This window comes from Micromys minutus (genome assembly GCF_963924665.1).
Source record: "Micromys minutus genome assembly, chromosome: 21".
In the NCBI taxonomy this organism is placed as follows: domain Eukaryota; kingdom Metazoa; phylum Chordata; class Mammalia; order Rodentia; family Muridae; genus Micromys; species Micromys minutus.
In genome coordinates, this window is record NC_137956.1 from 26,386,613 (window position 1) to 26,447,560 (window position 60,948).

The 60,948-nt window shown below is 41.8% G+C and overlaps 1 protein-coding gene and 1 pseudogene across 3 annotated transcripts; both read right to left on the bottom strand.

Annotated features, from left to right (window-relative positions):
- Positions 1–11,232: 11,232 nt before the first annotated feature.
- LOC308434372 (nicotinate-nucleotide pyrophosphorylase [carboxylating]-like) lies at positions 11,233–13,282 on the bottom strand (annotated as a pseudogene). Its single transcript has 2 exons — positions 13,148–13,282; positions 11,233–12,254 (listed from the first exon to the last, which is right to left on the bottom strand). The product of its transcript is annotated as a nicotinate-nucleotide pyrophosphorylase [carboxylating]-like (transcript).
- A 27,177-nt stretch (positions 13,283–40,459) lies between these two features.
- On the bottom strand, positions 40,460–58,802 carry DIPK2A (divergent protein kinase domain 2A). Of its 2 annotated transcripts, none has more exons than XM_080933976.1 (3): positions 57,968–58,802; positions 46,372–46,675; positions 40,460–43,188 (listed from the first exon to the last, which is right to left on the bottom strand). In XM_080933976.1, exons 1-3 carry the CDS (start codon positions 58,622–58,624, stop codon positions 42,857–42,859), a joined length of 1,293 nt encoding a protein of 430 aa, XP_080790102.1. In that variant the 5' UTR covers positions 58,625–58,802; the 3' UTR covers positions 40,460–42,856. The 2 variants fall into 2 exon arrangements, with proteins under 2 accessions (XP_080790102.1, XP_080790103.1); XM_080933977.1 differs by lacking the exon at positions 57,968–58,802 and adding an exon at positions 52,463–52,591.
- Positions 58,803–60,948: the final 2,146 nt, after the last annotated feature.

Below are 60,948 nucleotides of genomic sequence, written 5' to 3' on the forward strand. Positions count from 1 at the left end.
CCAATTAAATGGATTAAAATCTAGAAGAGTAGCTAGAAAATATCAAGTAACCACAAGGTAAGCCAGAAAAGCCAAGGGTTTTGGTAGCCATAGGATCTGTCCCATCTTGACCTCTTAGATAGTTCGCTCAAACCAAAAGTCCTTAGCCACTTCTCTGGTGTGTCTCAGTGTTCAGCAGTAATATTTAGAAAGGCAAAGCCAAGAATAAAATTATATACGTGCATCTGTGTGTAACTATGTGAATTTCAATCTCTAAAGAATAATAAAATAAGTTTCTCTGTAACCCACAAAATTTAAGAGTATGCTCATCACAAACTTAAATCTAAGTTGCTTTTTTTTTAAGCCATAAGTAAGTTTCAGTCTCTCGAATGAATGAATGTACCATCAATGTCACATTGTCCTCTTTTCCTCGAAAATACAATGACATCATTACTCCCCCGTTTTTCTCAACGTCTACCTGAATTTTTCAGATGCATATTTATGCCGCTTATGATGCTCGTTAAGTTATTGTTCTGCTGCCGTGACAGGACACCATGACCAAAGAGACATAAGAAAGAAAAGTAATTGGGAGCTTGCTTAGAGCTTCAGAGGGCTAGTCCGTGGTCATCATGATGCTTGATTCAGATCTCTGTGTCTGCCTTTCCCACTCTTTCCCCTTGTTAGGACAGTTCCTGAGTCCAGCCACCCCAGGAACAAGTCCCATCTTAATGGCACGGCCAAAACTGAGTTTCAGGTCCTGGAACCCAGCTCCTACCCTGATTCTTGGATGTTTCATGTTTGTCTGTAAACCAGTGAAGAAGGTACAGAGGGAAGATGCTGTGATCCCGTTATCTACAAATAAGACACACAAGTCTCAAATGTGCTGTCTGTGTTGACTTAATTGACTACCTGCAGGTTGCCCAATCCTTTGTTCCCTTATCACTTTAAAATTCCAGGCCAGAGTCCAGAGGAAACCTGGCTGCAAAAGCTGACTCAGGGACCCTGAGACCAGGTGACCCAGATAAGCCCAGTCACCAAGGTTAACTTCCTTGCTTAACCCCTGTGTCAGAATGTGATTGGTCAATGCAACAGCCCATGCTGATTCCCCCTTGCGTTGTGTTCCCATCCTATAAAAATGTATAATCTCCCATTGGGAACATGGTTCAAATCCCAAACTGGCCAGCTTTCTGGGGCTTAGGAAATAAAGTTTTCATTTCTAAGCTTCCATCTCTAAAGTGAGTTTTCTCAGGTTCCACCCGGAACCCAACACCATCAGAGTACTAAGTATCAAACAAGTAATTATATAACAACGCTTCACAAAAATATTTTTAAAATGACAAGGCTATAATTCTAAACCCATTTTTTTCTACTTATGTTCAACCATGTGACTCAGATACTCGGCTCCTTGAGCAATATCGCATTTTTTGTAAGCACTCGGTGTTAGCCTATCTTCTAGGCAGTGCTCTTAGCAATTTAGAAATAACTTTAATTCATAACTTCCTACAAAGTAAATATCATTGCATTTCCTGTTTTACAGGTGGAGAGACCAAGGCAAAGACCACATTTTTTCCACAGCCACAGAGGCAGTGGAGTGGCAGGAGCCAAATGAAGTCTGTCAGCACAGCCCCTACCGCGGGATGTTGTCACTCTTGAAAAGAAAGTAAACCCTGGTGCTGGAATCCTCTGCTTATAGCTTATGTTTCTATTTTCAGCAGCAGAACCCCTTGAGTTACAGCATCAGCTGTCTGAAGATCTCTACTGTTTCTCATGAAAAGATAAAGTCAGTATTTACAATCCCAAAGCCATGTGCGAAAACTCAAGGTTCTAGCCCCAGCACCGGAGGCTTAAGAACAAACATTTAGAAGGGACGGCGATGAAGACTGAAGGCTCTGGGGTTAGACCTCACAGTCTTTCAGTTCTTGAAAGAATCTTGTCATTGGGAGTCTCGAGCATTAAGGTCAAAGGATGGTTTTTGCGACTCCCTCATCCCAGCTGCTGAGTCATTTCCTCGAAATACGGGTCCCCTAAGCTTCATTTCTTTGTTCCGCATGAGAGAGAAGACGAGCAGGAAGTGAAGCAATGCCACACAGATGATGAGTACTAGCTAGCCCATCGTCTTCTTTTTTTCTTAATCAGAAAGTGGTACCTTCCCCTCCCACAGAATGAAAAGATGCCTCTTCCCACACAGCAGCCCTAAGGGAACCTGCTCCTAGGGTGTTGATGGCTGCTGTTCGCTAACAATGAATCTGCTCCCCAGCTGGTTGCTCCTGACAGCAATCTCATGTTCCATATATTTTAGCAAGGTAATCTTCAGAAGGGATGCCTTAGCCCTGCTTTGAACACTGTAGTAGCAAGGCATCATTCAGCTACATCACAGTAAGCACGTGCTCACTGCATGACCAGCCCCTGTGCTCAGCAGAGGAAACCAAAGGACCCTGATGTAAAAGAGGACGGATAGTGTAGAAGCGGCCAGAGGACTAACAGTACTTCCTGAGCTGACAAGGGCACACGGAACTCTGCGGAAACAGCTCCATCATCCTGGGGACCCGTTAATGAGATGACCTTTAGTTGTGCCTCGAAGGGCACTAGAATCGTAAAGGGTGGGAGAAGGGAGACAGAAGGTGTCAATATTTCAAGGAGGAGGGACAGCAGGAGAAAGGGCACAGATGAATGAGAGGCAATAATTTGTTTGTGGGACCTAGTGTCTGAAGCCCTCACGGGAGAAGCCTGGTGAGAAATGAGCCTGTGGAAGAACAAGACAGCCCCTGCCAAAGCTGGCCCGGCATTTTAACCAATTCAGATTTTTATCCCACAGGTGAAAAGGAACGTGGATTTTTCTTTTTTGTTTCATTTTATCTTTTGTTTGTTGTTTGCTTGTTTGCTTGTTTTGTGTTTGTTTTAACTAAAAGCGAGGCAAAGTAGATTGTTTTAGTGATCTTTAAAAATTCTCCGAGAGGCGCAGTCTATGTCTGGAATCTCAGCGGTTGGAAGGCCGGGGCAAGATTAAGAGATCAAGCACAGTCCACCCCTCATGCTGGGACTGAGTCTCAAGCAAACAAAGAAGTTAACCGATAACAGAAGCCACTGTGGTTGGAGTGTGGAAGTCAGGGTAAAGTATGAAATCAGAGGCAGGCGGAATTGCTGATAAAGTCACTCCTGATAAAGGAGAAGCTGAGGAGGGCGGGGAGGGGGTTGCGGTTGTGGGGAGGGACATTTGGAGCCCTTATCCACCGGAGCTGGGCCCAGTAGGTGCTGAGAAGAGAGGAAAGGATAACTCTTGCGTTTGGGGTCTTAGTAAGCTGATGGTACCACCTGGCAAAGAGTAGAAACGGTGGGCAATGAATACATAAATAATAAATACGCACTGAATACACCAGACAGGGGGCTGTTGTTCTGAGAGGAAGGGCATGGGTGTGGGGCAGAGGGGGGAAGGTGGGGGGGGGGGGCAAGGAGACAGCAGCAGGCAGCAGAACCTGAGCTGAATTGATGCCAAGAACGAGAAGAACTAACAAGTGTGAGTCTGTGAAGCCATGGGGCTTTACTATGGGGACTTTACCAGAGGCTTTACCACAGGGCATTCAATAGCAAGAGGCCAGAAGAAGAGGTCAGAGAAGTAAACGTGGAGAGCTGAGAGCCATGAGGGAAGACAAGGTGCTCCTCTCATGGGAGTGGCTTTGCAGAGGAAGGATGCCCCTCTAAGGGCACAGCTTTTTCAGCTTTCTGAGGCCAGTGGGGTCCTCACGTTCTTGCTCCAGGTCACGCAAGACTGCAAAGAGCTCTCTACTGCTCTCTTGTTCCCTATATGGAAACAGTGAATTATTTGTTTTATTTTTGGCATTTTAAATGTGTTATATTTTACTGCTTTATTTGCTTGTTATTGAAACTTAAAATTTATCACGAGTAAAGACATGTAATGTAATATTTTTACCTTCAGCCTATGGCTTTGAATTTACTCTCCAAGTGCCCCCAAAGACTTGACATTCCATATATTATGTCACCCAAGTGCTGGGACTTCTTAAAAATTAATTTCCGAAGCAGCTCATGCACTTGTCTTGGAAATTTCATAAGCATATAAATATATGTTTAATGCCAGAGAAATTTCCATATGCAAAAGCTATCCTTCAGACTGTACGGGGCTTACCCACTCTATCTTCCTATAAATCCTATTGCCTTTTCTTCCCATATTAAGTCACAAGTAGCTGTTGTCCCTGAGGCTTTTGCTGGATATCCCTAGTCATCAGGGAAATGCAAATCAAAACAACACTGAGATTCCACCTCACACCAGTCAAAATAGCTAGGATCAAAAACTCAGATGATAGCAGATGCTGGCAAGGATGAGGAGAAAGAGGAACACTCCTCCACTGTTGGTGGGGTTGTAAGCTGGTACAACCACTCTGGAAATCAGTCTGGTGGTTCCTCAGAAAATTGGACATAGTACTACCTGAAGACCCAGTTATTACACTTCTAGGCATATACCCCAGAGGTGCTTCAACATACAATAAGGACACATGCTCCACCATGCTTATAGCAGCCTTATTTATAATAGCCAGAAGCGGAAAAGAACCCAGATGTCCTTCAGTAGATTAATGGATACAGAAATTGTGGTATATTTACACAATGAAGTACTACTCAGCTATTAGAAATAATGACTTTATGAAATTCCTAGGCAAATGGATGCATCTAGAGAATATCATCCTGAGTGAGGTAACCCAGTCACAAAAGAACAAACACAATATGCAGTCACTGATAATTGGATACTTGCCCCAGAAAGCTCTGAACACCCAAGAAACAACTCACAGACCATATGAAGCTCAAAAGAAAGAAAGAAAGAAAGGCTAAAAAGTGGAAGCCTCAGTCCTTCTTAGGAAAATAAAAATAAGTGTATAGCAAGTGTATAGCACCCTCTCAGAGTGGGGTACACCTAGACCTTAAATCATTAATAATCCAAGAGCTAAGAAACACATGAATAGGGATGCTGGTGAAGTGGCTCAGCGGGTCAAAGTGCACACTGCATAAGCCTAGAACCCTGAGTTCAATACCTGAAACCCACAGCGAAAGAAAATAATCAACTACTGACAGTGTCCTCTGACCTCCACACATGCACTGCCCTGGTAAATAAGCTTATATTTGCACCACACACACACACACACACACACACAAAAATAATAATAATAATAATAATAATAATAATAATATTCTAATTAGTAAAAATTTAAGTTCTTGCACTTTCTAAGCCTTGATTATAATTAAGAAGTAGAGTATAAGGTCAAATTTTCTTCCTCCTCCTCCTTTCTCTCTCTCTCTCTCTCTCTCTCTCTCTCTCTCTCTGTGTGTGTGTGTGTGTGTGTGTGTGTGATTTGAAATTACTGTTGGAAACAAGGCACCAAGCATGAGTCACGATCATGGATGGCTGACCCCCAGAGAACAGGACACACATGCTGTATCACATTTCCTGTCCTCTTGCACAAATACTCCACCTATCATTTCTGAAATGATCCTGGAACTTAAGTTACACCAGATGAGTCAGTAGCTTTCTCTGAACTGAAACACACACATTGAGAATGACTGAGCATTCCAAACTGCTTCCTACCCATTTTCCCAACCCAAAGTCTTCCATTATTCCCTGTTGCATTGAACATGCTATCATTCCTTCAGCTACTTTTAAGTTTGAGAATTCTTCCTGATTTACTCTAAACTAACAACTTCTGAAAATTTCAATTTAGAATGTTAGCCCACTTTTGCTTTCCAATTCACATTTCAGGAACCAAGCTGATTCTCTGATCAGTCAAATGCAATTCCATAGGTGCAGAACTTTAACCAAGGTTACTAAGCATCTACTCTACTTTAAATATTTGCTGAGCAATATAGAAAATATAAAGCACAATATATGTCTTCTTCTTTCCTTCTACAAACATACAAAAATGTTTTGTTTTTGTACAGTGAGAATATATAATATACAATTTCTTGAGAATAACAATAGGACAAAAGCAACTAGAAATACAAGGCAATTTGAATGTACATGAGATATGCTAACATACATTGAGGCAGGAGAGGAACCAATGCTCCTGATGAAGTTCTTGCAGAGGTTTTATGAAGGTGCTGATATGTGAGATAAGGCCTTCAAAGATCGGAAGCATAACATCGCCCAAAGAACACTGAAGCCTGCTTTCTCCTTGATCAAAGAGAAGGAACCCAACCATACATGGTTTATGAGAGTCTTAAAAGAGGGCTAAGCCTGGAGCAGTGGATTGGGACCACCCATAGGTACTTAAGACGCCATGTTGACACCTCTGCCTATAGATGATAACGTTTAATCAAGGGCTTCTAAGCAGAAGGTTGCCTGAATTCTGGCAGCCACAGAATTGGACTGAAGGGAAATTCAGAATTTTAGGAAGACCAATTAAGCAATTATTCCAAACACCTAACAACTTACACCATGCCAGAAAAGATGAGCGAGAAGATAAGAGGAAGCCCTTTCCCACTTTTCTAGGAGACAAGTCATGGGTGGCCTAAGAGTGTGGTGCCGCCATTTCTTGGCATCGTAGTTCTACAAGGCAGGGGTGAGATGAGTGTGAGAATTAGAGGCTGCCCCCAGGGAACCAGAAGGTACACACCAGTAGTTGACATGTTGAATCAGAGCCAAGATGAAAATATAGATGTGGCCTCCCAAAGGAGATTGTGAAAGCTGAGGAAAACGTGGGACACCCAGAGAACTACAAAGAGAAGTGCATGTGCGCATGTGCTGTTCTTTTACGTCTCACACAGGACGACAGATATTTTTAAACATTGCCAAGTACAGAGATTTGATATTAAAACCAAATGGAGCAAACCTGAAGGAAGACAGCCAGAAACCGTTCTGTCAACCTCTCTGTCCACTTCAATCCCAAGAATTAATGACGAATGGGGTAGCATAGTGGTATGGATATGCTTGGCCTAGGAACTGGAACTAGTAGGAGGTGTGGCCTTGTTGAAGTAGGTGTGGCCTTGTTGGAGAGAGTGAGTCACTGTGGGGGTGGGCTTTGAAACCCTTCTCCTAGATGCCTGAGAGCCAGTCTTCTCCTGTTTGCCTTTAGAAAAAGTTGTAGAACTCTAAACTACTCCAGTGCCATAACAGCCTGGATGCTGCCATGGTTCCTGCCATGACAGTAATGGACTGAACCTCAAAACCAATAAACCACCCCCAATTAAATGTTGTCCTTTATAAGAGTTGTCTTGGTCATGGTGTTTCTTCCTAGCGGTAAAACCCTAATTAAAACAGAAAGTTAGGTTCCTGACACAAGTTATTCATCTAGGAAGAGGGAACCTCAATGAGAAAATGCCTCCAAAAAGTTGACGTGTAGGTAAGTCTATGGAAGTATTTTCCGGATTAGTGAATTATGAGGGAAAACCCATCCCACTGTAGATGAGGCTACCCCTGGGCTGGAAGTCCTGGGTTGTATAAGAATGCCAACTGAGCAAGCCATGAGAAACAAGCCAGTGAGCAGAATTCTTCCATGAACTCTGCTTCAGGCTCTGCCTTGAGTTCCTGCTTTGATAGTGTTTATAATAAACAAAGATTAAATAAACTTTTCCTCTCCAAGTTGCTCTTGGGCATGGAGATTATCACATCAACAAAGAAGACAGTAATACCGAGTCTGAAGGTTCAGATATCATCTGCACACATGTTTCCCCTTTTTCATTTGGTTTGGCTCAAAGTGTTTTCACTCTTAATGTACTTAAGAATTAGAATACAGTACCATACATATAAAGCCCCATATGTTCCTTTATATAGGCCATTAAAAGACTAAAAGGGCAATTTTGACTGAAATTTTGCCTCCTTGCTGATTTTAGAACATAATTTCCCTGTCAGATGCAATATTGAATGTGTACCAGGAACATAATACGATATGCACAGCTTAAGGAAAAGCAGCCAAAACCTAACCATCACTCCAATGCGCATTTACTAAGGCCATAATAGTTTCTAATGAAGTGTCTGCCGGATGGCTACAATTAATTATATTAAAATGCTACTGCAGTGAGCCTCTTGGACATCCTGGAAAGACCTAGTATCCTGAAAGGATGGTTTTGATCAAGATGGTAGCTGTCCTTAGAAAGTGTGGATGTGTCTACATATCTAGGAAGTAGCTAAAGTGAAAGGAAGGGTGCAGATCCAGTAAGAGAACAATCCCTCAAACTCGCCATGAGCTCTCCTCAGGACTCATTAGCTTCTTGTCTCTTCACACACCATATCCCTTTCCAAGCTATCTCTGCAAAGTGGCCTCTTGAGCCCAGACCTTTCTCTTCTCTTTCTTTATATTTCCAGTTGGGGGATGGAAGTCGGAGCCTTGCACACACGAGGCAAGAACTCTGTTGCTCAACCGCACGCTTCTCATTAAAAGGTTTCACTGGCTTGCCCAGGATGGCTGTGAAAATTTCCCTCTTGCTTCAGTGCCTTGAGCAACCATGAGTGCAGGCTTCCACTCCCCAGCTGGGCCTCCATTTGGTTGGTTTCTCTTTTGGCACTTGCTTCCCTGACCTCTCAGCCCACAGTGCTATGTCTATACTGTGGACCCTATGCTAGGAAAACTAGAAGACCTAGCTTCACTCTGGAAAAACTATATCCCAATACATATTAATAACAAACCTTTGTCTCAACGACCACAAAGAAAGACACTACTATCCTTTCTCTGTGGACCTACCTTTTAGATTCCAGTTCACCTGACAATCATTAGGAATCCCAAGGCCCAGGGGAGACAGAGAAATGCAGCTCACCGTGTCTGGAGTCGGGTGGCAGCGAGCCACGGGCTGCTGTCTGTCTGTACTCATCATCGCTAAGCCCACACACCCAACCTGGGGCTCAACATGAAAGCTCGCCATGAGAACTTGATGACCAACAGGTTTCCCACACAGGCATTTCTACAAAGCAGCCTTAGGCAGCCGTGCATGGATCTGTGAATAAAAGCAATGGACGGTTTTAGAGTGAAATCCAAATGTCAGGCATAAGAAATGCATTTTTCTTACTTTACTCTGAAAGAAGTCACCAGGGAGCGATTCAGCAAATAAAACCTGTTGAAAATATGAGCATTCCTGCAGGCCTGTTTCCAGTGGGACATTAACACGGGCTTGCAGTAATGCCTCTATTAATGAAGAGAATGTGTGCCTGTGACACACGTATTCATCAGATTCTCACAGGCAAGGACGAAAAATACAGAGGTGCTGGCTCCAGGATCCCATATAGGATGGTATGAGACATGACATAGGTTATAAAAGTGTCACAAAATACTAGGGAGGGTAGCACCAACTCTACCATGAAATAAAACACCAAGATTCTGAAAATTTAGCATGAATGCAAATGAGGAGACATCATACTACGTGATATTATAGAAAACCAACAAGGCTCGCCCCCTACCATCAAGAGCTGTGGGAGTTTAGGGATTGGTTGGGAAGGCTCCCTGCTGACCCATATCAGGGTAGCACAGGCTCTATTGAGAACCTGGATGGTTCCTGGGACTCCAGCTTTATGGACCCGGAGAGAGTATAGGAAGGCCTATGGGGAGTGTTCTTGAGAAAAAGACTGGATCATCAAGTCTCCTTGTCATCCCATCTTACCTCTGTGTCAGGGCAGATTGCAGAGCCTTCTACAGGCTGGGGCTGGGCTCTACTACCCAGACACACACCCATTTCTCTCTTCTTGTTCTGATAGGGGTAATTCAACTTAACTCTCATGGCCTTGTAGGTAATGGCTTGAGTTTCTTATACACCTTTCTAAGGTCTGGTAGAGGAAACCACATAGTTCCCTCCACTATTAGAACACAAGGCTGTGGAGAATGTGGAGTTGTGGACCGAAGTAGTATGTTGTCATGACAGCCATTCAACACACTTAAGAGGCTAAAGCTCAATCAAGAGCTAAGGATTCAAGGGACACAGGAGTCAGTAGGTATCACCAGTACAGCTTCAGAGAGGGGGAGTAAAAACCCCATTAACTACAGAAGACACCCAGGACTTGTTTGTAAGAATCAGGCCATCTCCAGCTTCGCCTGAGGAAAAACCTGAATGTTGGTGGTACTTCTTGTATTTCAAGGGACACACATAGGAAAACATGTTTTTAAATGTTGGTAATTATTAAAGCAAACAGAAAGAACCTGTGAGAAAAAACAAAGCAGCTTTGCCATTTAAACTCCACACAGACGCTCCACAAAAGGCGTTCAGTCGGTAGATGTTACCAGGGCCTCCTCTGTTCCTGCAAAGTTGAGAGGAAAAGAGAAAGAGGAGGCACTGGCTGAAGGCAAGTAAAGGACAAAAAAAAAAAAAAGGCCTCACATTTTGCTAAATAATGTCTACCATTATTTAGACAAAGCATGGAGAAGCCTTGTGGAGACTTAAGCCCAACCGCAGACGAAGCTTTACTTCCCGTGGTCCCAACACAGCCGACTTCGTCACAAAAACTTGTCATGGTGTCAGAGTCAAGGTATCAACCCAATGTGTGTTTTGGAGCAGAGCATGTTTATAAATCACATTAAGTTCTGACAACGCTGGCGATGCTTCCAAGACATGGCAGACTGAATGTGGTTTTCGAGTCTACAGCCCCAACATCAACAAGAACCCGGGAATACTGGTGTTTCTGTGAGGAAGTAAGCTGTCTCCTGTAACCCAGCCACAATTTACGGCGGTGCTCCTGCCAGAAGCCTGCTGAACGCTGTCAGTCTGAAATGTGATGAACACATCAGCTGTCAAGGTCACCAGAAGACACCCCAGAAGTTCCTTTCACTGTTCCTTGTTAGGGAAAACTGGAAATCACTCAATTTTAAGAAAGCCTAAAATTAACAGTTGCTATCAATTGATTTCAAGAGAACAGCATTTTGAAGATAGTGTAAGATTTCTGCAGCATTTGTTAGATGGCAAGAAACAGCCACCATACCATTTCAAAGTGTGTGTGTGTGTGTGTGTGTGTGTGTGTGTGTGTGTGTATGTGTGTGTGTGTGTGTGTGTGTGTGTGTGTGTGTGTGAATGTTCCTAGGCATGTGCATGAGGGGTTTTTGTGTATAAATAGAGAAGGTGTTTTCCTGGAGAAACAGGACACATTCCTATGGTTTCACTGTGAAATTTTTGTTTGTTTTTGTTTGTTCAGTTATCATCAACAGCCCAGTAAGGTTGAACATTTATTAGACCTATTTCACAGATGAGAAAACTGAGGCAAGCAAACCCAAAGGCAGCCCTGGTGAGTCACACAAGCTGGAGATGGCAGAGCTAGTGGGAAGCCTTGGTAAATGCTAGCTATGTCCTGTTGGCCTCTGAACCTAAAGACTCGTGACCCAAGGGACCCAACAAGCTGCAATAATACATTCTGGAGGCATCTTCTGCTTTAGGACTGGAAGCATGAGGCACTGGAGTATCATATTCAGAAAACAGTTTGAGGGAAAAGTCCAGGGCTGGAACAGCTTGGGTCAGCATCCCCAACGAGATGACACCAATGTGAGAACTGGGGAAGGTTGTCCAGTGGGACGCCCCCACTGGTTTCCACTGACATGCGGGGGAAATTGGCTTTGAGTGCAGGCTCTGTGGTACAGCTCCTCGGGCTTGAAGTTGCCCAGCATTACCAGGTCAGCCCCAGCCTCTGTGCCTGCAAGGCCTCCTTCAGGCTGCTACATTTCCACCTCTACCTTCAGGGGGAAACCCGCTGCCTGGGCCTTCAACGCTGCCTTTTCCGTGCTGCCCGCTGCCTCCACTCGGTTGTCTTTTACCATCACCAGGCCTCCCAGGTGGTAGTGGTGGCATGTGGCCCCACCTACTAGGAACCCATACTTCTCTACCAGTCGGAACCCTGGCGTGGTCTTCCTCGTGCCCGCCACGTGTCCAGCCCAGCCGGTGCTCCTGGCCACCTCCACAGCTGTAGTGCTGGCAATCCCACTGCAGCGGACCAGGGTGGTAAGAGCCACCGGTTCCCCCCAGCAGCAGGTGATGGGCAGGTCCCCTGACCTCTGCCACCTTGACCATAGGTGCCAGCTTCGATCCCTCCGGGAGGAACCAGGACACTTGGCAGTTAAGTGAAGATGGCACCAAAGAAAGGTCGCCCAGCCAGAACCCCGGGGGATTTGGCCCACAGCACAGCCTGCGAGGGCCCCCCACACCCGGTAACCAAGGATGCGAAATTGAGACCAGGGCAGTCCTCTTAGCAACCAGCCCTTGACCAGGGATTCCAGGCTTGCATGGGGCAACAGGAGCTGCAGGCCTTCAGGGTCTATGGTGACGTGGACAGTCAGTGTGTCCACACCTCTGTTTAGATCGAAAGTTCTTCGCTGTGGATTTTTAAAGCAGGTAATGCTTGCTTACATGCTTTTTGCACTCTGTTGTAAATTTATTTTCCATATAAATAAATATTATCTCATTACCAACCATCGCCGCTAGAATCTAGCAGACCATGAAATAGGCTTCTGAAGACCGCGAAGTGCACTTAGACGCAGGAAAAAACAAAAAAAAAAAAAAAAAAAAAAAAAACACTGTTTTTGGCTTCTTGCTTAAGAACTCGTGGAAAAAAATAAAAATTTTATATAACAGCTTGGAGAACACATACTATCTAATCCTTTCCACCCAGAGGCAGTTCTGAAAAGGAAAGCAGATTGCTAATAACACTGGGAAAGAAGTCACTTTCTATTTCTGCCTCTTTGTCTACCTTCCTAATATTTTGAGCTCTCAATTTCTTTTTTTACAATAATGCGAGAGTCCATTCACTTAACTGCAAAAGCTGTCCAAGGAGTCATCCTGAGCCTTATATCCACTCAGTTAAATACTGTCATGATCATTCCACACTCCCCACTTACTTTAAGTACATAACAATGTCCAAGTATAATGTCAGGGAGAGCATTACCTAATTCTAGATTCCATGTTGAAACATCAATAAAATGCCAAAGAGGTGGGTGCATACTCCATTAATTAGGGTAGAGATGTCCAATTACCCAATAATATCCACAGCAAATGCTCACAGTCAAATATAAAGACATTCATTTAAATCTTTCCTTAAATTACATAAATTATTGCTGTTGTTTTTATAAAAATATCAAAAAGTTGATGTATCCAGAGACCAAAGTTTGAATGGAACATTTAAGTGCCTTTCCAAAGAACCATTACAACATCATATTTTTGCCAGAATTTCAACTGAGTAGGATGTGTATCTGCACAGCACTAATCCTACTGCCTGGTTTAGCAACTGGCAGATGCCCAGAGACTGATGCAGGAGCCTGGCACAGCATGACTGGTCAGTTTTGATTGGCAGAAAGCACAGTGTGGGAGGCACGGCAAAGCACACAAAGGCACACTTGTCTTCCATGTCTCGAGAGCCCCAGAAAAGAGGCTGTGTGAGAGTCCCCGGATGCTGACACAGCAAAACCATCAAAGCTCCACGGCATGAATGAACTATGCTGATCTTTGAATTTATCAGAACGTGGAAGTTTTAAAAGAACTTTGAGCTCATACTTGAAGGGGTAAAAAAAAAAAAGATCATCAGTTAAAGCAGCTTGATTTGATATGGTGTTTCTGTTGCTCATTAGCGGTTGTTTATTTCAGGCAGTCTTATTCCAAAATCGAGGGTATCCTTAGCTATTCGAGGAATTTTGAAAACTCTGTGTGTGTGTGTGTGTGTGTCTGTGTGTGTCTGTGTGTGTCTGTGTGTATCTGTGTATGTGTTTCTGTGTGTGTTTGTGTGTCTGTGTGTGTCTGTGTGTGTTTAAATTTAAACTTATAGAGTAAAGTAGAATGGTTGTTGTGACACTTGAGCTTCTGGTTGGTGGAAACGCATTCCTACAGAGACAGCTGGTGGGGGTGGGGAGCTTTGAGAACCCAGCGGAACCACTTCTGCTTCAGAGCAGTGTTCTCATGATCACACAGGGAGCACTAGAAATCATGAACATCCTGGGAGGGGACCTGACAAACTATTCCCAAGCAGGTGGCTCCACTCTCCAGTCACTCCCAAAATAGTCAACTGGAACCTAACATCCCAAAGAGCAAATATTCCTTTTACAGTAAACAGGATGTAGGAGCATAGAAAAGCAGCCTCGCCAGGAAACAAAGATGTCACATCAACGTGTCAGTATCCATAAGAGGGAAGCAGAGTCTGGGAAGGCTGGTCAAGCACAGACCTCACCTAGCATGCACCAGAACCCCAGTTCCATCCCCACGCAGGGGAATCTGGGTGTGGAGTGGCTCTAGACTGAAGCATATAGGTAACATCACAATTGAGTGCAATCTGTATGCATCATCCCCTATTAGGAGCCACAAACACACACTCACACACACTCACACACACTCACACACACTCACACACACACATACACACACTCACACTCATATACACACTCACACACACACATACACACACTCACACACACACACAAACTCACACACACTCACACACACACACACTCACACACACTCAAACACACTCACACACACACTCACACACACACACACACTCACACACACACTCACACACACACACTCACACACACACACTCACATACATACACTCACACACACACAAACTCACACACACTCACACACTCACACACACTCACACACATTCACACACACTCAAACACACTCACATACACACTTACACACATACACATACACTCACACATTTAGGAAATAACATAAAATTTAAATGTGAATTTAGTAGGAGATAGAATAAAACAATTTTTATTTTATTTTTAGTTTTGATGATAGAACTGTACTTACCGTAAAAAAATAGCCCTTATTTCATAAGACATTCATCTTGAAGTACCCTGAAGTATCAGTTATAGTATGATAATAACAAATAAATGAGATGAACACATGAAAGATGTTAACCATTGTAAACTGTAAATACTAGTATGTGAGTGGCCATCACAGTCTTCCCTTCATATTTGATATACTTTGAGATTTTAATGAAACAGATTATAAACAAACAAGAGATATCTACTAAAAACTTTAAATTGATTCTATTATATCTTATTTATTGATAGAAAAAGAACATTTGTATTATATGTACTTCTTTTCCTGCCTGATGAGTCAACAAGACCTGTTGACTTCATACTTGCATTTCTTTTTTTTTTTTTTTAAACTTTTAGAGACAGTCTCTAGTCTCTTATAGCCCAAGATGGCCTTGTACTTGAGAGGTAAGTGAGGCTGACCTTGAACTTCTGACCCTCCTGCCTCTGCCTCCCACCTAATGATATTTCAGGGATGGACTCCAAACCACTTTAACCAAGATTTCACACAGGCTAGGCAAGTGGGCTATCATCTGTCCTCTCCCCTGCCCGGGATCATGCTTCATTTTCAATGTTTTCCTAAAGGTAACCTATATCTGCCTTGATTCTGCCTTCATGCTCTTCTGTAGAACATTCAGGAGTATGTTTTCTCCTTCACTGATATTCAAACTTACCACATGACCTAAATGTCCTTTATAGATGTTTGAATGTTTTAAATAATGGTTATTAAGCATGGCTTTGTTTGCAACACACATGCCTTCTTATAGTAAGCAATATATCCTGAAGTTGTTGTATACACATGTGTAGGCATTTTCCTCATTAAACATCTGAGAATCATTTCTACAGAGATAATATTCAACCAGTCCCAGTTGGCAACCATTTTGGTTTATGATTTTTTTTTCTGTACAGAAAAAAAAAAAATCTTTAAGGTGGATTATCAGAAATAGAATTGGTAAATTACCAAAGAACCCAATATAATAAAAAGCAGAAATGATTTGAAATGCACAGGTGGTATTCTTATGTAAGAAGGGGCTTCCAGCTGTGGCCAGACCAGCAGGGAGCTGGCTAACACAGTGTCACCATATCAGTGGGCCTCCTTATGTTCCTGGCCCTGGCCTGAAAGCAGGAAGAGAATTATAAAAATATATTTTGAAATGAAGTTTCCTTTTTATCCTTATTATAAAAGTAAACTGCTCACGGTAGCTGTTTTGAAGAGCCCTGTAATATATCATGAAGACAGCAGAACGCTTAGGTTATCAGCACCCCAAATGACCCCCAATATCCACTGCCCTTCCTTATTTCAGCCAGATGTTATAGTTATAGTTCCTTTGTAAATAGCAATATTGTTCTTTTTTTTTCCCAGCCACAGGATGGATTAAACAAATGTCATGAATTTGAGAATAAGGAAAAACTTCAAGTAATACCTAATTTTTTTTTCCATTAGGTAAAGTTCTGTTTGGGAAACCGCAAAGAAGAAAACCATATTTAGTAGAGTCAGCAAGCGGCGACATGTCTAGGAACATGACTCCAACACTCCCAGGGCCTGGGCCCAGACAGAAATGGCAACAAAACCTCCCAAGCTTCCAAGCTCCGCAGTGCTGATGTGCGTTTTATACCTTCCCCCACTGGGGAACTAGCAAGACTTTGCCTTGTGTGTGGCCAAGTAGAGAGGAAAGCCTGGGTACTTGCCTGAGTGGTTTAAGGTTCTGGGCCAAGTAACTATCTGGATTAAGGATTATCTTCCGGGAGGGGCTAAAGCACAGATCCTGAGTTGAGAATTGGAAGGAAGATACACATGAAACTGTAAGGGCTGAGGTGAGGAGGGTTTGGAAACGGGAACACGTGGTACACAGCAGCACACACTAAGGAAGAATAGTACAAAGTTATTCCGGGTAGATGTAAAAGACAATTTTGAAGGCTGAGGATATGGCTCATTTGGTAAAGAGCGCTTGCCACACAAACATAAGGACCTGAGTTCAGATCCCTGGCACCTACATACAAAGCTGGCACAACAGCACACCCCTCTGAATCCCAGTGTGGAGGATGTTAAGTCTGGTAACATATTGTAACCTTTCCAGGAAAAAAGAAAAATCTCAGTACGATGCCTCACTGGCAGCCGGTCTAGCTGAACCAGAAAGTTCTAGGCTGAACTAAGGCTTGAACTAAGGCTCAGTGCACTTCTAGTGACCTAAACAGATGCATAGATACCACAAGCACACAAGCACACACACACACACACACACACACACACCCCACACACACATACCCCACATACACGTTTTTATAAGAAGCATGTCACAAATGCTGAAAGACTATGAGAAGACAGCTAAATTCCAACAAATTGCAAACCTTGCAAATGACAGTGTGTTTCCAAGTGACACAAATTAACAGAATGAAGTCATTGTTTTTTAACACATATATGTCCTATAGTTTGAACTGGGGGAAAGTAAAATCTCAAAAAAATAAAATAAAATAAAATAAAAAGGAGGTTACTTATCTCTAAGCACAAAAGAGCTGTTATCATCAGACACAAAAGAAGAGTAAAGAAAGTCCACAGATAATGGCCGGAGAGACAAGACCAACAGGAAGTAAGCAAGCTTTCTTTTCACGGCAAGAAGAAAGCTATACTACCGAGTGCAAACAAAAATGACAAAATGTGGGGGGAAATAGTCCAATGAGAGGGGTTTACTGTGGGGTGTCCGCATTTGAGCAGGTGGGAAACTTCTACAGACATCTGGAAAGAGGCACTTGGTAAGAACGTACTCAGTGAAATCTCAGAGTCCACACAGACTTTGTGAGCAGCTGTAGAACCCCCGCCCTAAGTGAGGGATACACCTTATGTGTCCTCTGAGAGGAGGGCGGGCATCACCTCTGTCCCTTCCACAGGTAAGCATTCATGTTCACAGACTGGCAGCCTACACTTACTCTCTACCAACAGCATTCTGATGCCATTTTCATTAAGAAGAGTTACAAGTCAGATTCAAAGAGCATGAAAGTCAATTTGGGAGAACTGAAGGATTTGGGCTACGCATCTGAATGTTTGATGTGACTTCTCTGGAAGAGTCGAGACAGGTCGTTTAAACATCATTTAAAGTATTTATGTATTTCTGTCTCCACGGTCTGACAACACATTGCAGACTTAAAAAAAAAAAAAAAATTGTTCCCATGACCAGTGACATCATAGGTCCTTGGGGAGAATTTAGTGACATTGTTTTCCTAAATGGTCATGTCAAACACCTTGGAAATTGTTATGACTATATCCATGGGGCTGTGTTCCTTCCAGCTTTGGGCAGAGAAGTTTCTTCTGGAGATGTGTGACGGTTACTGCAGAGATAATGTTCAAGGCTCTGAGAATGAATTAGTTTTTTAAACAAAACAGACTTAATGTTCTTTATAGGCCACCGCATCTAGATTCAACTGTACCAAACCCAAATGTAAGCCCCCACTGCCGAGTATCCCTCCCACGAGCCACAGTAGGATTAAGTTCAACTGAGCCTGCTCCAGCTGTCTTCTATATGTAATGCAATGGTGTTTCTGCTACATCTCTAATTAGATTGACATGAAGTCAAGTAACAACTCACAAAACTGTCACAAGAGAAAAGCCTCAAAAGACATCAGCAGAAGGATGCACTTTGGAAGACAAGCCAATGGCCTTTGCACAGCTATTTTCCCAGGGTTTCAAATTCCTGCCTTCCTTTTATCCTGTGCCACGATCATAAACGTCTTACCATATCTTTGTTAACATTTTTGCACACAGTGTGAAGAGATGCCAACATGACAGGAATAACTATTTTTTGTTTCCTCAGTTGGCTGATAATACGCTAGAACACTTTTCTGCTGGGAAAAGAGAAAAACAAGAACACTCAGAAGAGGGTGTGCAGTGACTCATGTAGCTCAAAGTAACTCCTGCCACTTTACTGGGGCTCTGAATTAGGTGACCATACCAGCTCCATTTCTCTAGAGGTACTTACAAAGAGCCCTTGGAGTAGCTTCTGTCCAACAGGAAGAGAGCTGAGGTGGTTTTGAGTTTTGTGTCCACAACTCCAGAAGGACCAGATGGACATGGGTAGAAAGGGGACTTTTCTGGGCATTTCCCTTGGAGCAAAACCATTTCTGTCCCAGAGCCCTGCAGCAAAGCTCCTCATGTATGTCATCTTTGCTGTGCCCTGGAAGCATTCTCTATGGCAATGAAAGAGGATTAGCTTATTTCCATGAGCCCTGTCCCTTTTAAACCAGAAAGACACGTCTTCTTCATCAGAAGCCCATTGGCGTGAAGAGGAGAGAAGCCACAAGACCAGAAAGGGATGGGCAGGGTAACAGGCAGGAGGAATGGGCACTGAGAAGATCAGGAAACCCTATCATTTAACACCAGATTGCTTTTTAAGGGGAGTGTAGGTGGTCCTTAGTGCGCAGGAAAGGACAAAATGGAAGAGAAGCTGTTTGATGTTCTATGTCCATCCACTTCTTTTATGCATCGCCAGATACCTTTGTCACTGTGTTCCACCAAAACAAGTTTCATTTCTCATAAGGTTATTAACTATGGCAGCAGCTTACATCTTCCTAGTAGGTTGTTTTCATATATATATATGAAATTACATATATATATAATTATTTAGTAGGGAAGTCTGTCAAGAAATATGGGTCTCTGCAGGTCATGTCTACATTTTCTCAAGGGTGAACGTATGTGAGGTACTTTTAAATTGCATCAGCCATATTTTTAGTGCTAGTGAAATAAGCAACATTTTCAAAACACTGTGTACTTGATCAAGTTGGATTTCAGGCCTTTTACTGCTTATCTGTCAACACCAAAGTGACATTGCCCTTGAAATTCTAATGGGCCTGTTTTCTGTTCTCACCGCCCTGCCGTAAAGGACCAATTCATTCCCAAAACCTGAACTGTAATACAAGTAGTAACAATGGAGCAATTACTGAAAGTTACAGAGTGTTATTACAGGACTCTCCTCCCAAGCAAAACAACCGCCATCTTTGGGAGTTCAACTCTGCCACTTACCAATGATCATCCCAGTCAAGCTTGTTGACTGTTTACGTGTTTCTATAAAGGCAATCGCATACAGGTGAGATCAAGAGCCCTCACCTGAGTATCCAGACACTCAATACCACCGACTGTCTGCAACTCTGCCCTAATTGGACATGGCTGCTGGGAGGGTCTAGAATAAAGAGACCACTCACTATATATTAGTGAAGACTCGGGTAGGGCTATCAGAAAGCCAACGACAATGCTGGGCAAAGTCCTCACTTCGATAAGTAATCCCTCACCTATGTCCCGTAAAGCTCACTAAACTCACCGCTTCCCCAAGTGAACTTCAGTGAACCTCTCTTGTTTCTTGTAGGGCTCTGAGGAGGAAGAGGAATCGATGTTGCTTGCATTTCTGACGGGGTGGTGGAGCAACACTGAGTTATTTACTAAGCTATTTCAACAGTATCTTAATTATTCCTCTTAACAGCCTAGCAAAGTTACTATTTATTCATCGTATTATTTATCCAACCACCGATAGCAAATTGGTATAGTCAAGATTCAAATGTCTTCCCTATTCCAAAAGTCATACTACTTTCAACATGACAAACCATTTTCCAGTTTTAAATATCCATCAACAAACGTGTTCTCCTAATACGTTCTAATCTGAAAGCCATTGCACGGTGACAGTAAGCTGAGTGTGAGGAATGAAGCATCCCCTGTCCTTATCCACACAGTCTCTCTTACACTCAGTATCCCACCCCACAGTGATGCCTTCATTACAGGAGAACTGACACCAGCAGCAGCAGCATCACACAGATCCTCAGTTTATAGCAGGGCTCACTCATGCGTTCCCAGTCTGGATGACTGTAAAAGATATGGATCCACCACGGCGCTATCTTATACACTATCTTACTAGTCTTGAAAACCCTCTGCCTGTTTATCTCTTCCTCCTCTCTAACTTCTTACCAACTTTTTAAAAAACTGACCACAGTTTTGATTTTTTCTCAAAATGCCATACAGCTGCAGTCATTCAACGTGCAGTTGATTACTGTTGTGTTTTCACGGGAATCTTACTTGGTACAGACTGGCCTCTGGCTATCCTCCTACATCCCTCTGCGAGTATTGGAAGTATAGCTGGGTGTCACCACAGCCAGGATTGAGTGTCTTTTCTAAGGAAGCTTTTTGCTTGGTAATCACTATCTAACTCCTCTGTGTCTTAGGTGGTTTATCTATATGGCACTGGAGGACAACACTGTTGCTCCTGAATTTTGTTAATTGTGAATAAAATTTCTATAATTATTCATGTAAGTATTTCTGTGGATCTGTGTCTTTAAAGTCACCTCAATCTCCAATGGCTTTTAACTCCACGAGTTTTATAAAATTCTGAATGGAGTTTCTCAAGGGACATAAAGTCTTCCCCCAAATAGAAAGGGGATGCTTAAGAAATACAGATTCACAGTTAATATTTTATTACAGGGTTTATATATAAATTTTATACAACTGCTTAATATTGGATATCTTAGCACAGACAAAACTCCCGAAACATGATAAAAATGCAATGGTAGTAGTGCTAATCAAGATTAGTTTTCACTATTCTAAGGTTAATAAGAAGTAAAAAATTCAATGCAAATGAAAAGGAGATGGGGGATATATTTTTTGAGTCCCTCAGCAGCAGCAAGTGGAATCTTTCCATTTCAAGTGTGTATCTAAGTGTGAACAGTTAAGCAGAGGAGAGGACCATAAAGATAAGTGCAAGAACCTCATGGGCATGAAGTCCTGCACTCTCATACGAAGGCCAAGGTTTGATGGATATAGAACTAGAAAGGAGCACATTTAATCCCCAGCCATAAATTTCCTGAAGACGGAATGTCCAGTGTGGGCCAAGGCATCTATTTTAAAACATGGACACATAAAATAGGTTCCATTGTTCACAGCTTGGGAAGTTTATTTTGAATCACATGAATCATATTTAACATTAATATGAATTTTTATTTATGTGCTGAGTGTTACTTTAGATCATTCTTTTCCCTGTAACCAGCAGAGATGGTGATAAAAATAGTCTACAGGAAAAGAAGCATTTAATCAACCCCGATGACATCACATCAGCGGCACTGTGACTGAAGGGACAGTGTGAAAGCCAGGCTGAGAGACAGGCACCAAGGGAGGGAGGGAGACCTACAGTACTCCACACAACATGAAATAAAAGGCAACAGAAGAAGCCTCTGGGAAAGTTTGACTGTTTGTTCTGTGCACTTGGAGCAGAAATCAGTCATGTTACTGAATCCTTTACAAGGGTCAGGCAGGTAATGTGAGCAACTGAAGGTGGTACCTACTGCTCAGCCCTAGGCAACTGTGGCCACACATAATGGTGACCCAGCATAGTCATCCTGTTTTGTGGGCATTAGAACAATGAAATTTTTGTGCAAGTTTACACTACTTAAAATTCTAAAGGAGCAATCAACATGTTAGATCCAATTCCCATGGTATCATTTTACAGTGACTATGTACACCTTACTGATGTGAGGACTAACTTTGACAAAACAAAGAAGAAAAAGGCTTCCCTGAAATTTAGTGATTGATGAGATCTCTCTCCTTTTAGTTGAAATACATACTTGCATATAGCCACAGTCTATGATTTGTTAAGTTCTAGTATTTATGCAGCTATTAAACCATTTTCATAATGAAGATACGGTGAACACACCCTTGAAGAATGAGCCCCTACCTGCCTGCCCTCTGAGTCACTCACAGAGTTCTCATCCTAGGAAAAGATGCTCAGAGGGCAGCAGAAATTCCTGCTTGCTGTCACCTTGAGGAATCAATCACAGCCACTAAGTACCTGTGTCTGAATTCTCAGAGGAGGTTCCCAGGGACATAAAAAAATACCAGGCACAAGTGTGATGTGTCAGACTTAGGGATTCTGGCCTCCAGTTTTTCAGAAGTCCCAGAGCTGTGCCATCTTCTCATGAAATTTTGGAATGAATCCTTCTATCTTTCCTCAGACTGTTTTGACATATTTCTTCTTAATACAGAATAGTTGCCAAACAATAAATTAGTTGACAAAAAATAAATTATTAAACACTCAAATTGAGTTTTCGATGTTTTGAGGTATCACCTCAAAACACCTTTGAGAGTATCAAAAATCAGAGAACCCACTTTCAATCCCACAAGTCTCTTTGCATAAAAGCTGAAGTAGCTAAAGAAAAAAAAAAACTGTATTTGGAAATGAAATGTCAAGTTCTTTAAGTATCAGTCTTTTGCCTTGGTAAAGTGATTTCCCTCCCTCTAAATCTAGGGATGGGAACTCAAGGGGCAGGCATGGAAGTCAGACTCAATCCTAAAGAGTAGGGCTACAATGAACAAATGGATGACAGAAAGATCAAGAAGAAAGGGACTTTCTGCCAGAGTCTAAAGGAGCTGGTTACTGGGTGCTTGTTCTGCAGGATGTCCAGCTGTTAGATCAGCATCCAGATGAGCTTTGTCTCTGAGTCTACAGGGAAGAGGGAAGATGTGGTAACAAGTCATAGTTTCTAGGAAAAATACCCCTAGGTAGGAGCCTATGGACTCAGTATGGAGGGCAGCAGGAATATACAAGAGTCTATACAGCATGCTAGCCTTCTGCTAGGACCAATACCTCTCACACGTCATGGACTTTCTCTTACAAGTCTCTATATAAAGACCCTTCTCACCCCACACTGCTGGGAAAGTGCTCTGTGGGTAAAGCTGACATACAAAAACCAGTGCTTCTCAAACTCTTGCCTTTCCTGTCCTAAAATCTGCTGACCCTCCAGCTATGGGACCATGCAAGGGTTATAGTAGTAACTTTAAAATGCACTCCAGTTGACTTGCTGCCAAGTTGAAATTAAAGAAAATTAACCATAATGGCCATTCCATTTTCTATCTGCTATTCTATCTGCACTTCCAGACTGTATTTGACAAGCTCCTAAGACAAGAAGGTGCCATGCTTGTGTGGGTTTCACGTGCAGCTCTTCCTAAAGGTGGGGATGCCCAACCGACAACGATCTCCTTTCTTAGATATAAATGGCTTGTACTATGTTCCCCAAAACACACAGATAGCATCCAGCCACCAAATTGTCCAGATGACATTTTCATCACATCTCTTTCAGTAACTAACCTGATAAGATCCTCTGTTCATTCTCCTGGTCTTGTCATGCGTACATGTTTCTTAATATTCACTTGGACATCTGGTATTCTGACGAGCCTGCTTGCAATATTTGAGTTGATATAATTAAAAGCTCCACTGGGCTCCACCGAAGCAAAACAGCCATGTTCTGTTCTTTGATCAGTAATAGTATGTGGAAGATATGACACACTTTCCTTCCTACCTGTTAATTTGGTTCAGTACATTCGGCAGAATATTGAAGAAGACACTGACTTTAACATCCTGTACAAATAATCTCACGATGAAAGCAAGCCAGGGCAGTCGCTACAACTTTGTAAGAAAGACGTACTGGAAAGTGTTTCACAGAATTAATTTAGAGTGTGCTCTGAGAGAGAAGAGGCTTCTCAGAACGTGGTGAATTCTGTTTCAATGGGGACTGTCATTACTGCTCTTTATGTAGGGCGATTTCAGCAGAAGAAAGTTTTGAGTGAAATAACTAGTTGTTAAAAGGAAGATGCATATAAATATCTTTCCCAGTACGGACAAATAACCCTTTGTTCTTACCTCTGAGGTGATTTAATCATCCATCCACATTAATTTACTTTTGCCAATAAATATTTTAATTAAAAATAAATAAGCAACCTCGAGGCAAGCATCTTCTAATGGAAACTCTAACTTCATAAAAGTAAAATGCAATTAGATACCAGTTTCTTGGGTTGAAAATTTTGGTTATTTGCATACTGGATAAACTGGATTGTTTAGTTGTTAAATAAAAGGAGCAAATGATTTGAAATTCTAGAATTTGTTCACATTCAGTAGTATTTCCAGGCCATTGTCAGGAAATATTGTTACCACCAGGTTACAATCGTGTGGAAAACGTCCTGCTTCATAGGCATCACAATCTGAGGAGAAGTGAGAAGTGGCAATAAACCAACAGCTAAAACACAGAGTGTCCAAAACTCACCGGGGAGGAAATCAAGTCTGGGGAGGGGGCAGACTTGTGCTGAATTCCCACAGACGAACACTTATGTCCAATTTCAAATGAGAATACAATTTTTTGTTTAACAAATTGTAAAGGAAATATGAGAGGAACTTGATGGATTTAAGATTCAGTAGAATGTAGGAGTTATAAAGACTTAGAAGGGGGGAAATTTCTTAAAGCTTTACAAAACGCTTATTTTGCCACGAGATCATTCTCCACACCCATCCCTACAGAACTCAGAGACGGTGGCAAGTCAGCTCTAGGAGGGTAACAGAGAGATTGTGATAACCTAGCCCTGGAAAGGCAGCAGAGATGCTAGCAAATGGATGCAGATGGAACTTCAACATAGAACAAATACATTTCCTGGTATTTCTTTTCAAGCCGCGAGTCCACATGGAAATTATGGTGAAGATTTTTGTTAAGGATCATTTCCTTGCGTCGTAGAAAGCACACAATCAGAACGATTTTCTTAGTAGAGATGATATGAATATCCTAAACATTCCCTTTCATTCAGCTCACTTCCCTACTGACAAAGCGCACACTGATTTACAAGGCAGATGTGCAGAGGGAAAGAGAGTGGGGGAAGCCAGTGTTACCCCAAAGTTTTAATAATGGACTGAAACTGTATTGGAAACAGGAAAAGTATTTTCAATAGCAAATCAAAGGGGGTAAAAGGCAACATTTAATGAAAGAGTTCGCTACCCTTGAGTAATTTGCATGTTACAAAGACCAGAATGAGATTCAAATGTGTTTTCTTTAATGACACATATGGTGCCTTAGCCATATTGCGTCGAATTCATCATGTCAAAAAAGAGCAAACTACCACAATTCAGATACATGATTTACACCTGTGATAGCCAATGGAGAAGAAGCCGTGGACCACCGGACTGAAATGATGGCTAGTGTGAGGTACTGAGTTTAACAGTTAATGACTTAGCCTCCCGGGACGTACCACCAGTGATTCCTCCACCGTGTAGCACAATCTATCTGGCTGCCAGTGTGAGGGTGCTGAGCATCTCGGACCATGCTCCGGCCTCCCCAAGGGGCACCTCAACTCTCTGGGACGTCCACTGGGAATGTGCAGTCACCAGTGCACTGCTGGTAAGCCTGGCGAGAAACCCATGCTTAATATGCTCTCATAGCACTTACGCGGTAACACAAGCTTACTTTCCAAGCGACTTGATAAACGAAATAGAGGGAAAAATAACTGAATGGGCCTCTGAAGGTTTGGGGTTTTCGGTTTGTTTTTGGTTTTTGGTTTTTGGTTTTGTTTTGTTTTGCTTTTGCTCTTGTTTTAATATTAGCTTTTTTATTCCTTTAAGAAAGGGTGAAGGGTAGGACCAAAAAAACTCACATTAAATGCCATGCTTCTAAGGCAGCCCACCTGTAATGCCGGTACATGGGATGCAGAAAAGGGATCCCAGGGGCGCAGTGACTAGCAGACTAAATAGGTAAGCTCCAAGTTCAAAGCTGGAGCCTGCATCAATAAACAGAAAACCATTAAGGGGGACATCTGTTATCAGCCTCTAGTTTCCACACATACACACATATGTGCTCCTCCAGACACATACTTGCTACACACACACACAAACACACACACACACACACACACACACACACACAAACATACATACATAAACTCACATAAACTCACAGAATGATTCTTCAAAACAGTCTCATTTAGTGAAATGTTGAAAATCTGGTCGAGGACTTCTCCCAGGTTCTGCTGGACTTTGGTGGCGAGTGTGTGAAGGGTGAGTTTCTGTTGCTAGGACTCTTCTTCACCCCCAGTGTCCCATCTGTGTGACTCTGGGTACAGTCAGCCACGAGTAGAAACTCCCTGCACAGACAGGGAAACCTTGCAAAATGAGGCAACACACAGTGAGGCAGTTCGCTCAGCTCAAGGCCTACAAGAAGCTAAATCCCAAGTGTGAAAAAAAATAAAATGGGGCATGGCAAGTAGGAAAGGTTACTGTCGGGGACATATTCTTTAAAACATCAAGTTGTTCTAAAGTTGCCACGAGGAAATAAATATCACAGAGAGAGAGAGAAAAAAAAAAAAAACCTTGCCAAAAAGTTGAACTAAGTTGAAAGACTTGCAGACCCATAAAATCCTTTGCCAGTAGCCCTAAATATAACCTAAGGTGGCACATAAACTTTAAGAATGCTAACCTCATCTGATGGGCCATTTCCTAAAATGTGACTCCAAGTGTATTTTTAAAAAGGAAGTGGAAAACAGATATGAATAGTACTTTAATCTTTTGTCAAATTGAGATTTAGTTATTTTATTAAAAGCATACATGCAGACTTAAAAAACCTGATGGCTGGAATTCATACTATCCCTGTCTTCATTTTAGTATCAAACTGCACAGAGCAAGGAGGCAAGGTAATGCTTCATAATTAAGACAGAGCTAGCTTTATAAAAATACTCTGGGGGAAGGGAGAATAGGGGGATCACAAACGGAATTCGAGCTAGAGAACTATACTTAAAAGTGGAGGAAGAGATTTCTTCTTCCAAAAACATGACATGAATTATTTTCTCTTCAGGAACCAAATCACCTAGCTATGTTTTTGACAGTCTGGACAGCTTGTCGGAATAACAAAAGCATCGCTGAAGATCTGGAGAGCTTGGCCATTTTCCTCATGATTGTCAAGATCCGTCTAGATTGTCGAGATGGCAACGGCTTACTTTGGATGCTCGGTTTGGTGAATTAAGAGCAGACAAAAGGTTTTCTCAAAACCAAGACTGACGCCCCTATGCTGCAGAGAGCTCGGATTCTCAAAGGGAAATTAGAATCCTGAGAGAACTAAAGATGTTTATCTTCCTCTTAGAATTTCACTGTGGTTAACACCACAGATGCATCTCTTGTCTAGGCTTAAGTATTTCCTCATGCATCCATTATAGTTAATTCTTTTTTTAAAATATGTCTCCCTGTCATGAAGGGTACAGAGAGCATAAATGCCTTATGTAAACCCTAAGACAGGCAAAAGAAAGAAAATAAAATTGTGTAATATTGGCCATAAGTAGCTAAGTTATAAAAGTTTACCAAGAGGAGATTGAAGGAGAAAAAAAAATATATATATATGTATATATAACAAAGGAAGTATAAAACTAGTCAGGAATCCCAGATTCCAGCCACAGGCCCCCCCCCCCGCCTAATTTTAACCTCTCTTTATCTGATTTACACAGATTTTAACCTCTCTCTATCTATTTTATCTTATGCTTGTTGAATAAAATAACTTTAATGAATTATTTTTAAACCATTCCTTTCAAAGTCCCTCCTTAAATGTAAAAAAAAAAAAAAAAGGAGCCAGACTGGGTCAGGGCCAAAATCATATTTACACGTTGCTGCTAATAAGCTATCCTAAGAACTTCATGATAATAATTTGGTTAGCCATTACGTTCTATTCACTTTTACTGGGAGTCACACGTAGTCACACTGTATGGCATAAATAATTCATGGGAGTGTCTACAGTGGCCTCACTAGAAAGGCCTGCTATTCAAAGAGGGTAACATTCCGTGCTTCCACATCATTTAATGGCATTTAGAAGTAATGGCATCCAATGCTACTCTACTAGTCCAAGCCAGTGCCAGCACCAATCTGAGATTCAAGAGTGAGGGAATAGAGGATCTATTAGACAGAATCTACACCATTAGAGGAGAAATGTGTCATCGCAAATGATGTTGGGTACCAGATAATAAGGATTCTAGCTTCACAATAAACTACTATATGTTTTGTCTCTTTTCCTTCCCCTCAATATCAGCTACCAAACCAAATAAAATAACACAGCATTTAAAGAGAACAGCACTGTCCTAAGTCATGTTAGAAAATAGTGTTTTGAAAGGAAACACAAGTCTAAAGGAAAGGTACATAAACACTATACAATGCAGGTATGTGAAAAGACTCTGCTAATTAAGGTTAAAGTCTCCCGTTGACCAGACTGCCTTCTGGAGCTCAATACATAATGGAGGATTTCCTTCACTGGCAGGGCTTCCTATTCTCTGATATTGCCAGTCAAGTTCAAACCCTTGCCCCCATGACACTACATGTAGAATATCACATAGCCTTCGTTAAATTACAGGTTCAATAAAATAAGAACCCATTCAGCTGGCTGAGATTAAAAAAAAAAAAAAAAAAAAAAAAAAACTCAGGTGACAGCAGATACTGGAGAAGAAGTGGAGAAAGAGAAACACTCCTCCACTGTTGGTATGATTGCAAGCTGGTACAACCACTCTGGAAATCAGTCTGGAGGTTCCTCAGAAAATTAGACACAGTACTATCTGAGGACCCAGCTACACCACTCCTGGGCATATACCAAAAGATGTTCCAATATATAATAATGACACATGCTCCACTATGTTCATAGCAACCTTATTTATAAGAGGCAGAAGCTGGAAAGAACCCAGATGTCCTTCAACAGAGAAATGAATACAGAAAATTTGGCACAGTTTTACAGTGGAGTACTACTCAGTTATTAAAACAATGACTTTATGAAATTCTTAGGCAAATGGATGGAACTAGAGGAATATCATCTTAGTGAGGTAACCCAGTCACAAAAAACACAAACATGGCATGCACTCACTGATAAGTGGATGCTAGTCCAAAAGCTCAGAGTACTCATGGTCCAATTCACAGACCATATGAAGTTCAAGAAGAAGGAAGATCAAAGTGTGGATGCTTCTGTCCTTCTTAGAATGGGATAACAAAAATATCCACAGGAGGAAACACGGAGACAAAGTTTGAAGCAGAGACTGAAGCAAAGGCCATCCAGAGACTGCCCCACCTGGAGATCCAGCCCATAAACAGGCACCAAACCCAGACAATATTGCTGATGGCAAGAAGTGCATGCTGGTAGGAGCCTGATAGAGCTGCCTCCTGAGAGGCTCTGCCAGATCATGACAAATATGGAAGTGGATGCTCGCAGCCAACCATTGAACTGAGAATGGGGTCCCCGATGGAGGAGTTATAGAAAGGACTGAAGGAGCTGAAGGGACTTGCAACCCCATAAGAACAACACTACCAACCAACCAGAACTCCCAGGGACTAAACCATTATCCAAAGAGTTCACATGGAGGAACCCATGGCTCATTCCTACTGCCTTAGGTCTGCCAGCTATGTCTAATAGGTTCCACAACTTCCAAAAGAGCACCAGTTCCTAAGGGACCATGTGCTTAGTCACATAAAGCTATGGAAGGTCATTTCACAGTCAAACCTTCAAACCGTAGCAGATACTGTTCTAGTTTCTTCCTCAATTGCTATAATGAAAAGACACCGACTAAAACTAATTTCAGGGGAGGGAGGAGGTATTATTCGGTTTACAGGTTATAGTTCATTCTTGAGGAAAGCCAGGGTAAGAGCCCAAGGCAGCATTCTGAGGCAGCAACTGAACCAGAGGGACCATTGAGGACACTGCCTGTGGCTTGCTTCCAGGCCAAGACTACCTTTTGAGAAATACATGTCCCACAGATGTGCCCACAGACAAAGCTGGCAGAGGCTATGCCTCAACTGGCGTCTGCTTCCCAGGGGTCCCTCATTTGTGTCAAGTTGACAAACACTGAGCAGCACCCACACATAATCACTGCATTACAGAAATGCAAAACGAAGATGAATACATCAAAAAAAAAAAAAAAAAAAGACAGTGCAGCAGGTAACAGTTTTCTGCATAGCTCATTAGGCTGGCTCTGATATGAATGTGTGGATATACTTTATACATTATGCATGTATTATTTTGTAAAACTAAAATGAAAGTTTTATAAGGTTTTTTTAAAACACCCATTCTTCATAAAATATATCACTGAAGTGTATGTTTCAAAGTCCCTCATAGGTCCCTTTAAAGTACTTGAATCCACTTTCTTCTCGAGGATGGTCCCTCAGTTACAGAACATACAGAATCCACAGTACCTGAATTCAAGGGAATGAAAATATAACTGCAATATCTTTCTATGTGCAGGGGAATTTTCCTGCCTAGAGATTATGTTCTTTCAGTCCTTACAAGAATGCCTAGTTTTCTTATTATTTGGATTATTACCCATCATAACCCTAAGTAGGAGTTTGATTGTCGTGTGTTTTTCAAGGGCTGGAAGCATGGTATAACAGAGCAGACAGAAGGCAGAGACTCTGAGCAAGAGGAGGCTGTTGGAAGCAGAGAAGTCAGAGGTCATGGAGAACAGAGGTCACGTGGTCTGGGGTCGGCTCTACCACAGGAGCAGGTTTACTTTAAAATTTTGAAAAGAAGCGTATATAAATCCTATAACATTATAGGTCTCCTCATTTTCATATATGCATCTAAGTGCACTACAATCATAGTCACCCCTGCCACTTCCGTTTTCCTCGCTTTGGTCCTCCTGGAAGGCAGACTTATGAAGGGGGCGCCTCACGGATGGACTCTTCTGTACAGACTGTGTGTTCCTCTCCACCCCACCACATGGCATCAAACACTGCGCCAGAGCGGCACTCGGCCTTCTTTAGATAAGGATGCCCAGTCTGAGATTTCTGTCAAAGCCAGAACACAAAATTGTCTTCTTTTAGTCCTAAATTTCCCTGCCTCTGTTCCCCCCCACACACATGTTCATTTGTGTAAAGAAAAGATGTAGACATGTCAGGGTAGAGATCGGAGGATAACTTGTGAGAGTCTTTTCTCTCCCCGAACCGTCTAAGTGCTAGGAACCAAATTCAGGCGGTGAGGTTTGGCATGTAGTGCCTTCACCTGCGTGTGTGCCCCATCAGCCCTTGGTATTTTTTAAATGAACAACTCAAACAGACTAAGACAGCGTCACGCTGAGGCATTTTCTTGTCATCCAGAGCCTCCCCCCACCCCCGCCCCGCCTCAACCCACACACCTCTGCGCCTCTTTCCAAGGTGGGACTCCTGCCCTCTGATGGAAAACAAGGGGTAATTTGGGGCACAAGGAAGTAAGTGCAGGCTCCTGAGGAGAAAATATGGGCAAGCTGTGGCTCAGAGAATGGCACAGTTAAAAGCAGTCTGTCAACAGTAAGCCGGGTGTCTGCACTGATCGAGAAAAAGGAACTCTGCAAGAAGCAAGGGAAAGAACAGAATGGAATAGGATGGAAGAAAAGGAACTCTTCGAGAAGCAAGGGAAAGAACAGAATGGAATAGGATGGAAGGAAGCAAGAACCTAAGAGGTGGACGATCTCTTGGGGTGGAATTTAGGAGCTACAACTGCTTTGAAATGAGAGATAAAAATATAAAGGTAATTTTAAAGTAAAACAGTCCAAGCATGGCATTGGCGGGCATATTTTTAAAAGGCATCATCAGGAGACAGTTGTTTGTCCCCTTTCCTGTGAAAACAGGGGTTTCAGAGGGCCCAGTCCAAGCTCAGCAGACACAGGTCATTCAGTGATATACGAACAAAGTGGGCAGAGTGTTGGGGGAAAGAAAAGTAATTCAACCTGCACAAGAAGCTAGGTTAAGAGCTTGGGAATGATCAAAGGTTGGTGTGTGTGTGTGTGTGTGTGTGTGTGTGTGTGTGTGTGTGTGTGCGTGTGTGTGTGTTTATGAAGTACCACAATGAAACTCACAATTCTGTAGAATATATACATCTAGATAACCTATCTATCTATCGATCGATCGATTTATCTACTTACCTATCTACATATGGATGACAGACAGATAGATAGGCAGGCAGACAGACAGACAGTTCGGAAATGAAGATTTTGCTTTGTGAACTGAACTGGAAACTATAATGCTGTGTAACCTCAATGTAGAAGAATAGTGAACAGTCACTATTGTAGATAGAGAAAAATGAAGATTTTAAAAAAAGATTTTTTAAAAAAAGGAGGAGGGAGAGGAGGGGAAGGAGGAAGAAGAGGGGAGGAGAAGAATGAAGAGGAAGGGGAGGAGGAGGAGGAGAAAGAAGAGGAGGAAGAGGAGGAGGGGGAGGGGAAAGAAGAGGAGGAGGAGAAGAGGAATTATATATGGAACTTGTGGGGCTGGTATGGAATGTGGATAGGTCTGGAATGTATAGGGATACATGTATGGACACAAAGCGCCAGAGGCTGGACTCAGATACCATCTTGGCATCTTCCCAGTTCTGCTGCCTTGGGCAAGTCAGTAACACAGCAGCCTGCTTTAAAGAGTAGCTATGCAGTATTTGGAACAATGCCTATCACTCAAAGTGTGCACATGGGGAGCGATGCTATTTAAAATTTTGTTAGCAGAACAAAATTAGTCTTTCCTGTTTTCTGTCTCCTCACCCCAGCAGCTTCCCTTTCCAAGCCGCAAGTGATCACCGCAGTTCCTCACTCTTCCTCTTTCCCCCACAGTATTGTTAAGCTGTTTCTATGTCCTATCCCAAACCATACAAGGGTGACGTTCAGCATCCCTAGGCTTGGGCTGATTCTTCAAATTCAGTTGCAGTAATGTCTTTGTTACTAACAGCACAACCAATGAACCTGGGCAGCCTTTTCACTTCTGCGATTTCCACCTATATGGACTCGGCTCTAGAAGGACAGCGCCCAGTTCACTTGGAGTCTCTGCCTCCCGCTTCCTGGTTCTGGAACAAGAATAGACAACTCCGTACTCTCGCCTGAGGCACCAGCCAGATGTGTTGAAAGATGATGGCAGTTTAATGGTTTAATGGTGCTTCAAAAAAGTCAAACATTGAATTACAGAAACTAACAATGTTAGTCCTCGACACAAATGCCAAAGAATTAAAAGCAGGGACGCCAACTGATACTTAAATGTATGACAGCATCCACTGTGGCGTTATTTGTAAAAGCTGAAGACAACGCAAGTATACACCGATGGATAAATGAATGTGATCTATGTATACACTGGGGTGTGAGCAAAAATAAGGACAACACGGGTGACACTTGAAAATAGCATTGCTAAGTCAAAGGAGCCAGATGCAATGGACAAATACTGTTTTGTGAGCCATGATAAAGCATCTACAAGGGGCCACTTCACACCTGAAAATCACCAGCACCTGAGAAAAATGAAGATGAGCCGTTATTTCTTAATACATTAAAAACTTGTTTGACACAGTGCTGCAAATCAAATTAATGCTACTGTGATGAAATTTTAAATGGCAGGAATTGCTAATTTGCTTTGTATATGTTCCAAAAGAAAAAGAAAAAATTAAAAACACATCACACCAGCGTGAAAACCCTCACAGTTCATAAACTGCAGCCAATAGTTTTATGGATCTAAAATCAGGGTTCACTTTGCAGTTCAGTGTCTACCACCAGCTGTGGGCGGGGCCGTCGCTGTAGAGTGCCACCATTGGCAGCACATGATTCAATGTGTTATTCCTGGAGTTACTGGCTATCATATAACCCTCTATGCACTTCAATCACAAAGCCACTCATTAGTCCCAGCATTCAGAAGGCAAAGGCAGGTAGATATCTGAGTGCAGGGCCAGCCTGGTCTATGTAGCAATTTCCAGGTTACATAAGGACACTCTGTATCAAAACAAACAAACAAAACAACAATTATCAAGAACCAGCTGAAGAACCGTACAGATCCTAGTTCCTTACAGATCCTAGTTCCTTTGTCGGAAACCCTGGGATGAAACCAGCGTATCTGCTGATGTGACTGAGAAAGCAGCAGGACTTCTACCACTGATGGTCTTTGGCTACTTGGTGGGTTCTTCTTTCTTCCAGCCTTCTCCGCCCTTTTCCCTCCACCCTTTCAACCCCTAACACTAGGTAGGTAAGAATAAAGTACAGAGAGGAAAGGAAAGGGATACCTGAAAAAGGTCAGGGGTCAGAAATGGGGCCGCGATGATATCGTTAAACTACTTCCTGTTTATTAGGGCATTGAGCTCCTTGCAGCAGGTTTGCTTTTCTCCGTCAGGATATCTAATTTCTTCTTGTTGTTGCTTCTTCTTCACACCTTTTTAATAAACCAAAAGCAACTAATAGTCATCGGCAGCAAGCAGCAACCCACAGCTTCTCACGGCCCTAGCACTTATATATCCTCTAAAAAGTCTCCAGAACTCCAAACTTAGACAGTCACAGATTGTAAAGCGGGAGGCAAATCATAGTCAGCTGCTAAGGACAATCAGAAGCAACCCCATATCCCACACCTGAGATCCAAATCAAAACATATCCTTATACTATTTCTGTGTGTGTGTGTGTGTGTGTGTGTGTGTGTGTGTGTGTGTGTGTGTGTTTAAGAAACCAAATTCTCACTCAAGTATGGTCTAGAACGCAATGTAAGGACAGGACTGGGACACTTTTGGGAACTGCATCTTCTCTTCATGGTGGCCTGGAATGACCCAGTGTGGAAGCACATGTACTGGAAGACTGCAGGGGGAGAAGTCTGGACACACAGAACAGAGAATGCTTTGCACACACTGTCGCTGGTCTAGTTTTCTTACGATTTCCCCTTTGTGTATGAACAAAAGCCTAAACAAGACTCTCTCAAAACACATAAAATGTCAACATGGCAGGTTTTAGTGATTTATCGTGTCTGCACTCAGTGCAGGCAGAGGAGACAAAACAGGTAACTCAGATACGAAAGTGCTACATGTCTACTAAACTTCTAGAAAGCTAGGAGCCTAAGGTTGGAGCCAGTGCCAGGGGAAGGCATGAGGGCCGAGTTCTCTAGATTATAGTAGAAAGTGTTCCTACCCCCCACCCCACCCCCCTGTCCTCTTTGCCAGTGACTCACTCACTGGTGACTACCAGGGAAAATAACAGTGTGCCTTTTCTACTTTCTCCTTTTAGAAGGTGCCTATCTCATGAATCAAAACCTCTCAGCTTCTCTTTCCCTCCCTCCCCCACCCCTCTCTCTCTCTGTGGCCCAAGAGAAGCTCCGAGGATGTGCTGACAAAAAGAACTCTAGTTTTCCAGCCCAGCCTGTGATAAGTGAATGTTGATGCTAACAGATAGCATCAGGAAAGCCCTGGATACCACCTCTTAGTCAACAGCATGAAAAACATCCCTCTCCTCCCTCCTAATTCTTGCACCCCCCTCAGTAAAAAAAAAAGCTTAAGTCAGTGAATGATAATCTAGTTTTGGAGAGTAAGAACTCCTTTTTGGGGTGAGTTTAAGTGAGATGAAGCTCTCCAGAGGACCATTTGGAAGCTAACTTGGAGATCCAAGGAGAGTCTCTCTGTACAAGTGCCTCTGAACTGGCAATCCCACAATTACAGTGGTATTCATCCATGGATGGGATGTTGTGGAAGGCTATTTCAAGCAGTATGTGTATGATGAAATATTGGACGGGATAAGCAAGACAGATGGCTAAGGAAATGTTTTTAGCATAAATAGTTTGCAATGGCTTAGAAAGGACTTTCACTATGGCCCACAGCCTGATTCCCACCTGTATGGTGACAATGGTTTGTGTGGCATGGGAGACAATGGGGAGGCTGAAGAATTGCTCTCCAAGATGGATGGCTACTGGTGGAAGGGTGGGAGGGGAAGGATCAGTTCTATTTAAGGGGCAGGCAACTGAGAATTGGACCATGCTACAGTGAGTATATAGGTGATACAAATTGGACTTGTTTGCTACTACTATATTATTATTGTTCTTGTTGTTATTATTATTATTATTATTATTATTATTATTATTATTTTACTTTGGTGACACAAGGAGTGGGGGCAGACATGGAAGGACTGGGAAGTGAATGTGACCAGGTTGCATAATGTGAAATTCCCAGAAAATGTTGACAAAAGAAGAAGCAGGGGAGAAGAGGCACTTGCCTCTCTAGAATCACCTAGGTGTTTCTCCTCACCCATCAGCACCTCCTCCGTGTCACTGCATCTTCACATAAGATTAATATTCATTCTGCCTTGACAGGACAACTCAACCTCATTCTTTATCCTCTGCACTTGCTCTGTTTCTCTCAGAGAGGAGTGTGGAAATAGGGTCATATTACCTGACTTCGACAAATTTGCAAATTTAGTCATATAATTACCCAGTTTCTTTTAGAAACCCCTGATACTTAAATTATCATCCCATGGGCAAAAAACAATCCCGACACAATTAACGACGATACTCTGTTATGCTTGCAGACAGGAGTCTAGCATAAATGTCCACTGAGAAGCTCCACCCAGCAGCAGCCCAAAATAGATGTAGAGACCCACAGGCAAACATTAGAATAGAGCTCAGGGAGTCTTGTGGAAGAGTTTTGGGAAAGGATTAAGGGACCTGGAGGGGTCACAGGTAGACCAACAAAGTCAACCTAAACCCTTAGGAGCTCCCAGAAACTGAACCACCAACCAAAGGGGCTGGACCTAGGCCCCATTCATCTGTGTACAGCTTGGTCTTCATGTGGGTCTCCTAGCAACTGGAGCAGGGGCTGTCCTCAACTCTGTTGCCTGTCTGTGAATTCTGTTCCTCTAACTGGGCTCCTTGTCTGGCCTAGGTGGAAGAAGATGTGCCCAGTCCTGTAGTGACTTTTGATGTGCCAGAGTGGGTTAGTTCCCGGTGAGTTGTGGGGAGACTCCCCCTTCTCAGAGAAGGGGAAGAGGGGATGGGGAAAGGAGTTGTATGAGGGGAGACTGGGAGAAGAGGGGGGCTGCAATCGGGATGCGGAGTGAATAAATAGGAAAACTTAGTTACCAGTTTCATGTAGTATTTATACATTTTAAAAATATATATGGCTTTAGTATATAGCATCATAGGTTAGCCTAATGATTTCCTTTCGTGGCCTCATGAGTGCTAGATTACAGGTGTGCACCACCACAGGTGCCAGATACAATTATAAGTGTTAAGTATCCTAACATAAATAGATATTGTCATATTAACTCATTAGGTTATTTCTTCATATAACAGTGACCCTAAATGAACCCTCCGGTTATAATAAGTTGTCACAGACATGTCATTGTAGCAGAAGCTTTTCATTGCTTTTGATATTGCAACTAAAAAAAATATAAATTCACCGAGAATTTAATAACACTACCTCTTCAAATAGTTTCTCTTCCAAATTATTATTTCTCCTTAGCTGATTGCAAACATCCACAAGGAAGAAGGAGCTGCAAACTTAGAATTTTCTTGCTAAATAATAGCTTCAACCGTTTCATCACAGTCACAGGGCAAATTCTAAAAATAAGTCTGCGGAGTGCCTCACCTGATCTGATGCTCGGTTATGGTCTTAAGTCACAAGGAGGTAGAGTCATAGATGGCTGAGTGCCACCAACTAGCAAGAAGCCAGTTGCTTAATCCTGAATGAAGTTCTTCTTTTCTTTCTGGGGAAAAACACCACTTACGACCTATGTGTAGCGCTTTTCAACTTCCAAAGTGTTTTTCCAGGTTACCTGATCCTGTCCGATAATCTCATAGTGAGTCAAAGCAGGCATTTGTCATCCTCAAAGTGTGGGCATTTATCTCACAGCCATCCAATAATTTATCCACGAGTCACGATTGGACTAGAGCATTTAAAAAAAAAAAAGATTTCGAAGGGATATTATCTTTTTAAAATGTCTTTTCTTCAATGGCAGAGAAATGTCTTTCCCTCGGGGAGCAAACGGCTGTCAGGTGTTTGCAATTCATTGCTTCCTATTTATAGTTTTAACAACAGGAAAATATTTGTGTGTGGGGGTTGGGGAATGTGTGTGGAGGCCACAGGCTGTTCTTGGGTGTCATTCCTATCTACGTCACTATTTTTTTTCAGACAGAGTCTCTCACTGATCTGGAATTTGCCCAAAAGCTAGGCTGGCTGTCCGTGGAGTCCCCAGGAACCCACCTGTCTGTGCCTCCCCAGCACTGGGATCACCTGTACCTGCCACCCCACCTGGCTTTTGTAACATGGGATCAAACTTAGGTCCAGTTGCTCGTTTGGCAACTTCTTTGCCAACAGAACTATCTCCCCTGTCCGGATCACCACGGCTTTTTCAATGAAAACAATTAGTGCCAACAAAAGGCAAAAACTACCCAGGAAACCTGATTACCTCCCACTAAATCAACACTGTTGGTTCTTGTTTCCCAAGACAAAGCTGCCTACAACTCCTGGTCCTTATTTTTTTTCTACTTCTCAAAATATTTGAAAATACCTGAAATAATTTTAGAGATAGACTCCTGGTAAACACCTGAGCAAAAACCTACCTAGAACTTCAAGAGGCAGGACAGGCAGGGCAAGCCCTGCCCATTCTTTCAGAATGGATAGCTCTGTTCTACCTTCTCCCTTCCCCTGGAGTCTGTTACCTTGTCTGAAGGGACCCTTCTCCCTCTACTTGTCCTAATAAACGTTCCCTTCCCCAAATTTATAATTGGGAAAATGTACAAAATTTGTCCTTTTATAATAATTTTGCCTGTTACATGCTTCTTAAAAGTTGTAGAGTATGGGAAAATGGGGGGGGAGGGTGTTCGGGCCAATCATTCAGAGGTCAGCCAGGAAAGTGGGTCTAGCTCTTCCATTGCCAGTTTTTGTAGCCTAGGTAAGTAATCTTATAAAAGGAGAATATTCTTGTTTAAATCTTGGACTGACAGCTTAACAGTATATATTAGTAATTTATAGCTTGCTTAGCATAAATTACCATAATGGGTACTTTTGGGCTCTTCAATGTGTTCAAGTGGGAAAGTGAAGTTGATGAGGTTACTCAGGTCATCCACTCCAATTCAAGTCTCCAATTTTTAAAGAAAGCGATTTCCTCAACCTGCAGAAATGATGTTTCTGCCACCAACATTTCCTCTGATGCTGTTGCTTTTCCCTGCAGTTTATGGGAGAAAGCTATGTCTCAAACTCTGAATTTTGACTATAGCTAATGCTATGCTTTTAAGAAGTTTCCTCTTCTGTGTACTTTCCACTAGTACATAGATTATGGGTGTGGCCATATTACTGGTTGGTTTGTGGCAAGCCATTTCATGGGTGGCACTGGGTACTTCCTTCTGGTCCAGATAACCAGATCTGTCATCAGGAGGCTGGACTGAGGCTCCAGCTGCCATCCTGATCCATGAAGATGTCCCCCATCAGCTTTTCAATGAACAGCTTCAGTGTGGCCACTACTTAGAATTGTCACCGCATCACGGATTGCAAACTTGTGCCAACACTCCTATATTTATTTATTAAAATTCTAAGTGTTCTGCAAAACGTATCCTGGTATCATTTGCGTTTTCCAGAGGTAAGGCAGGGTGCCTCGCTTAATTCTATCCACCAGTTTTCCCAGTGAGTCTTTAATATCCTCTCAAAGACGCCATAACTGCTGTTTTCAGTATTACTTGAACTCAGAGACTTACATGCTGAACATGTCTCAGTCCACTCTGGTTAGCATCCTGCTCCGTCACGAAGTTGCTCCATCTACTCATCCTGTGGTACAGAATTCTTGAAGTTGGGAAGATTTATGAGAAACCTTCGGCTTTGGCCATTTCTATTCATTTTTGATAGAAATGGTTACACTGTAGTTTTGTTGAAAGAAAACATACATAATGTACACTTCTGAATCAAAGGACACATTTAACTTGCTAAAGTAAGCCGAGGAAAGCAGATTTTGGGGAAACTGAAACATTCTTGGTAACTTTGGAAGTTACTGTAATAACAATGAACACCATATAATTCTCCAATGTACCTTTGAAAGTTTCTAAGCTTTTTTTCCACTTCTTAGTAGTGAACTTAAAAAGTCACTATCACAGAAAAATAAATCAGTATCTTAAACTCAGCTTATGTCCAACTGAGACAATTTCCAAAAACTGTAAGAAAACTGAAATAACTAGTTTTTTTTTCTCAAGAAAAACTTGCATAGTTGAAGACAGAGCAGGCAAAGTATGGTTCTTAAAGTATTCTTTATTAAGATCATTAAAAGTTGCAGAAACAACTTTATATTATAAAGGCACAGGGAGACAGTTCTGATAAAATATTCAAATTAAACAGTAACATACAGTACAAAAGACAATTTAAATGCACATACAAACCCCAAATGTTTGATTCAAAAATATTTTACTGCGTCTATTAATGGGCAATGATTAAAAATATAAATTGCTGCTGTATAATAAATATCTGAGTGTGAACATCTTGATAGCAAAGAGAACAAAATATTTATTGCTTTTCACATACATATTTTTCCCTGTAAATTTAAATTCCTAATTCTTTTACTATCTTCTCAAACATCTCCAAAGATAAAAGAAATTCCACATCATCTCTAATGGTAGTTATACCTGAAGTAGCCATCCCCGCCTGGAGAGCTTCTTTACTTCTTGCTCCGTAATCACAACCACAGCCACTCGCCAAAAATATGTTTGTGGAGCCAGACAGCTCTCCTGTGAGCTTCAGCCTCCATGTTATGGACACATGGAAAATATAATGGTGTGCTGTTTTGAAGTTCTATACTTTAGTGTTGTCTAAAGAAGCAAAAGAGTATTGTTGGATTTTTCCTATGCCCTTCAAAAAAAACTGAATTTGTAAAAATTTAGTTTAGCCAAGGTTTTCAATGCTTCACTGAGAGCTATGCAATATACTGATGTACAAGAAGAAACACACTGCAATCTGGTAAGATCCCTTACCCTAGGTCTTCCCACTGTTAAACTTGAATTAATTTTATTGCTGTTTTTCTCCACTTCAAAGAGAATTTCCATCACAATAATCAAATAACATGAAAATGTCCTCCTAAATAATGGCATTTCAACTTAAGAAGGGCCTATGCTAACATAGTTGCTCAAGTTACTTGACCATATCATGTTTGGATATATAGCAGCTACAAATGCACCTGGCATGGGCTTGAGGCTCAATAAATAGTTGCTAAATGAATGAAAAGAACAAACTTGGCTTTGGTTGTGCATGTTTTAATCACTTTCTTGTTTCAGTAAGTCAGACCAGAACCCACTACCCCAAACTTTACTGGAAAAAAAAAAAAAAAACTTCAAACAGAAAAATATTACCTGTGCTACTGAGAGCCAACTTTTACAAAGAACAGTTTTAAAGTTGACAAAAATTTTACATATTACTTGTTAATTTTTCTACTCACATATTTAATTTGATGTTCCGATATTTAGCTATTGGGTAAAGAAGATCACAATGGGCAGACAAGCTTTACAGTAAAAATTATTAGTGTATCAGTAAGTAAAGGTTTTGGTTCCTAATTAAATTCCAACAATGATTACCATATTCATTTTGGAAAAACTACCAATGAATAAAAGGGTAGAAGGTCTTTAAGTTATACATTTTTTTAAAAATATAAGCAATAGCTCAACTGTCAGCATTAAAGGAACAGGTAGATCTTAATTTAAGAGTGACAGCTAAAATACTGAAGTGGGATAAGAAGGTGCCCAATTCTATTTTCGGTTCTAAACATAGGACTGTGTCTAATATCTCTTTGGCATATGCATTACTATCTTGGACTAGTTAGCATTTAGAAACATTGACTTTTATTGTTTCTTCATTCAAAGTTATTAAAGTGTAGACTGCTAGTATATTATTCTTGAAGCCTTTTAGCAAAGGATGCAGTGACGTTTTGTAGCATATGCTGAACATCATGTTCAGTGTATACTTATAATTACTGGCATTAAGGGATTTAACTCTTAAATAACCTGAAATGATATTATCATGCAATGGTAAAGCATAGAAGGTTGGGGAGAGGTAAATTATTTACATGATGAAATACTAAGATCTCTGTAAAATCAGTAAACCTGGGTGTCTGCCCTAACAGTTAAGTATGTACCTCATAGCATGAATGAAAACTACCTATATTAAAGTTTAAATGAACACCTATAGTAACCTGGTTGTGTAAAACTTTTAAAAAATGGAAAATGATTTTACACATCAGAAGGAAAATGTGGCCTATAAAACAGGCCAATCTAACTTGACATTCAAAGTAAATGCAAGAGATTCACAAAATCAGGATAGAAATGCAAACTAAGTACCAAGTACCCTTTGATACACAAGCCATGTAACTATCAGACTCCTTTCCAATAGCTTAACAATATCATACACTCAGGTATGGAAAGGGGAAAAAGCAGTCAATGGTATCTCCATCTCCAAAGTGAAAAACAGACTTGCAGAAGCATCATGAGAACTTTGATGTACAGTGATGTCTTATTTTGATGGGTGTTAATGTAAGATCTATCAGAAGTTCATCATCCTCCGATGCAGTACTTCCACTTTGTTTATTCTAGGCAGTTTTTTGGTGGTTTAGTTTTGCCAGTGCTGTTTCAGCAAAGAAAAGGAAAAGGTCCTGCCGACTACCTCACATTGTGACTTAACTGTGCTAGGTAGCCACGCAGTTCTTTTGCAGCCTGGAATCGGCCATAGCGCTTCTTGGGGTTGGTACACTCATCCAGCAAGGCCTCCAGTCGGCCATCTTTGGCAATTTCACTTGGTGGATCATGAAGGAGTCCTCCAGAAGTGCCACGCCAGGTGGCATGTCTCGATAAGAGGTTTTGACAAACAGCATAGTAATTGTGGTCCACAGTGACTCGAGCACAAAGGATTTCTTTTGAGAATGATAAGCAAGCTTCCTTGTCACAGTCGTCGAACTTGCTTTCATACCAGATGTCCCAATTCTCAGGCTTATCTGTGAAAGGAAAAATCAGAAATGCTGATTTGAAAAATAACTTCCTGAGGTTCTCGAATAGAGCATCCCATTGATTAACAGAACTTTGTTCTGTACTCTTATATGTAAAATACACAGTAAAGTTTAAGTGTTTCAATATACTAATTCACAAAAACATCATGTATCGGGATCTCAGGTAGAAGGATCAAAAAAGGGCCCCAATTTTCTGGTGCATCTAGGATTTCCTCTAGCATAGAGAGAGTCATAAAGCATCACCTAATGCTACAGGGCTGCAGAGATGGAGATTTCTGCCTCGAGTGTCAGGTGGCTACGTAAGAATACCTTATTTTAGACCTCAGAAGTCAAAAATTAGAGAAAAGAGGGTTGCCACCCATAAGACAGTATCCGCAAAGGGATGCACACAGGGACACTAGTCCACCTGGCTGAGGAAACAGCACTGCAGCTAGAGTGTGAGACACACACAAGAAATAGCTACAAGCAAAGCTTAAAGGAAAAAAAGCAAGCTGTAACTTGCATGCATGAGCATTTACTGCTGAGAAAGGTAACTTTGGGTTACAGCCAGGAGGGAGTAAGATGATCGCAGCAGGCCTGCGAGATGGCTTAGATAAAGCTGAACCTGATGACCTGCATGATGCATGATGGAAGGTGACAAAAGATATGTCCACAAACACACTAATAAAAATGACTTTTTAAAATGTCACCCCGGCAATCAAAGAAGATCAAGAAAGAAAAGCCAAATCAAAAAAAGATTCAAAACGAAAATTATGAGTAAGAGAGCAAAGTTGAAGGTTCTAACTGAATGGCAAGGCAGGAAATACTAACATAATGGAGTGAATATTTTACAATATAAAACAGCTATATAAGACATTCGGGTGGGCCTGTTATATATGTGAACAGAGTTAGATTTGAAGTCCCGAGTGTAAGTTCAAAAGACTAACACCCACATTGAGAGCACGAAAGTATTTATGTTCTTGGTAGTAAAGGCTTGGAGAGCAAGTAGCTGATATGCACAAAACAGATGAGACCCGGATGCAGAGAACATGCACTCAGGAAAGTCCAGAAGCGACAGATTCACCCAGGAAAACAGAGCATCATCATTCCTGAGGCAGATACTGAAAATGAAGCAGAACAAGATCAAGCCACACACACTGTACCCTATAAGAAATCTGGGTTCTACCAGAACAATGAGAGGTCATTGGAACCATTTAAGCAAGGGGAAACTGTTGGCATTAGCTATGAGAAAGCAGGCTACAGCTTTTAAAATGATAAGTATGGTACACAGAAAGGAAGAGGGGAACAGGACCCTCCCTGTGGGAAGATCCATGACAAGTCAAGACATCAGAAAAGTGCTTGGTGGCACCTGAACACAGTGTTAAGCAAAACTAAGCCCTGAGCAGAGCTCAGTAATATTCACAGAGAATGTAGTGACTACACAGCTGCGTGTCAGCCACATGCACCAGGCAGCAGAGTTTGGAAATTCTTAAAGGTAACCTAAAATTGCTTCTATCCCTTATGTCCAGGGGTGAGATAAGCTAAGGAAGTTAAGATTCTTACCAAGGACCAACAATTCTTAGGTTTATACTTGGTAGAGAAAGGGTCTTACTGTAGCCCAGGCTGGCCTCTAACTCAGTACGTACTGTAAAATAGCTTAAAACTTGAGATGCTCCTGTGCTACCTGCTCGAGCATTAAGATTTGGGTGAGAACATAGTTTCCCTAACATTTCTTTTTCTAGCCAAATTACTTCTAGAATATAGCTTACTTATCCTTGAAACTTTGAAGTTCCTATGGTATTTGAATTTCAAAACATTTCTTATACTTTGCCTACCAATCATGCAGAGAGCTCACAAATAAATAAAAAGCAAAGCCTGGATGAAGATATAATCATTAATGTTAAGCTAAAGTCAGATCTGCAGTGCTAGAAATCGCCCAAGTTAAAAATAAGAAAAAACCACCAGGACGGGAACCCCAGAAGAGAACAAAACACTCCTCAAGACCCTGCAGAGAAATGAACCCTTCACAAGAGCAGCGACAGACAGTTTGATGACCTGTAACAACATGAACTTCCTTTTGCATTAAGTTAAACATGGGGGTCTCAATTTTTTCTATCCACAGCCTCCTGCTCAAGGAAGACTTCTACAACTCTGAATGTATAGGAATATAAATCAAATATTTGACAATAAGAAACCATTAAACTATTTTAAAACAAGTACTTTATATATATTTGCATCGGTTATTAAAGACTCATACCAAGGAAATGAATGTGTGTTTATTTTATGCAAAAATTAACTTTCAGTTGAGTACCTAATATTGCAAGACACACTGCATCTCGTTTTTCAGAGCTGGATATTTTGAATTTGTAATAGTCAATGCTGAGAATGTTACTGTGTACATATGTCCCAGAAACTGGCAGAATTACCTTCAGAGTCACTTCAGAAATTACTAGTCATTCTGCCCTAATCCCAAACAAAAATTGATTTTTAAATGAAAATTTAGCCAGCAACTAAAAGATTAATTTTTAATATCAAATATTCTAACAATACAATCTAAAAAAAACCCACTTATTTGATATTAACGTGCCAAAGAATGGTTGTAGGAAAATACCAAGTTTTCTATGGTCCAACATTACTAGAGCTTACACAAATTGTTTGCAGTTCAGGAGACACGGCAGTCTGTGTCACGGTGATCAAGCGGCAGTGACTGATGATGGGGCAGCAGTGAGCTCTAGCTTTGCACAGCAGTGCTGCAAATCTAGGCTGCAGTGATGCTACCACACAAGCAGTCGCTGGCACGAGTACCTCACATTTATTATTTACTTGATTTTGAATTCATTTTTGCTAGTTGCACAATTCAGAATTCTTTGACTATTACCAACTTTTCCCACAACCCCCACAGTTGGTTATGTAACCCCTCTTTTGATGTTTAACATGCTGTGTCCTAAACTACAAAACACAGGATGGCAAGAGATATGCATACACATCCACATTTCTCCACAGACTCCACACTCCTTCCCAAATATAAAGAAAATTCTAAGTAGAAGTATAATGAATATTTGCTGAACATGGTAACACAAAATTTAAAAAAATGATACAAGGTTGTCATCTTAAGAAGATTAAGATTTTATTATAAATATAACATTTACACATAAAATGTACAAAAGATAAATCTGAAAATGATATACTTACTTTGTCTAATTAATCTTTTGTCGGCAACTAAAACATTTTCAGCATCCACAATGATTACCTTCCCATCTCTTGGACCAACTGCAAAATTGTCAAAGCTGACGTCCAGGAGGTAGAGTGCAAATTCAAAGTCATTGTTTGTAAGCTGCTCTGCTATTTCCATTAACTGCCAAGCAAGGTCAACTCTTTTCTCCCATGGTGCATTAAAGTAACTCCACAGTTCTTCTCCAACATAATTTACAGCCACCATTCTTCCACAAGCTCCAAGATATTTTGCAAATGGCCAACCTTCATCAGATGGAAAACTCTACAAAAGAATTACCTTAATATTATAATACAGTCTGATGAAGTTACATTACATTAGTATCTCTCCCCAGATGCTGTAGGATTCCTACCTTGACAAGTACTACTTTTCAATATCTCAGAAACAAATGTATCAATACAAGGCAAGAGACAATACCTTTCTTATCAATTCTAAAAACATTTACTTCTATATCTTTTCGACTTCTATACAAGCAATCAGCAGCTTCCTTTGAATGGATAGTCCTGAAAAATTCATTAACGAGTAATTATTTACCCAGTTAGGCACTGTGCTGTGTGGACAATGAGGATGAACTACAGAGGCCTTGATTAGCTATAGGCTTTTATTCTAGAAGAACAGACACTGAATAAATTCTATGGTGTTAGTAACCATACTAAAGTTTGTACACCCCTAGAGGCCCTACCCAATCCAGGAGCAGTCAAGACCATTCCAGGAAGGAGTCTTGGGCGTTTACCAATAGTCAGGCCTGGGAAAGGATACACTGGTTTCAGCATGGCCTCCATTCTGAGCATCCATGACTTGGGTTAGGCTTATTTCAACCTCTTGCCCCAGCCTCAAAAATTTTTTTTTTTTTCACATTAGTGAAGTTTTCTAATGGGCTTTAAAAAAACAAAAAAAAAAAACAAAAAAAAACTACTAGGAAGACCCTAGTTCTAAATCAAAAGTAATGTCTTTTTTGGCCATAAACAAGTCTTTTTTAACTTAATTATCACCTAGATCTGCCCATGACCCCATTCTGGGAATCCAACTCAGGGCCCTGGGCAAGTCAGCCTTTCCAAATGAGCAACTCCCCGGACCCCATCAAAGACGCTTTCTACCACTAAAATATGCTGTAACAAAAATCCTGGAGCGAAACAAAGATGCTTAAGAGTCAACCATTAGTTTCACGTGTGAGGTTACAAGGACAGACGTCTGTGTCAGTCTTGTACTTCCTACCTGAAAAAAAAAGTACGAAATGATACTTAGAGCAGCATTAAAGGAGTGGAAGTGACCCAGGAAGACAGAAGCACAACCTTAAAACCCTCAGAGAACCATCTTCCATTGTCACACAGAAGGAAAGCCAGAGGTGTGGCTTTCCTTCTTTAAAAAACAAAACAAAACAAAAAAAAAAAAAAAAATCAAAGCTAATTTTGCCTTCACTTTTAATTTAATTTAGAGATTATCTTTAAAGACCTTTACAAGAGAAAAATCTTTAGAACCCCTTTAAGTCTAAATATACAAGACAATCATGTTTTGCATGGACAACTTTTACTCTTAAGTATTCTATGATAAAATACTAATTATATGAAAAGATATCTTGGATCTTAAATATAGTACATTAATGGATTCATTTTGGGGACAGAGACAACAGCTACATAGCCCTAGAAATTAGAAGTAAATGTGTTTGTGAATCCGTAACAATATTTTTATTTCTCTCGGGCACTGAGAAAAGTGACAGACAGATCACTCATGTGAAATGTGCAGTGCAAAAACTGTTCATAAACCACACACTGTTTCAACTTTCCTCTCAATTTATATCTCATGACCTTGACATTTTTGTTAGACAAATGGCTACAACAGACTTGGCTATTTATAAGAAGTGTGAATGTATAAAGATCCCGACATAAAAATGGAACACTAAAGGTTTAATAAGTATGTGGGATTACATTATTTTATCATGTAAAAAGTAAAGCAAAACCAGCTCCATTCAGCATATTATTCACGCGCCATATTGTAGAACAGACACAAGCATATCTTTGTAAAAATAAAATGGTCTTTGACAACAAGAGAGGAGGGATCCCTGCCAACATCTGCACATGTACAAATGCCTCCTTGTTTTTGGAGCCTTTCCAACTGGCAAACGACAGTCAAATGCACACTTCATTACCCATGCCCCTCATAGAGAAGGGTAAAATATATGAACAAATGTCATATTGAACAATTTTATATTAGCATTGTGACTGCTCCTGATTTTTAACTGACACCTTATGCCTCGTTTTAAGATAGAATTCTTCCTGTAGCTTGCTACCTACTCTTTTGGAAAAGCTTTAATCAGTGAAGTCACACCATTTGCTTATAAGACAGTACTATTTCATTGTATAGTCAAATCACTTTTTATTAATGAGAACTGATTTTTATTAAACGCACTGTAGTACCAAAAAAAAAAAAAAAAAAAAAACAAAACAAAAACAAAAAAAAAAAAAAAAAAAAAAAAAAAAAAACCAGCTCAGGGTTGGAAGCCAAGCCTGAAACAACCCTGGCTTACAACCAAAACACCATAGCCAAGCAGAATTTGAAAGACATTTTGAATTCATTAGAACTTGGATTTGTTACATATAAAGTAATATTGAAAATAAGTATTTTTTTTCTGATTAGCAAACTCCTAAGGATATAAAACACAGTAGCAGGAATTAAAAAGTTTATTATAGAGGCCTAGATTTCCTTACTTCAAAACCAGATATTAAAATTATCTGAAACCAAAATGTTTCATTTAATCTGAAATATGCAATTATTTAATTATTTACTATTTACAATTGAAAAATGTGCAAGTGCTTCCTAAGCGAGGGTGAATTTTCAGACTTACAACAGTACCAATGGCAGATGTAAAATGTTTGTAAATTATTGCATGTACAAAATTTAGACTATCAAATGTTATAAAAGTAACGACTGCATAAGGTACAAGACAGTTGTAAATCTATATTATTTACTTTTCCATTACTGTACCTTCAATGTTAAATTAGCAACAGCACAAAGACAACTCTGGAATACTAATGTAAACATAAAAATTATCTTTATAAAGCATGTGGTGCAATGCTAGAACAAGTTTACACATTATGTGTGAGGCCCTGAAAATGACTGAGATCCGCAAAGACAGAGATTAATTAAAACAGTTAATCTGGGTACAATTAACTGCTAGGGTCTGAATATTACACATGCCTTCAATATTACGTTGAAAAATAAAATGCTTTGGTCTTAAAGTATAATACGAATGATTACATGTAGGCATTTTGTTTATTCTTGGACAATAAAACCGTAAGCTCACGAAACATAAGTGATGTCAGTAGTAGCACTAGGTGTACTGACACTGTCTCAAAGCCAGAAATTTACTAAAATTCTATTATACAAAACAGGAGATCAAAACCATGGAGCTCATAAATGATTTATATATAAAGATTATGGGAAAAAACTATAATGTGGATATGCTACACTTTATATAACATATAGTCTTCAACAGAACTTCTACACTAAAAGGGAAATATTACAGAGTATTGGAATAATGAGTTTGAAATTATAAGGCAAGACCCAAATGCCCACCTCAATCTCTACCTCTCAGTACCTGACATAATTCTCACCCCCACTCCGTCCTCTCAGTCAAGCTTTTCTCATGCTACAACTTCATTGGCATTTGTTTTCACTGAGACAGTTAACATATGCCTGGGATGTTCTTAGCACATCTCCAGTCAATCAGTCTAATAAACACACTTAGGATTGGCTTAAATAGAGAACATGGAGGGCTAATAACCTACATTATTCTGTATCATAATATCTGCTTGAGGAAAGCTGCTATGTGTTAACAGCACAGGCTATGTAGTTACCTTTATAAAACCATGGAATAATGGATTGGAAATTGCTAGCAGTCTGCTTTGAATTTATCTTGACTACTGTAAAAGAACTATAGCTGACTTGCCTTTGCCTTTTATTAACCCTGGACTTTATGGCAATTAACACTGTGCTCATATCCACATAGCCAGCTCAACATATTTGAGTCCTTCTTTCTTTCTATCGAACACAATGATTTTGTTTCTGATTTTTGGTAGTAAATAGTTAATGAAGCATTTGTAATTAGTTTTGTTTGTGTTACCCCATTTTTAAGTTTTGTATTACTAGTACTTATGAATACATTATACATTTTTATAACATCACATTTTTAGAATAATTTCTAACAAACTTGAATAGCCCATTAGGAATTAAAAGCTCCCAGAGAACAGTGAATAGATTTAGTGGTTCTTGACCATATTTAGAAGGTGTTATTCATAGATGTCTTCTATCAAGAAAATAAGTACATTTCTGGATGAATATGGAGATTTGGGGAAGCAGATCTTTAGAAAGTTCATTAGATTCACCAAGTGCATAGGCCTTTCCCCTTTGGTTCTGGACCTGCCTAATGAAAACAACAGTATAAATATCACTCCGGTTTTACAGAGGAAGAAAACATCTCAAAGGATTCACTAACTCCCTATAAATGGCATAAGACTAACAGATTAAGAATAAAGCCAACTTATAAAGGCTAGTGCACTATTGTCTTTTACTCCTATGTAGCCAACATTAGTTTTATATACTAAAATTTAAGTACTCAGATATTTTTCATAGAATACTAGCATTCTTTTGAAAGGTATATAATTTTAATTCATGAGGAAATAAATATCAAATAAACACATGAGAAATGTGTTGCCATTTAGGATTTTTTTTTTTTAAAAGGAGATTCCTAATAAACTAACTTCAAAAAGTCTTATTACTTACCAAAATATTCAACCTAAAATGCCCATCAATTTTTCTATAACTAGCATTTCTTCGCAAAAATACACAAAATTTGAACCTGAGAACATTTGAAGATAGCAAATGTTATAAGGAGTGCCGAAATGCTTAAAGGTTTAACTTTGATCTTAGAATTATTTTAAAAGCCCAAATCTGAATGAAATCCCAGTGTGGCAATACATGTTGTAACAGCTGTTCATACAGATCAGTCAACTGTGCTGCGCTGGTGATAGACTAATGTGCTCACAGTTTGTGAACTGTCTAGAGAGAGAATGCAGTCGAGTCACTAGGAAGATTTAATAGCTACCTGATTTTTACTACACTCTCTATGAGATCTTAGCTTCTTAATTTAAACTGGGAAGTAGCAGCCAAAAATTTACCACAAATATAGCAGACACCTAAAAACTCACGATATTTTAAGTCTCAGGATATGCCTCATTTATTCTCATGAAATCATTTTCTGAATGTCATTTTCCACTCACCCCCAATTCTAACATTAACCAATGCTTTGAAAATACCAAGGTTGTGTTAACTGAACATCATGCCAGATGGCTAGATTCGAAATTGAAACCAATGCCACAACCCTACCTAAATTAAATAGAAGTCATCTTGTAGAACAGCTTTTACACACACACACACACACACACACACACATACACACACACACACACACACACAGCCAAAACTCACTTGGCAAAGCTTTATGCAAAAATGTACTAATCTCAACAGATCCTTTCTTACCTACTCTACAAACAGCAACTGTTACCCATATTTCTAACTTGAATGTGTAAGTGCAAACATTTGCTACCAGTTAAAAACCATGAAAAGACATGAGAGCAAGGACCTGATAACCTAAGAATGTGGTCTTACTCTCTTTAGTCAACACAGTACTGGTTTCCTTGGTTCCAAACACAACCCTTCTTAAGAACAGTAAAACATCTGCCAACAGCAGTCTCTCTCACCATTAAATAAATGCCAGGCGCTGGTTTACAGAGATTAGTATTCGATTGTCTTAAATGTAGGATAAAATGAAACCCGATTTCCCCCACCCATTTCTTCCGTGTGCTTTCTGACAATAGAGTCTAACAGTAAACTCTTAATATTTCTTTTACATCTCTTTACATCTTAACCCAACAAGTCTTAGAAGTTACTTTTCTTAAATTCAGTCTCCAAAACTACTTTTTAATTCTCCACTGCTTTGAAAATAAACTCTGAGCTCACCCAGCCTTCCCTACCCCAGTGCAAGTGAACTCCCACCTGAGGCCTGCCCTGACTTTTTTACCACTAGAGACATTCCGTTCCTCTTCATCGAATCTGAAAATTCAAAGTTGTCTTGTGCTTCTGTGCCACTCAACCTTAGAGCTGAAGCTGTACGAACTGGATCCTGAACTGTCACCTCTGCTATAATCCACAGGTGCACTCAGCAGTGGCTGGCAGAATTCAGCAATGGCATAGTAACCCTGACGTCACTTCTATTTTTACACCATTTAGCAATGTCAATGTACTGAATAAAATTAGAACTAACGATTCACCAAGACAAATAATTTGTTTTTTATTTATGATGCTTTTCTATTCCACTTACCTCATATGGGACAAATGTCTAACCCCCTCCAAATGACTGTCCCCAGTAAACTAGAACCTGAAGTTAAGAGCTGTGTAGATACACAGGGTGTGTGTGTGTGTGTGTGTGTGTGTGTGTGTGTGTGTCCTACACTAAATTAAGTACTTGTGGCCCAAGGTAGTCTCTCTAGCATTTTAGTGTAAATACCTTACAAGACAATCTGCCAGATAACGAACAAAATTCAATTATTTTGACTGAAAGTCTAATTGGCTTTTTAATAGTTCAGATAACTTCTTTGCAACTTATACATTGGATAAATAATTTCAATATAGAAATTTTCTTTTTTATTAATCATTTTATTCATTTACATTTCAAATATTCCCCTTCCCAGTTACCCCTCCACACCCCCATCCCATTTTCCCCCTCCCCCTTTAAGATTTTCCAAAGGCCAGGCTTGGTGACACACTTCTTAGGACTTGGGAAGTAGGACAAGATGTCACGGCCAACAATAAAAACTTTCCAGGGTTCATAATTAAGATGGATAATTACGCCCACCTTAGACTCATTTCACAATGGTTTAAAATTCACTGTACATATAAGAAATGCAAGACTTTACATCCTCAAGGCCATTATTACTCTCCTATATAGGTGAGTGAAAGGTACAGGAATAAAAAATCAGCAATCTGAAAACTCAGTAGCAACCAATGATGAACAGGCCAGACTAGCCACAAAGTTTAAAAAACAAAAACAAAAACCAATCTTACAATCTTCTGGAAAACTAAGTGGCCACCCAAGACCAGAAACTCCAGCCCGCAGGAAAGAGAATGACCAGCAACAAAGACAAAGAAATTACTATTTCCAGCAACAACTGTAAAGCAAACTAATTCCCCCTAACCCCGCAGTGGAAAAATGAAGGCATGCTTCCTTAAGGATGTCTGTTTCACTGTTTTCCTAAACAAACAAACAAATAAATAAAATGCCCCTTCATTTTTGGAACTGAGGTATACAAAATTATTTTCGTCATGTTCATTTATATTTTCATGAGGTTTAGTCTAGCGTCAGACATGTTAATGAAACCTCAAATGCAAACACACACAGAGACACACCACAGAATTTAAGATTAAAAAGTCCTCCCTCCCTCCCTCCCTCCCCCTCCCTCTCTCTGCAGCCCTGCAGGGTCTGTGATGCACAGCTGCAGTCCTCACTGGAGGCTGAAGCAGGAAGAGCTGAGCACCAAAACAAAACAAAGGACCAACCTCTAATGTGTTCTGAAGCCAAAAGGCAGGAATGCATTTATTAAATGTGCTGCCAGAGGGAGAAACTGAAGGAGCCCCGGCCTGCTGCCTAAAACTTCGAAGGAGAAAACACCCATTCTGGAGACTCCTGCAAAACAAGGTGCTTGGCTCCTTATTTTTCTCCTCCTTAACAGGACTTTTGTTTTGAAATCTGCGAACTATGTATAAACATTAGGTTTTTTAAAAAGGCTTGAAAGTCTGGCCTCAAATTCACATCCTAGCAGAGACCTAGCACCCCAGTCTGGTCCTCCTTTAGAAAGAGATAATACATTAGTTAGCGCTCAACTTCGAAAAACAATTCTCAAATCAAAAATTTGAGAGTCCCCCCAATAGGGAAGAATTAAAGGAACTAAGTAATAGACCTATTTAGGAGGGGAAAAAACAGCTACTCCATTAAAAAAGTGTTTATCAACTTATGCCAACATTTATCTCAATAGTCATAATCCTTTTTGTCGATTTCAAAGTCCGTTTTATTTAGCAAGGCACCAAGAAGTACATCATCCTGAACTCAGGCTGCTGCTAAGGAGAAAGCACTTCTCAGATCTCTCTGCGAACTTCCATTGGCTCTGTCAGAGCAGATGAGATCAGTGTAGCGGAGGTTTAGGTCACAGCCTTCAGCACCCACACTCTGTGTTTCCGGAAGCTGACCAAATGTACTAGGTGATCACAGTCACCCTCTGTCCATATGCTGGCATGTATTCCTTGTTTACCGTGCATCAAACCCCACACAAACGCCCCGTATACAATATTTTGCCTTTCACAAGTAAAAGGAAAGCTTAAGAGGCACAGCTTGAACAATGATAATTGTATACTATAAAAATTAAGTCCTATTAAAGCCACGATTCAGAAAATGTAATGCAAATATAGTTCTACAAATATAATATAGTTAAACAAATTCTTGGCTCTTCCCCCTGAACAACCAAGCAGTCCTAGGTCAGGCACAGTTAGTGGCTGAGATTCAGGATCTCCAGACACTCTCCACCCTGACCTCACCCCATGTTCAAGAACAGGTAGCAAGCACAAACACCAGCAGAGAAGTTACCTTCCAATGTTCTACTTCCATTCTTAATGACCCAAGATTGTTTATCACACACACACACCAAACCCAAAAATCCCACTCCAGGTAACTCCCCTCCAAAGGGCCTGCTAGGTATGAGAATACACCTCTTCATGAGTGAAACTGGGAAGAGAAGGGGTTTCTGACGCCGATAAAGGTCCTGAGCACAGTCTTGTCAATTACAGAGCAGCTTCCCTAGACCCCTGACAGAGCCACGCTCCATAACTGCTAAGACCATGAAGCAACAGGAAGGGCTGTACTCCCTTTCAGCTTCACACTGGAACACTGACAACGCAAGTACAGTTTAACACAGGTGTGTGTGTTTCAGACAACACCTTCCACTTCCCTGTTCAGGCCACATTCAGGCTATAACAAAGACTTCATTTTGTACTGTTTCTTAACATCTAAGAGCTAATGAGTTAAACTGATCTGCATTTTCATGTTTCGCTAGTACCTTATAAAAAGGGAATTTTTAAGTAGCTAAATACTTATTTAAAAGCATCATTGCTATGTTACTTTTGTGAAGAACAGTTTGATAATACAAGTTCAAAGTGTTCTTTTCCCCTAAAATTTAGACAATAGAAAATTTAAAAATCTAGTTTGTCATCATTCAGCATCCAAAAATTCATTAGGTGGCTCCCTCTCCTGGAAAAAAGTGAAAGGTGAGTTCAGCTTTAAGTTGTAAAGCACTAGTTCCTTAAAAACACTTTAAAACTATATGAAGCAAAAGTAAAGAAGCAGATGTGAGTGACTTTTCTATTAGTACCAAGAGCTGGCTTTATAGAAACTGTACTACTAAATAAATGTACAGTTTGTACAGCTAACAAGTAATGTACAAGATGATCTGATTTACCACATAAAAACAGTATTCTTGATTACAAACGTTAGTATATTTTCAACTAATTCTCAATCATACCACATATACTTTCAAACTCACTACCAAAGATCAAGTGTTTCTTTCTGTAAGGGAAGCAGCTACTCCAGGAGGGTTTTAGGTTAAGCTCCACCTCCTCAGGTTTAAAAAAAAACAAGCACTGTTCCACTGGTAGTAAAAACTGTCTTTAACGTATGTAGCATAATGAAGCGTCAGTACTAACCCTGGGAGCTGGGCTGCCTAAATTCAAGATGCAGTTTATGAATGCCACACACTAGTAGACATTTTCTCACATACATTTGTCCTGCACTCTATGTAACCACCCACCCAGAGCAATTCTGCCATTAGGCTTCAGATAAAGGGAGAAAAATGTAATGTCACAAGCACACCTTACTATGTCAACTGCAAACCGAGCTGAAACTGCCGAGCAAGGCTCCCAGTGAGAGCCAGCCTTGCTGTGTGGAAACTACATAACAAAGTTTTCTCAAGTTCAGAAGCCAACACAGTGTTTAATCTTAATATTAGTTGTCCCAAATACACAGATAGCTGGAATCAACCCTATAAAAATCGTTCGATAGGCACTCAGTATTTTAAATGCAAAAACTGTATATACCTTAAGTTCAATGCTAAATACCCCCCCCCCCCAGAGATTTTGACTATGGACTACAGTCAACTACAATGCTAAGTGCTGTCCAGGGACCAACCTTGCTGATATAAATACAGCTTGGAAGAGTGGAGACTGGGGTTTAGGGGTGGGTGGGTGTCATACTGAAGGACTCAACCTTTAGAGACTCACTAATCTGGAAACTAAAGAATAAAATAATCCTCCAAGGTAAGCTTAACTGAATTTTACACTGATTAGAGCTGAAAGTATTTATTAAACAAGCTGCACTTTAAAATTAACCCATCACATATATCTTAAGAGCAACTTGGAATTTTATTAAGGCTCACATTAGAACTTCATCTGATCAAATATTCATGTTAAGAATTCTTGGCTGATCTAATCAAGCCTGATTTCTCTTGACTGAGATGCAGAAAACTTGAAAGAAAAAGCAAGCCACAAATAGAGTACATTCCTATTCATAGTTTAATCAACAACAGAAACAAGGGCCAAACCCTCTAGCCATTAGTGACATTCTTAGCAGAGAAAGGGCGTGAACTATACAATCAATTACTTGTGGTTAATTTAAAATCACTTTCCCCAGTACTTGACGTTTAGAACCGGTAACTTTTCTTGCAGTCAAGAGAGATCACACCCCTACTGGACAATCACTGCCCAAGGGCACAGCACTTTAGCTGGAGTGGGGGTATAGAAACTGATTACTCCAAAGACAAGCCGAATTTTTCTCTTTTTTCTTCTTTCGGCCACTAGTAAAAAGATTCCATTCAATCCTCCCAAAAGGCACGTTTATTTTCGAAATTAAGTCAAAAGAAAGCAAATAAATCAGTTGGGCTAGAGGCCAGAACCTTTTTTTTTTTTCTTCGATCCTAGCTCCGACCTAAAAACACTTTAATTCCTTCCTTAACCGGATTACCATATGACTAGGGCAGGTCACAGGATCAGGATGCAAAAGTCCAGTCTTGGCTGTAGACTTCACAGATTAAATCCAACACTCCCCCCCCCCCCCGCCCTGGCTTCTAAGTCCACGCAAAGCACGAGTCAAGAATTAGCTCCCTTCACTTACCACCACCCCACTCTCTGATCCCCTTTCCCACCTGGTCCCAGAACTAGCTGATTGACTAACAGGGAGATGATCTAAGAAATAAAACAAAGACTCGGGGAAGTTAGGCTGGCCAGGCGGGACAGAAAGGAAAGTGTGCCCGCGGTGCCCCAGCTCTTGGAAAGGGTAACGAGGGCTCGCGACCGCACAGGCACTCAAGACTGGGACAGGCGGGAGGGCTGAAGGAAACTCGCGAAGAGGAGAGTTGGGGACGGACTCCCTCTGGCGTTGAAGAGCCCCGCGCCCGCACCTACCTGTAGCACCAGCGGCTCGGGGTTGAAGGCCAGGGTGAGCAGCAGCTGCATGCGCTCCGAGTCCTTGAGGTTGCGCAGCAGGAAACTGCCCGAATCCTTGGTCTCGGCGTAGCGGCGCACCAGGCGGTCCAGCAGGCGCTGCGAGGGGCAGTGCACCAGGTCTGACCAACCCTCCACCGCCTCCGGCGTGAGCAGCCGCACGTCGCCGTTGAGACGCGCGAACTCGGTGCGGGGCATGGCCTGGAGCAGGTCGCAGCGCGGCCGGCCGGTGGCCCGCTTGCAGATGCTCTGGTCGAGCTGCGCCAGCTCGCGCTGCGAACCCAGGCGCTTGAGCACCACGCGCCGGCGGCCGCCCTCGCGGGGCTCGCCGTACTGCGCGAAGTACACGTTCTTCACGTTGAGGAAGTCCAGCAGGCGCAGGCGGCCCCACGTCTCGAAGCCCACCTGGCCGTTAAGGAAACGGCGGCACCAGCTCGTGCCGAAGCACGCCGGGCACTTATTGAGCTGCAGGAACCGCCGGTCGGCGAGCTCGTTGCGCTGCCAGGAGGCGAGCAGCGACGGCGAGTGCAGCAGCATCAGCACCAACAGGCTGCCGAGCGCCGCCAGCTTCAGTGCGCGGGACAGGCGGCCCAGCTTCAGGGGCACCAGGCGCCACATCCCGCCCGCGCGCGGCAGCCGCCGGGGCCGGGGCGGGCGAGCGCACCCCGGGCCGCCCCACGGCGCCGAGGCCCGCGGCGCAGACGGAGGGCGGCAGCGAAGGAGCCCGAGAACGGGCTAGCGCCGGCCGAGCGCGGCGACTTCCCCGATCGGCTGTCTCCACAACTCCCGGCGCCCTCCTCCGAGCTCCCCGCCCTCCGACTCCGCGGGCGCCGCCTCCTTGCCCGCCAAGTTATAGAGACGCGGAGGGGAGGGGAGGGGGAGAGGGAGCGCGGGGCCCGCGGCCGCGCGCACGCGCACTCCCGCCCGGGACGCTAGAGCTGCGCCTGCTGGTCCCGGGCGAGCAGCGCGCGCGGGGGCGAGTGAGGAGTCCGGACGCCTCACACTCGAGGAGCTACGGTGTGAGGAGGGGAGGGGAGGATGCGGCGGTGCCCCGCGCGCGGGCACGCCCGAGAGCGAGGGGCGGGGCCGGGGGCGGGGCGAGCGCGTCCCCTGGAAGCGTCAGCGCGAGCTCGCGGGGAGGAGACGGGGAGGGTGGGTGGAGGGCGCGCCCGAGAGGGCGGAGCTGACGAGCTCCGCCACGGGAGACCTTCAGTAACGGCTACTCTGGTGTGACCGTCGGGCTTCACGGGCGCGCCGGAGGCCTTTGCGGAAAGGTCATCGGAAAAGAGAGGGCGGAGAGAAGGGCGTACAGGGGAGCAGAGCGGCCCATCCCGGGAGCCGGAGGAGGCGGGACCGAAGCTTGGGGGCGGGGCTGGAATGGGGCCGGGCCAGGTCTCGGGGGCGGGGCCGGGCCGCCTGCTCAGGGCCTTATATGGTGTGGCGCGCGCTTGTTCTTTTGACTGGCGGGACCTCCGGGTCGCGCGCTTTGTACGGCGGTAGGGCCTGTGGGCCGACCGTGGGGACGCGGTTAGCGGCCGGAAAGCCGCTGCAGGGCTGGCGTTGGACGTGCGGAGGCTTTTCCAGTTTCGCTGACTGAGCGCTGGCAGGATGAGGTCCATCCTCACCGGCGCCGCCCTCCAGGCGGGTCCCCGAGGAGCCTGGTTCCCCCACGCCTCACTGGCTGGGCCCAGGCCTGCCTGGCGGCCAGGACGCGTTGCTGTGACGATGACCCTAGGGAGCGGGGGCCGTCGGTGCGGCACCTGTGCTGTCTGGTTACCTCATTCTCACACCACACTGCGGAAATTAACGCGGCCTGGAGCGCGTGGGCTTAAGTTTTCGGAGGTCTGGGATCTTCAGCAGTAACTTCAAAATACGTTCCATTAGAATACTTTTTAACGTTTAGCACGCGTTGTGATTGTTGGGCTGATGGATGGATAGCTAGTTTCAGGTACGCTGTAACATAGTTTTACCGCGTTGATTTTCGAGGTCAAACAGGAAAATCATAGTAACTGGTTGGTAACGGGCGTGTAGAGATACACTTGTGAGACAATGAGAGTTGCCTAGAATAGATTGTGAATCACTTTCCTGAATTGTCTGTATTTGATGATAGCATGAAGTCTCATCCTCTGGAAGAGTTCTGGTAAGGTTATCGTTTTTGTGCTTTGTGATGTAGGAGCTCAAACTTTGGAAGAAATCTTCAACGTGATGGTGATTTTTACAGGCTACCACAGATGTTAGACTTCAAAAGCTTATACAAAGTGACTGAGGCATTTGGTTGATACAGAAGAGCATCCCATGTTTCCTTTGGCAGAAATTTGATTTAACTTGCCCATCAAACATCCCGCATACAGCCATACAATAAGGTTATGTAAGCAAAGGCTTAAATGAAGTTTCCTCTGAAGACTAGAACTGTATGGTTCATTTGTGCGCTGCAGCAGAGTTGTAAACGAAGCGAATAATTACTAACCTGTGTGTTGTCTTCACCCTGTCTACATGCTTCAGAGACTGGTTTAATACTAGACAATGTCTGGGATCGCTTTAAAAACAAAATACTCTATTGGCATCATTTTATCGATGTAAACAAGTCATTTTACTCAGTACAACTTGCTTGAGGAGATTATTTGCTTAAAATAATTTATATTCTGTTTCACAGCTCTGAATTTAGGGAGTCGGTGACCATTCTGCCTCAGTCTCATGACACAACACACTCAGTTGCCCGGAGTTTTGGCATTTAAAATTTCTAGATATATGAGATAAACTCAGAGATTGGAAAAGATTAGTAAGTATTAATGTACTTTTCTCCACTTTCCAGTAAACTGCAGGATGCTTTTAGCTAATGGATCATAAATTGTAAGCCAGACTTCTTAATCATTATTTTAAATAAGAACAATGTAATTTCCAGTGTTACTGCCATTATTACAAATGTATCTAGTACAATTAAA

What these genes read in the sequence shown, in the direction of transcription:
- DIPK2A (XM_080933976.1), bottom strand. Translation starts at nt 58,624, where the DNA reads ATGTGGCGCCTGGTGCCCCTGAAGCTGGGCCGCCTGTCCCGCGCACTG. An exon ending in CCGAGCCGCTGGTGCTACAG is followed by an intron (nt 46,676 to 57,967) that starts GTAGGTGCGGGC and finishes ATTCTTTTGTAG; the next exon opens with AGTTTTCCATCTGATGAAGG. An exon ending in CAAAAGATTAATTAGACAAA is followed by an intron (nt 43,189 to 46,371) that starts GTAAGTATATCA and finishes TTCCTTTCACAG; the next exon opens with ATAAGCCTGAGAATTGGGAC.